This window comes from Hoplias malabaricus, chromosome 14 (genome assembly GCF_029633855.1).
Source record: "Hoplias malabaricus isolate fHopMal1 chromosome 14, fHopMal1.hap1, whole genome shotgun sequence".
In the NCBI taxonomy this organism is placed as follows: Eukaryota; Metazoa; Chordata; class Actinopteri; order Characiformes; family Erythrinidae; genus Hoplias; species Hoplias malabaricus.
Genome location: NC_089813.1, coordinates 21,593,231 through 21,665,319, shown reverse-complemented (window position 1 = coordinate 21,665,319; position 72,089 = coordinate 21,593,231). Strand labels below are relative to the sequence as shown.

Sequence of the window (72,089 nt, the reverse complement as noted above, 5' to 3'; positions counted from 1 at the left end):
TTTCCCTGTGAAAGACTGGCGCCCCCTCCAGGGTGTATTCCTGCCTTGCGCCCAATGATTCCATGTAGGCTCTGGCACCGCGACCCTGAACTGGATAAGCGGTTACAGATAATGTATGAATATATTGGACTTCATGGACATTTCACCAATCCATGGGCCTTGTTTTCCCTCTTTACTGCTCTTGTGCTGGTTGTAAGTCCTCCTGCTAGAACCAGATCCAGAACTTTCCCAAGAGAGGTCGTTTGTATACGTCTGAGATCTGAGCATGCACCAAATATAGTTTTGTTTTGGTTGCAAGTGAAGTAGCTGTTAATGTTTTGGGTCTCACTGTACCCAAGCCACGATTCAGGCCTGCAAGGTTTTTTCATTTCACATTTCTGAGTGTGTGTGTGTCTGTGTGTGTGTGGGCCCACTGTTCAGATATGTAACATTGCATGTAATGGAGTAACGAGCATGTGCATTTGTTCATTTACTGGATGTTTGTGCAAGAATGGGAGAGACACAGTAGTGTTTTAAGTTTTTTGTTTTTTGAGAATACTAAGTGTACCTTGTATTATTTATATAAAACAAATAAACAAATATGTTCAATACCCTTGTCATTGGGACCCAGGGCCCTGCTTTTATTTCATAGGTGCTTAGGCAGGGTGTTGCACAGATTTTCCACCTAGTGTTTTTGCACCCTCTACTTTTGACATTGTTGTGTGTTAATGTTTGAACATTTATAAACTTTTCTAATAATATGTGAAATGACCATCTTTAAGATATACTAACTGTGCATTAGCAGCTTGTGTAATCTCTGGAGAAACATGTCATATTGTCAAGACCTGTCCTGTGTCTGTTTTCCCCACCATGTGCTCAATTTGCACATGGCTCTGTTTGTTGTTGTTCTTGTCTCCGCCCCAGTCCTGCCTTAGCTCCATCCCCTCTCATCATTGTCTCCTTTGTAGTCCTGCCCTCTCATTATCAGTCCCAGGTGTTCCTTGTCAATACTCTGTGTGTATATATAGTCCCTTTGTTTACCCTTTGTTAACCTCCTTGCTTGTGTTTGTTTTGTTTTGGTCCTGTTTTAATAAAGTATTCCTTGTGTTTACATCTCATCTGTCCTGCCCAGCCATGACACATTTTTTAAATGTATCTGTGTCTGTCTGTCTGATATCAGTGAGGCTATGATGTGGCATAGATTTGGTTTCTAGAGAGTTTCAAATTTCATACTTGTGCTGGCTTCTAATGCTTTTTACTGTCAGGGCCCTATATCTGCGAAGTCCCTAATACACTATGCATTAAAATGCTAATTATAATAAATAAATAAATAAAATCAGCATTGTTACATTGCAGTCATGTGTTTGAATGCACTGGAGCAGCTGCACATGAATTTAACATCACATGCTTTCTACCAAGCATAGGCTATATAAAAATATGAGGGAAATAAAGATTGTAAGCATTGTGCATTGAAACAGTTACAACAGGGGTTGAGATCGAATGCATTTTATGATCCAGAACTAATTATCCATTGTCAGTATCTGACCTCACTAATGTTCTCTTGTATGAAGGTTAACAATCCTTACAGCAATATTCCATTAGTGTATACCCTCCACTTTTACTACAGCAAAATAAAAAAAACCTCTCTATTAATACATCCATCCATTATCTGTAACCGCTTGTCCAATTCAGGGTCACGGTGGGTCCAGAGCCTACCTGGAATCATTGGGCGCAAGGCGGGAATACACCCTGGAGGGGGCTGAAAAACGCAGCAGGGGTAATTCAGTGGACAGTGACAGAAAATCATTTTTACATTTGTGTGCACCATATATACTGTGTTAAAAAGCATTTATCTCCTAATGTTTTGTCAGATTTGATGGCCCATCCTGGTATATATAAAACATATTAACCTAAAGCAGCATTCACTAAGATAGAGAGCAATGTCCTCTTTCTGTGCTCTTACCATGCAATTTTCCACACGCTATGTTTGGCCCTAGTAATGAAAGTACATATTAAGCCCCTTTAATAATTTCCCAGGGCAGCTCAGGCAGACTGCAGTGTAAATAGGAGCTGAGTAGTTTGCTTCAAGTAATGATATAAACTATATCCAATCCCCTACAGAAAGTTTACAGGAGCAAAAGCTGCAGTACAACATGGTTTTGGAAAAGGCATAGATAATAAGAGGTAATCATGGCCAAAAAGTCTCATCCAATATTAAAAATAAACTGAAAATTGAATTATATAGATTTATTACAAACAGAGTGATCTATTTCAATTATTATTACTATTTATTGATGAATGGTTTACAGCCAATGAAAACCCAAAAGTCAATACCTCAGAAAATTAACATATATATTTTTAATACATAAACATCGGCTTATTGAAAAGTATGTACAATATATGCACTCAGTACTTGGTCTGGGCTTCTTTTGCATGAATTACTGCATCAATGTGGCATGGTATGGAGGTGATCAGCCTGTGGCACTGCTGAGGTGTTATGGAAGCCAAGGTAGCTTTGATAGCGGCCTTCAGCTCATCTGCATTGTTGGGTCTGGTGTGACTCATTTTTCAGATATTGGTACTTTTGGCAGTGTGGACAAGTGCCAAGTCCTGCTGGAAAAGGAAATTCGCATCTCCATTAAAGTTTGTCAGCAGAGGGAAGCATGAAGTGCTCTAAAATTTCTTGATAGACCACTACACTTACTTTGGACTTTTTATTACACAGTGGACCAACACCAACAGATGACATGGCTCCCCAAACCATCACTGATTGTGGAAACTTCACACTATACCTCAATCAGCTTGGATAGTGTGCCTGTCCACTCTTTCTCCAGACTATGGGACCTTGAATTCCAAATGAAATGCTAAATTTACTTTCATCTGTAGACAAGACTTTGGACCACTGAGCAAAAGTCCAGTCCTTTTTCTCCTTGGCCCAGTTAAGACTCTTCTGGCATTGTTTTGGGGCCATGAGTGGCTTAACACAAGGAATGCAACAGTTGTAGCACATGTCCTGGATACATTTGTGTGTGGTGGCTCTTGAAGCACTGACTCCAGCAGCAGGAGGTGTCAATGATTGCCTTCTGGACTCATGTCAAATCAGCGATTTTCCCCCATGATTGTGTAGCCTACAGAAACATTTACAGAAAATGAATAAATAATTTTGATATTAATATTAATAATAATACATTCATGATTAATGTGTTATACCCACTGGAGGTATACCAGGCACGACCAACTGGAAGGAAGCCCTGAGGTAGATGCGCTGGAGGGATTATATCTCCTGGCTGGCCTGGGAATGCCTGGGGATCCCCCAGGAGGAGCTGATGGAAGTTTCGGGTGACATAGACGTCTGGGCTTCTTTGCTCACCCTGTTGTCACTGCGAAATGGATTAAGCAGAAAAGATGATGATGATTATGATGATGATGATGATGATGATGATGATGCCATTTATGATTAATAAAATATTTCTATATAGTTTATACAATCAATCACAATTGTTGTATCTGCTCAAAACTTAAGCATGTTTTCTAGCTCCTGTTTAAAATAAATGCATTAGCTTAATCAGATAGGATTTCTTACTTTCAGTTTTTCAAGATTTTTTTTATGTATCTCATGATTGACACATTTACCTCAGAAAGCAACATATATACATACAGAGCAACACAAACTGGTGATTAGGAAAACACTTCTGTGGACAATTTTAACCATTTCCAAAGCTAAATTCTATCTTGATGACATGGTATAGGTTACTCCTGATTTTGTCCATTTGTAAACTGCTGCTATACTAGCTGTGCATTTGGTGTACTGTGTTTGCAGTGCTCAACAATTTTTGTCATTTGGCTAGGGCACTCTCAGTTGTGATGTTCTGTGGAGACAGTATGATAGAAAGTTAAATAATGTGTACAGAGCAGGGCAAAAGGCAGCTTTCCTGAAGTCTATGCTAAATGCAGTGACTATCCCTTGAGTGTTCCACAGCTTTGATGCAGCCATTACATTTTCAGTGCATGTCATACTGTGGCATATGTGGTGGCATATTTTATGCAATGACTAATGTGAGGAAAATGACTAACATATTTAAAGTTAAAATTGATACTTAAAAAGAAAATTATATATATAATTTATTTATATATATGGCCTTGGCCTTTATTTAGCCTAAAAATAGACATTGAAATTTGGGCTCTGTTGGTCTGTCTGAGTTGGTCCAAATTCAACCCAAGACTTTTAGACTTGGAGAGACATCTTTTCATGTTTCTTTCTTTCATTGAATGTAACTGTTTATCCAGTTCAGGGTCACAGTGGAGGGAGTGCCAGTCCTTCGCAGGGCGACACACACTCACACATATGGACACATTAGAGTAGCCAATCCACCTACCTATGTGTGTTTTTTAACTATGTGAGGAAACCAGCGCACTAGGAAGAAACCCATATGGAGAATACACAAAACTCCTCACAGACTGTCACCCAGGACGGGGCTCAAACCCACAAGCCCAGGACCCTGGCGCTGTGTGACAGTGACACTACATGTGGCGTCACTGTGCCACCCTTTTTACCTTTCACATTCAACCAAATATAAACAACATTTAAACAGCTGAGGTGGATGGCCAAATAGTCTTTCCATCAACTTTTCAGTAAGCTTTTGCTGAGTGGAAAAAAAAACTTGCAATGTAACAACTGAAATTACATTGTAATTCTGTGAAAAGAGTATAAGTTCCCAATTGTTACTCTCTTGTTGCTTGTTGTACATAAATATACTGTTACGAACCAATTAATAATACATGTATTGATACTTATAGTTATGTTACACTGTAAATAAAAGGAAAGCACACTTAAAACACTGCATGCTTCACTGTAAGTACATGAAAATATATTGTAAGTTAGGGATACGTACACTATAAAACCCAGGCTGTATTATAATGTGTTACCTATTATTCAATATCTTTATATTAAATTAATGCTATTCTTTCACATATTTAAAAATGCACTAAGAAACCATAGAAAATCGCATTGTATTAATGGAAAGTCATCATCATCATCATCTTCTATTCCGCTTTTCCATTTCAGGGTCACAGTGGCAACAGGGCGAGCAAAGAAGCCCAGACGTCTCTGTCCCTCGCAACATCCACCAATTCCTACTGGGGGATCCCAAGTCGTTTCCAGGCCAGCCAAGATATATAATCCCTCCAGCGTGTCCTGGGTCTACCCCGGGGCCTCCTTCCAGTTGGACGTGCCTGGTATACCTCCAGTGGGAGGCGTCCAGGAGGCATCCTGATCAGATGCCCAAACCACCTCAACTGACTTCTCTCAACGTGAAGGAGCAGCGACTCTACTCCAAGCTCCTCCCTAGTCACTGAGCTCCTCACCCGATCATGGAGAGTACGCCCAGTGACCCGTCGGAGAAAGCTCATTTCAGCCGCTTGTATCTGCGATCTTGTTCTTTCGGTTATTACCCAGAGCTCATGACCATAGGTGAGAGTGGGGATGTAGACTAACTAAAAGCAGAGATGCCACCACCTGAGCTCCTTGACGGAAGCCCTCCTGCCCCAGGCTACGCCGCGCCACCCTGTCTATGAATATCAGGAATGGAGATAAGGTACAGCCCTGACGGAGTCCAATGCCCACACTGAACAAGCTTGACTTACTACCAAGGATGCGAACACAACTCAAACTCAGACCGTACGGCTCACCGGAGCGACCCTGATCTCCCACATAATCTCTCGGGGAATATGGTCATATGCCTTCTCCAAATCCAAAAAGCATGTGTAGAGTGGAGTAGCAAACTCCCACACCCCCTCAATCATCTGTGAAAAAGTAAAGAGTTGGTCCATAGTTCCACGGCCAGGACAAAATCCGCATTGTTCCTCCAAAATCCTAGGTTCGACTATCGGATGGATTCTCCTTTCCAGCACCTTGGCATAGACTTTCCCCGGGAGGCTGAGAAGTGTAATGCCACGATAATTGGCACACTTTCTTCGGTCCCCTTTTTTGAAAATAGGAACCACCACCCCAGTTTGCCAATCCAAAGGCACTGTTCCCGAGGTCCATGAAATATTGTATAGGCGTGTCATCCAAGACAGCCCCACAGTATCGAGTGCCTTCAGTAACTCTGGGCGAATCTCATCCACTCCTGGAGCTTTACCACTGCAAAGCTTTTTCACCACCTCAGTGACTTCAGCCAAGGAAATGGAATCTGACCCCCCCAGACACTTCTGGCCCTACCTCCTGCACAGGAGGCATGTCTCTCGGGTTAAGGAGTTCCTCAAAGTGCTCCTTCCAATGCCCAACAATACACTCAGTCGAGTTCAGAGTTTTACCATCCTTGCTGAGCACAGCTTGGACAGTGTCCCCCCTCCCCCTCCTGAGCTGTCGGAGTGTTTTCCAGAACCTCTTTGAGGCCACCCTGAAGTCATTCTCCATGGCCTCTCCAAACTCCTCCCATGCTCTGGATTTTGCTTCAGCAACTGCCACAGCTGCAGCCTTTTTCGCCTACCGGTACCCATCCGCAGAATCGGAAGTTCCCCGAGCTAGCCGCTTGACAGCTTCCCTCACCCCCGGTGTCCACCAACAGGTTCTTGGGTTGCCGCCATAACAGGCACCGACAAGATTTTGACCACAGCTACATGCAGCCGCTTCCACGATGGAGGTCCGGAACAGTGTTCATTCCCCCTACCTCCTCCGGAACATGTGAGAAGTTCTCTCGGAGGTGAGAGTTGAAATCCATCCGAACAGAGTCATCTGCCAGCTTTTCCCAGCACACCCTCACTATACATTTGGGTTTACCAGGTCTGTTCGGCAGCTTTCCCCACCATCGGATCCAATTCACCACCAGATGGTGATCGGTTGACAGCTGAGCCCCTCTCTTTACCTGAGTGTCCAAAACATACTGCCTCAGAAGACACAACCACAAAGTTGATCATTGACCTTTGGCCCAGAGTGCTCTGGTACCAAGTACACTTATGAGCAATCTTATGTTCGAACATGGTGTTCGTTATGGACAAACCATGGCTAGCACAGAAGTCCAACAACATCACACCACTCGGGTTTAGATCAGGCAGTCCGTTCCTCCCAATCACTCCTCTCTAGGTTTCCCAGTCATTGCCAATGTGAGCATTGAAGTCCCCCAGCAAAACAATAGAGTCAGTGCATCCCCTCTAGAACTTAGTGTAGTCTAGAGCCTACACTGTGTGTAGAGGTGAGCCCAACTATATCTAGCTGGTATCTCTTAACCTCACGCACCAGCTCTGGCTCTTTCACCCCCAGTGAGGTTATGTTCCACGTCCCAAGAACCAGTTTCCGCTGACAAGTTCCACGACGACAGGGGCCCCTTCGACCCCCGCTCTGTGCCCAATGGGCATTGCACCGCACCCCTACTCTGGATCTTGCGGGTGGTTAGCCCACATGATCCTCCCATGTTGCCATTTCGGGCTGAGCCCGGCCGGGTTACGTGGGCTGCCCAGCCACCAGGCGCTCGCCGTCGGACACTACCCCCAGGCCTGGCTCCAGGGGTAGGTCCCGGTAACCCTCTCTCGGGCAGGTTACACTGAATTGTAATGGGTGTACTCATAGGGATGATTTTGGATCATGTTTGTCTGGATCTTCACTCCAGACCTGTTCGCCATGGGAGACCCTACTGGGAGCTAACAGCTCCCGACGACATAGCCCTGGAGGTCATGAGACCACACGAGCCCTTCCGCCATGACAAGGCCCTGATCCAGGAAGGGATTAATGGAAAGTGTAGTTGATTAAGCTACATCTGTAGTATTTTGTCAATATTGCCATGTTAATGTGCCATGTTATAGCAAACTGTGCTGAGCTCCAGCTCCAAGTTCCCAAACCCTGCTTTACAATCTTGATAGCAGTGTGATCATGTTGTCATATTGCCCAGCCTTATGGAAAATGCACTGAAGACTTGAGGCCAGTGGTTTCATTCTAGCAGGAATTCAAACACATTCATATGGAGGATGATCCCAAATGCAGCAGGAATTCAAACACATATTCATATGCAGGATGATCCCAAATGCAGAAGGTCAAAGACAGCAGAAAGTCAAAGGAACTTCAAAAAATCCCGAGTGTGGGTTAGGGGTGTGTCTGCATAATGGGGAGTGGAATTTCTGTGTGTTCTTGCATGCATGCATGTGAGAGTATATTCACCAATGCTTCACACATCTGTTCATTAGCACAGGACATGCAAGGCATAATCTCGCACCTGCTGCTAGTGGGAGCTTAAAACCCCACAGCTGCTACAGAGCAGCACCACCACCATCTAGCATAGTGCATTCCACATTTATTTAAATTATAGAAGAGCTCAATTAAAGACAGGCTTCTACATATTCATTTACAGCTCTCTTCTAGTGCTAATGTACACTTGATAAAAAATAAAATGTGGCTGTCCATAACAGTGCAAAGGCACATGTACGGTGTACATTTTAGGACATCCTCAGACCTCAGTGTCAGTACTCAGGCATTGAACAGAACGATATCATTCCTCGTACGAAATGACTAATTAAACATCAGGCTTCAGAGAAAACAGCCTCAGTAATGACCAGTAAACAAGGAGTAAACAAGCAACATCCCTGGATGTTCAAAATAGGTCTAAAAGTAGTCTGTGCATCAAGGACATTTTTTAAACATCAATGGATGTCCAAAATCCATCTTAATAAGACAGTTAAGTGGTGACCAATTTATAACATCAGTGGATGTCCAAACTGCGTTTAAAACAAGTCAGTTATTTTGGGACCAACTGATAACATCAGTGGACAGCCAAAATGCATTTTAAACAAGTCATCTATTTTGGGACCAACTGATAATGTAAGTGGACATCCGAAATGCATTTTAAACAAGTCAGTTATTGTGGGACCAGTGATGTCCCCAGCTAGCAAAATTGTTTTGGCCGTATCAGGCACGCCGGAACAAAAACACTCGGCCCGATGCCGGCACGCGGAGTCAGCATTGTCTCGGCTGTAGACCAGGCCGATAGCTCTGGCCTGAGTCTGGGAAACTCTCTGCCCAGACTCAGCCGAGTGTTGTGGCTGAGGCTTGGCTAAAATGGCTGCCCTGGTCCGGCAAGCTATAACTAAATCATGATAACCGGACCACGAGTTTGACCCAGAAGCACGCCATATGTGCCAGACTCTGCCCAGATCTGGCTCATGACTGGTTGTACAGAAAATAAATTACATTATTGGTCACTAAAGGTACAAAAATGTTTAAAAGTCAAGTTTTGTTCCTTAAAGGTAATGGGAGAGATACATGCTTGTAATCTTTCATTATAGAAATGTGTCATATAACAAAAAAACAAGTCCTGGAGATGAAACAGGGTGTATGAAATCAACACAATTTTAAAATCTATAATTATAATACAATTATGTTCCCCAATGAAATGTACAAATATGTGCCCTTTAGGGTACCTCCACAGTGACAACATTTCTAACAGTGTACATGCATTCAATTCAAGTTTCTGCATGGCAGAAGGGTACTTTACAAAAGTTTCCTCAAACGTGTGGAAGTACACATTTGACACTTAGTCTCAGATTCATTGCATTCATCAGCTTCATCAACAGTTTGCAAGCCTCTGCTGTGTTGTCACATTTTGTCAATACCTCACTGCCTTCAACAATGATGGAAATATCAGCTGTATCCTCATCTCTGGCAGCCTGGACAATAAGGGTCTTCAGGATGTGCAGTGTAGTGAAAGAACGCTAAAGTGTTGTCACCTCAGTTGTACTCCTTGTTGAATTCCAGCTCTATAATTAAACAGAGATCAGAGATGTACATGTTTTGTTCACGTCAATATATTTTCTTTAAAAATCTTTAATGAAAAACTGTAAACTGCAAAATCATTAACTACAGAACTTCAAATGTGGCAAGATTAACAGGTTACAGTATAAATGGTTAAACAAACGAATATGCTACAAACTGATGCTAAAGGTCTCATCTAAATAACTTAAATTAACCTCCTATTTGCATTTCTCCCTACCCACCTGCATTTCTCACTGCCCCACAAGTTTCTTGTTGCAGTTCATCTTTACATAATTGCATAAAAAATGAATTAGTTCATGTTCAGTTAATTTTGAAAATTTTAGTTCACATGCTTTTGTTTCCTTTTAATATTCTCAATAAATAGGCTTCTATCTTTTTAAATATAACCTCCTTCAACCCATTAATCACCGGCCCAAAATCAGTGCTACTCCATAACAAAGAATTATTATATGTGGAATTATATTCAAAACATTAAATTACACCAAAAACCAGCACTAAGATTGAGAATGTATTTTAACGTACTTAGCAGGTATGTTATGTCTTCTTAACGTGTTTAAGCAGTTTTATTTCTTATTTTATTCTCAGTTTTATTTTCTCACACATCTTACTCAGGGAATCGGTTGTGTGACATAAAATCCCACAGTAATGCTCATATCATCTTGTAAAACCACATGATTACTAAAATTAAAATACTCGTGTAAGAACTATTGTCATATCATCTAAATATTTTATATGTCAGGGGGAAAAAAGGAGCTAGCTAAAATTAAACAGGTTAGCCTAGCTAAAGTTTGTCATTTGAAAAAATGGTTCTTTAGAAAACGATGCCATCACTAGGAATCAGTTACCAGGTCTTGAATCTGTGACGTATTTCCTGTTAAAACTGAGAAGCGAGCAGACTTTTGAGAACTTTTGAGCGCAAATTTCAGAAGCAAGGTAAAAACTGGAACGCGCACTGAAAATGGAGCTCTCACATAAAAAAACACAGTGATCTCACTCCATAGGGAAGTCCCAATCTGGTATAAAGCAGGGCGCGAAATATGAAGAAGGGGCTCAAGCTAAGTTGCTTGTTGAAAGGACTTTTATTAATTTTGGTTTAATTTAGTTTGTTATTGTAAGTGTGTTATTTTAGTTTAGAGCATTTCAACAAGTTTAGAGCCTTCTGAGATACTCATGCATTTTTAAGACGCTCTTGAGAAATGCAGAGAAGTGCCTACCAAAGCCTAACTCAGCACACCAGGTAGCCTGTGTAGCATACAAAATGCTAACTGAAGAGGCTCTGCATATTCTTTCCATCCTAACTAACCAGGAAAAGGGACGCCTTTCCTGATTCAGAGATTAAAAGATACCCAGCCTCGCTGAGTGTCTCATTAGTTAAGTTGCAACCAGTAATGTTATATGTCTTTGTTTATTGCTACACAACTTAAACTGTACCAACCATGATTAAAGCGTGTAAAACCCATTTTCGTGGCCAAGGAAAGGGAATCACAGCTGTAAATCAATATACAGGGTGGGCCATCTATATGGATACATCTTAATAAAATGGGAATGGATGTGTCATATGACCCTCTTCACAGGATCCAAAATGGCCACTATGGTCACCACCCAAATTGAAAATTTTCCCCCCTCCCATATACTAATGTGCCACAAACAGGACATTAATATCACCAACCATTCCCATTGTATTAAGATGTATCCATATAAATGGCCCACCCTGTATAGACCAAGAAGGGACACAAGACACCCTTTATGACTGGCTTATGACCATGGCTTCCGGGTGAGAGTACGCTGTGCGCGTTTGTTGCTGCCTCTTCTCGCTGGAATTATTATTATTATTTCTTTTTATTTTTCTTCTTCCCCCCTCCCTCATCCCTGGTTATTTGTCTACTTTTTCAACTGTTTAACTCCTACGTCTGACGTCTCTCCGGTGGTGTCAGGCTTGGTAAACAAGAGAGACGCTCGCGGGTGTTTAGCAGGAAGAGATTTATTTCAAAGATGTGCAAAGCACACCTTAACGAGAAGGCAGACACAGCAAAAGGGACAATCCAAAGAATAGTGAGGTACAGGCTGAGGTCTGAGCTGGCAAAAACACAATGTACTAAACAATAGCAGTCCAAAAACACAGAGACAAGAAGAACATAAGGTAGGGTCATACAATGTTTGGCTTTCATTAATAAGGTTCACTCGGTATGTAACAGAAAGGTTAGCAATACTTCGCAAGTAGTAAATGTAATAGCCTGGGTTTATATAGTCAGTGAGTGATTATGATTAAAACAGAACATTTGTGAGTTAAAACTCAGGTGACCCGGAGCGCACAAAAGAGTTCCTATTGGTTGGTGGAGTCATGTGACCATCCGTTGAATCCTGGGAAGTGGTACTGCGTCCTGAGCTGAGGGAGGAGGCGAGACGTCCACAGAGACAGGCGTGACAGTATCCCCCCCCCCAAGGAGTCTGGCACAGGGTCTTCTAGGACGAGGGGCTGGTTTGTCAGGATGGAGATGGTGGAACTCCAACACCAAGGCGGGATAAAGGACATCATGGGCAGGAACCCAACTCCTCTCCTCCGGACCATAACCCTCCCAGTCTACCAGGTATTGCAACTGACCTCTCCTCCACCTGGAGTCCAGCAACTCACGAACCTGGTACACCGGGACTCCATCCACCAGCGGAGGTGCCTCGCCTGGTATCACCTCGTCCAAAGGACCTGGAACCACAGGTTTTAGAAGGGATACATGAAAAGACCGTGAAACTTTATATTGTTTGGGTAGATACAACTTATATGTAACTGCATTAATCCTTTCCATGACCTTAAATGGGCCGATATACTTAGGAGTCAATTTCTTACAACCCCCTTCAGATCTGAAGTCCCGCGTTGAAAGCCAGACCCGATCTCCAGGCTGATAGAGTGGAGTATCATTTCTATGGCGATCAGCAAAGTTCTTATATCTGTTTAGTACCCTTTCAATGTGTTGGTGAGTAGATTCCCAGACCTCTTCATTCCTTTTCATCCAGCTGTCTACAGCTGGGACTTCGGTAATCACCGCGGTCCAGGGCATGATAGGAGGTTGATAACCCAAAATACACTCAAATGGAGTGATACCAGTTGTTGAATTTACTAGTGAATTCTGTGCCATTTCAGCCCAGGGGAGAAAACGAGCCCACTCTAACTGGTTCATTTGGCAATATAATTTAAGGAATTTACCCAGTTCCTGGTTCACCCTTTCACATTGTCCATTGGACTGAGGATGATAACCAGAGGTGAGGCTTACATTGACCCCCAGATGTTCAAAGAATGCTGCCCACACCTGGGAAGTAAATTGTGGACCTCTGTCTGATACAATGTCCTCAGGGATTCCAAACAGTCTAAACACATAATTGAACAGGGCTTCTGCAGTTTCAAATGCTGTGGGTATATGAGAAAATGGAATAAATCTCACAGCTCTTGAGAATCTATCTACTACCGTTAACACTGTGGTGAATTGCTGTGAAGGAGATAAATCAGTGACAAAGTCAACTGCTATATGAGACCATGGGCGATTGGGAACAGGTAATGGAAGCAATTTTCCAGCAGGCAAATTAGTACGTTGAGTACGTGTCTCACCCGGGTGACCAGAGGTAAGTGAAGAATGAGCCCAAGTGATTAAATAGTCTCTGAATTCAGTAGGGACATATTTCTTGTTGACCGGGCACTGAGAGGGAATGCTCAGGGATTCTAAAGCCTTATCAATTTTATCATCTACTTCCCATCTAACCGCAGCCACTACCACCCCGGGTGACAGTATCTCCTCCATTTGCTTCTCCATGTCCTCTTCCGTAACAAACTGTCTAGACAAAGTATCAGCTTTAGTGTTACGTGAACCCGGGCGGTATGTTATGTTAAATTGAAAATGCGAAAAGAAAAGTGACCAACGAGCTTGACGGGGATTGAGTCTTTTAGCATTACATAAGTATTCTAGATATTTATGATCAGTTAAAACTAGGAATGGATGTAGTGCCCCTTCCAACCAGTGATGCCACTCCTCAAGAGCCAATTTAATGGCTAATAATTCCCTGTCCCCTATACCATAGTTTCTTTCTGTAGAAGTTAATTTGTGGAAATAAAAGGCTACGGGATGTAGTTTCTTAGTAAGATCTGAATGTTGGGAGAGAACCGCTCCAATACCTACATCGGAAGCATCTACTTCCACAACGAAAGGCATTTTCGGATTAGGGTGATGTAGAATTGGTGCTTTAGTAAAAGCCTCTAAGTCTTTGGAACGCAACGTCAGCTGAACTGTTCCACTGGAGTTTTCTAGGGGACCCTTTAAGTAGTGAAGTCAAAGGAGCAGCTAGTGTGCTATAATCTTTAATAAAGGGGCCGGTAGAAATTAGCGAACCCCAAAAATCGTTGAAGACCCTTTATAGTAGTGGGAACTGGCCAGTTAATAACAGCGTCTACTTTGTTGTCGTCCATAACTACCCCTTGACTACTAATTATATATCCCAAGAAAGAGATTCTTGGTACATGGAGCTCACATTTCTCTCCTTTTACATATAATTGATTGTCTAACAATTTATGGAGAACTTGACAAACCTGTTGAATTCGAGTTTTAAGGTCTGGTGAATAAATTAAAATATCATCTAAATATGCAATAACAAATTTTCCCAGCATATCTCTCAGTACGTCATTGATAAAAGACTGGAAGACAGAAGGCGCTATTGCCAAACCAAAAGGCATCACTAGATATTCATAATGTCCATTACTAGTTGAAAAAGCGGTCTTCCATTCATCTCCCTCCTTGATTCTTATCAAATTATAAGCGCTACGGAGGTCTAATTTAGTAAAAACCTTTGCTCCCCTAATCTGTCCCAAGGCTTCAGGCACTAATGGTAATGGGTATGGATATCTTTTGGTTATTTGATTTAGACCTCTATAGTCGATGCATGGTCTTAAACCCCCATCTTTCTTCTCCACAAAGAAGAATCCCGCTGATACTGATGAAGTGGAAGGACGAATGAATCCCTGTTGTAACGCTTCCTTTATGTACTCTTCCATTGCTTGGTTTTCGGTTTGTGTGGGAGGATAAATCCGAGCCTTAGGAAGATTAGCTCCCTCTATGAGGTCTATAGTACAATCATAGGAATGATGTGGAGGAAGTGACATGGCCTTTAACTTGCTGAATACTTAAATAATGTCTCTATACTCATGAGGAATGTCACATCTTGTACTAATATCCGGGCTCTCAATAGATGTTGAATGAATATTAATTTGTGGTCTTGACAGACAATATTTGAAACAGTGTGGAGACCAAGACAACACCTCCCTTTCCGACCAAGAGATAACTGGATTATGTTTCATTAACCATTGCAACCCCAAAATAACTGGATAGTCCGAAGAGTCTATAACAAATAAACTGATATTTTCCTTGTGCAGAGCGCTGGTCTCTAACAAAACAGGAGCAGTCATTTGAGAAACCAAACCAGTTCCTAGGGGGTCTCCATCAATAACTGATAGTTGTAGAGATCTTTCCAGAGACAAAACAGGAATTTTCAACTCCTTCACCACAGCCGCAGTTATGAAGTTTCCTTCTGCTCCCAAATCAATCAAGGCTGAAAACATAGGAGAACAAGCCTGAGAGCAGTGAATAGTCACTGGAAGAGTGAAGGACCTCGAAACAAGCCCCTTAGTGATTGTACTCACCAAATTAGCCTGTAGAGGCGTCTCACGCTTTCCAGGGTTAGGTGCCTGAAATTTGCGTGGACGAGCACTGACATAGAACGTGATCAGCTGCGCCGCAATACATGCATAAACCTTTGTGTTGACGGTGAAGCCTTTCTTCTGGTGTAAGACACGACGAATCACATTGCATGGGAGTAGGGTACTCGAATGCCTGATGAGTGAAAGAAGCAGGTGCTGGAAAGGCCCTGTTGCGATGTTGCCACAGGATAGGAATGTGGGGGCCCTGGGATGTCTTTCCAATATTGAGAGGTTTACGAGTACTTAAAAGATGGCCAAGTCGAATAATCCCTCCAATGTGAGATTTTCGTCCCTACAGGCTAACTCCGACTGGATGTCCCAGTTAAGTCCATTGCGAAACACAATGAGTAACGCGGCTAAATTCCAGCCACTACCAGCAGCGAGAATATCGAACTCTAATACATAATCCGCCACGGATCTGCTGTCTTGACGAATTTTAGCGATTAGTTCGCCATTAGATCTCCCCTCATTAGGACGATCAAAAACAGTTTTAAAGTCTTTTTCAAATCTATCGTAAGAAAGTGTCTGTACATGAGGCCAAACGGCCTTAGCCCAGTCGAGGGCTTTACCAGTCAACGGAGATACTAAAAATGATATACGCGCAAAATCAGAGCATGGAGGGGAGCTATTAAAATATAACGAGCACTGCAACAAAAACCCCTTACAATTTCCATAGAACCATCATATTTCTCCGGTTTAATCACGCTATAGGAAGATGATGGAAAAGAAGAAGGAAAAACTTAATTCAAGGTTGATGGAGGTTCGAGCAAAGGGGCAGGAGGTAGCTGGTGAACAAGACCTTTTAGATGTTCAGAAATAACCGCCATTTGCTCTTGTTGCTGGCTCTGTTGTTGCGTCAATAGAGTTACAGACTCCGATAATTGCTGCAATATAGAGTGATGTTCTCCTAACAACTGTCCTTGGTTACCGATAGCAGTTGTTAAGTCACCAGAACCCGCCGCCTGCATTTTAAAGGCGAAGTATTCTGTCAGGCTTGGTAAACAAGAGAGACGCTCGCGGGTGTTTAGCAGGAAGAGATTTACTTCAAAGATGTGCAAAGCACACCGTAACGAGAAGGCAGACACAGCAAAAGGGACAATCCAAAGAATAGTGAGGTACAGGCTGAGGTCAAAAACACAATGTACTAAACAATAGCAGTCCGGATCCAAAAACACAGAGACAAGAAGAACGTAGGGTCATACACTGTTTGGCTTTCATTAATAAGGTTTGCTCGGTATGTAACAGAAAGGTTAGCAATACTTCGCAAATAGTAAATGTAATAGCCTGGGTTTATATAGTCAGTGAGTGATTATGATTAAAACAGAACAGCTGTGAGTTAAAACTCAGGTTACCCGGAGCACACGAAAGAGTTCCTATTGGTTGGTGGAGTCATGTGACCATCCGTTGAACCCTGGGAAGTGAAGTCCTCGGAGTCATTCACAGACTCAAGTGGTACTGCGTCCTGAGCTGAGGTCAGAGGCGAGACGTCCACAGAGACAGGCGTGACAGGTGGATTCTCTGGACTCTGTTTGCGAGTTTGTTTACATCGAGACGCTGAGCTGGATCGTGCTGTATGCGGGTGACAGTTTGCTGCTGCCGCGCTTTTTTTTTTTTTCCCATCTCCGGAGTTATCCTGGTGGTTGGCTGGTGCTGCGGGGTAGCAAACGTGGCGAGGCCTCGGGCGTTTCGCACAGGCGTTCAGGTACACGCCAGCCCATCTCCACACTTTTTGCATTCATTCTCGGCTTGACAGTTCCACGTACAAATTATGTCAGTCACTTGGCATAACCCGGCGCCCACGCTACATTCATCGCTCCTCCAGACCTCGACTTACGGCGTATCGTTCTTCGGACTCTGCTATTCCTGTCGTATGGTCTAGTGGGTGGAATCAGCGCTTCGCATCTCTGTACAGCTCTCGAGGAATCAACGCTGACATTCTCCGGTCTTTCCCACAAGCCACCCCACTGCCATCGATGCACTGCTCCAACACGTCACACAGACTTAAACTTGGACTACTTAACTCCCGCTCTATCACAGATAAAGCTCCTTTACTTAATGATCTCATGGTTGTGAACCACATCAGTGTATTTTTCCTCACAGACACATGGCAAAAACCTGGTGATCATTTCCACCTTAATTTGTTGACTCCTAGTGGTTTTAGGTATTTAGCCAAGCCCAGGCCACAGGGGAAGGGGGTGGTCTCGCTGTAATTCTTGATGATTCACTTAATGTATGTCTCTGTGAGTTTCATGAGGTAAAATCATTTGAATACATGGCTCTGAAACTGGTCAGCTCAACCCCTGTGCTGTTTCTGTCTAATCTAACCATTCTGTTAATCTATCACCCACCAAAGTCCTCCTCTGACTTCTTCACAGAACTCTGTGAGATATTCACCTTGGCCAGTTCTGCATGTCCAGCTCTGGTCATGCTAGGGGATTTTAACATCCATGTTGATGCTATCTGTTCATTGACAACTGAATTTGAGTCTCTGTTGGACTGCTTTAGCTTGACACAACATGTTGATTTTCCCACACACTCACATGGCCACACATTGGATTTAATTTGTTCTTCTGCTCTATCTGTTACCTCTGTCTCTGGCTCTATTGGTGTTTCTGACCACAAGCTTGTTGAAGCATCTGTTAACATCTCTGTTTCACTCCAGTGCAGTAAATCTACCATCTCCTTCCGTAATATCAAAGCTATCGAACCTCAATCTTTTTCCGCCCTTCTTCAGTCTTCTGCACTTTCTTCTATTTCCCGGCTGTCCTGTCCCGATGAAATTCTGACTCTCTTTAATGACACTGTTTCTGATGTACTAGACCAATTGGCTCCCTTAAAGACTAGACAGGTCCCTGCTGGTCGCTCCTCCCCTTGGTTCACTCCTGAACTCCGTGCTTTAAAAACCACTGGTAGGCGTCTGGAGCGCCGCTTCAAGAATTCTTACTGTGCACTTAATGCCATATACTGACCACATGATTTCTTATAATACTGCTTTAAAATCTGCCCGTTCTGCACACATTTAATCTCTTATTAATAATTCTGGTAACAAGCCCAAAACACTTTTCGCTACTGTTAGTAAACTCATTCAGCCACAAACAATCAAGAACTTTAACACTGCTGAGTTTTCCATAGATTTTTTACTGACAAGATTGCTAAAATCTACCATCAGCTCCTCTCATCTCCTTCTTCACCTGAGCATTGTTTCCATTTGAGCCCAGCTCATAAACCCCTGGCTAATTTCTTTCCCATTGATCCAGAGCTTATATCAGAGCTTATAGTTAATTCCAATGCTTGTACCTGTCTCCTCGATGCTGCTCCTACCCCATTTCTTATCCCATTTCCCATCTCGTTAATATGTCTCTTGCCTCAGGTTATGTCCCCATAGGCCTTAAAACATCTGACATCACACCCATTCTCAAAAAACCTGGTCTGAACACAGACAATCTTGATAATTTCCGACCTATTTCTAACCTCCCTTTTTAGCTAAGCTGTTAGAAAGGGTGGTGGCCATTCAGTTAGAGTCATTCCTGATGGACAATAATCTTTTTGAGCCTTTTCAGTCTGACTTCCACACAAAACACAGTACTGAGACAGCCCTTTTGCGGGTTTTAAATTATATCCTACTCGCTACTGATTCTGGTGCACTCAGTATCCTTCTTCTCTTAGATTTGTGTGCAGCATTCGACACTGTTAATCACAGCATACTCATCACTCGTCTCTCAGCTATTGGCATAACTGACATAGCACTTTCCTGGTTCATCTCTTACTTTACCAATAGATCTCACTTTGTTGCTCTTGGTACACACAGATCTTCCCCTAGTACTGTTACACAAGGTGTTGCCCAAGGATCAGTCCTAGGCCAGTCCTCTCCAGTTGTTTGAAATTTAGGTGTACTTCTTGACTCCTCCCTGTCCTTCTAACCTCATATTAAGGCCCTAACCAGCCTTCGTCCCCTGCTTTCTGTTAAGGACGCTGAAATTCTGGTCCATGCTTTCATTTCCTCCCGTTTAGACTACTGTAATTCTCTCTTCATTGGCCTTCCTTCTACGACCATACACTCCCTTCAGTGTGTTCAGAACTCTGCTGCTCGGGTCCTCTCTTATTCTAAAAAATCAGCTCATGTCACCCCTGTTCTTCATCAGCTCCACTGGTTACCTGTCTCACTCCGTATTCAGTTTAAAATTCTCCTGCTCACATACAAAGCTCTGCATGGTCTGGCGCCAGCCTACCTTTCTGAACTTTTACACTCCTACTGTCCTACAAGATCGCTGAGGTCCTTTGAGAGCGGTCTTTTGTCAGTACCAAAATTTAAATTGGTTACCGCTGGTGGTAGATCATTCAGCATGATGGCACCCAAGCTCTGGAATTCATTACCACAAAGTCTTCGTCTCTGCTCTTCATTTTCTGCCTTTAAAACCCAGCTAAAGACCTATCTCTTCTCTCAGTACTTCTGCACTCTGCAGGCATAAGTGTATTCCTCTATATTTTTATTATTATAATCATTATTATCAATTTTTTTTTTTTTTTCCTTCTCTCCCCCTCCTCTTTGTGTAAAGCGACCTTGGGTATTAGAAAGGCGCTATATAAATCTAACTTATTATTATTATTATTATTATTATGAACTAGACCTGAGGCCCATTCCGGATCCAGCCTACAGCTGGCGCGAAGAGGTTTCAACTCGGGTTCTTCAACCCATATCACTGTGGACAACAGCCACTCTCCTGCATCTCCCTCTATCTAAGGTGCAAGCGTGAAAAAGTGACCAGCTCAGCCGCCACACACATGGTGCTGAAGGCACATCTTTCTTCACAGACCAGAGACATTATTGCTAGCCAACTGTGGCCTGAGGTCCAATTAATAGTAAGCCCAGTATATTCTTCATAGTTGGGGTCTGAACTGTGTCTATTTAATAACATCAATGAAGTTTCATTAATTTACATCAGCGTTTATTTACATTCAGTCATATATATATATATGAACTCACAAAAAGGGGACAACTGACTAAATTATAGAATATTAATATATTATTATATCATATATTATCATAAATATTAATAATAATTACAACCATAATAACAGTCATAACCACAATTCTTGAAATTAAATAAACCCAATATAGTTTCCCCATTAAAATGAATATTAGTCTATATGAATAATGTGATATATATTAATATCCACTACACTTCATATAGAGGGGATAACAGTAACAACGCAGTTACAATTTCAGCTGACTCTTATTCCTTATATCCTAGACTGAATAGGAGAAAATTCTTCCAGGATCAGTTAGTAATGGAGTTACTCACCAAGAAGGATTCAGTATCCCATCAGGGTCATGACACCAAGTTGTTAGAAATTCAACATTGATGAGTCAGGAGACTGGAGTTTATTTACACATACACAGGATCATGTATGAGTACAACTGGGTGATCACATTCTATTTCATGATGATCTGAAGTTTGGAGACTGGAGGTTCAGAGGGTTCCTCAGGTGCATGCAGAAAAGCATGGGCACAGATTATGGTCATCAATTTGTCAACAGTTCAGTCTATAGCTAGTTCATTCTATGCCCAATCCAATCTGTTCCCACTCCACTTTGTGGCTGTTGCCAGTCCACTCCACTCATCCAATGATCCTCTCAGTTGGAATGGATCCTAAATTAATCAGTAATCAGTAAACTAATCACTAATCCAACAGCAGTACCTGAACTCACTAAAGTTCCCATGGCTGGATTTTTCAAGATCTACTCAAAATCCTCAGTAACACTTTACAAGAAGGATACATTAATTAATGGTATCTAAGAATTAAGACAGTAATAAGCATTACTAAACTATTACATAAAGTCACAAATAATTATCAAATAATGATACAAACAAGAACAAACATTATTTTAGGAGTGTCTGTTAACTTTTTCATCAGAAGAACATACACTACATGTGTAAAATGATTCTGGACATCCAGAAAAAATGGTATTAAAGAGTACACTGTAAAAAAATTCCCCGTAATATTACAGTAAAATACTGGCAGCAGGGTTTCCAGCTATTTAATGTAATTTTTACAGCTTCTGTACTGTATTTTAAATTACAGTTTTTTACTGTTGTATTAAAAGACATTAAAATACAGTGAATTTCAGTAAATACAGTAAAATACTGGCAGCAGGATTTCCGGCTCTTTACTGTAATTTTTACAGCTTCTGTACTGTATTCTGAATTACAGTTTCTTACTGTGGTATTAAAGAACATTATAATACCGTGAACCTGAACAAATACAGTAAAATACTGGCAGCAGTGTTTTCAGCTCTTTACTGCAATTTTTACAGTTTCTATACTATACTCTGAAATACAGATTACAATTGTATTAAAAACAAACAAATAAAATACCATGAAATTCATTATCATTTTAGTGTCTGTATACTATATTTTGACTGACAGTTTCATTGTAATAAAATACAATTTACATTTTTTCCCCATGACAGCTGCCAAATGTAAGTAATCTGTGAAATTACTTCACTTACATACAAATCAGATTTCTAAAAAATATACTAAACTGAATAAAAAAAAAGTTCAGCATTAAAAATGTTCAAGTATATTATTTATTAAATAAAATGGCAACATAATCACAATCTCAGAACAAATACACTGTGAATTGTCTGAACATTTTGCCCCTCTCATTTTCAAGCTCAAATAAAAATATATAGTATGATTAAAGTAGGACTATTTTTTTCTGGGAGAGGCCAGTAAAATTAAACAAAAATTCTGCTATAAAAAACAAAATGCAAAAGCCTTTTAAACAGCCAAAACTGGTACAATTTCCACTATCTGCACACACTACCAGTGGGTCCATTAGTGCGAGTGTGTGGAAAATTGCTTGCCTAAATGAAGTCCCACTGAAAGTCCATGAGATTCTTTAGGAAAGAGGAGAGACAAGAATTGACTGTGAGAGATTACATGTTCATGTTTCTTCCGGTCTTCTTTGAGACTACTGCCCTGGCTAGTCTTTGAACCCCTCTCTGGGTTTATCCCAATGAACTGCCTGGAGACACAAAAGTTTAAAAATAGCAATTGGTTGGTGCCTTTCAGAGTGATTTAGGAAATGAAGCATGCACAAGAACAAAAAGACAGATGTAAGACACAAAATGTCTTACCTCTGAATGAACTGCAAAGTACAAGAGGCCTCCTCATGGACTTGAAATCTTTTGGGCCATGTCTTTGAAATGTTTAATGGGCCAGTGTTTGGGCTACTGCTGTCTGTTTCTGAAGACAGTGATGTGGAGGGTGAGCTTCCATGGGAAAGAAAATAATCTGAATGCAGTTGTAGTGGAAATAGTATGCACACGTTGCGGTGGCATTAGCACTACATAGGGAGTCAATGATAATTAATTATTATTTTATTATTTTATTAATTTTGCTAAGCTCCATGTTTGGGAGCCACTAACTAATATGTAGTATCCTTACCTGTCTTAAATTTAGCTTAGACAAGTAGGTCATCTTCACATATTATACAGCAGAATTAGCTAGAATTAATTATTATTAATGAATTATGCTCCTTGACCCGCCGTGGGTTCTTGACTCTGAAATGGAATCTGAACTGGAAATTATAATTCCATACAAGAAAGGTGAACACACAAACAAATAACCAAGGATTGGTTTTATCACACAACTGGCTTATTAATTGTAATATCAAATAATGAATATTAATTAGACATTTATATAATGAAATGGATTACAGCGATAGATGAGGGAACAGGGAGATTAATATATGAGGGAATTTCTCTATGATAATTATTACCCTAAGGTCTAAGAAAGGCTATTGTTTATCCCAGCAAACTTTCAGTACAACCCATGAGCCATGAGAGACATGAGACCATGTGACCTTACATATCCGGAAATCGACAGGGAGCATGTCGCTGACGGTGCCTTCCGGCACGACTTCCTGGAGAATTGCAGACGCGGGCCTTGTAGGTTGCAACCGCGGGCATTCCTTTTCTCCAGAGGCTTTTAGACACAGCCATCGGAGCTGGTGGTGTTCTGAAGGTCTCTGTGGGGATTCTTCGTTGTCGCTGATCTGCCACCTTGTGAGAGAGAGACATGTCCATGCAGGTCTCTCCTGGGCAGGTTTCCTCATCTCAGAAGGTCATTCTGAGGGTGCATGCAGCCGTCCTCTTCATGGCGTTGTCATCGTTTGGAGGGTCAGAGGTCTAAGGTTGCCTTCATGCTCTGGGTGTGACGTTGAAATTTCGCTAGGGTTAAACTATAGCTTTTCTTAATCTGTCATTTCTATCTGGACCACGCTTTAAAGGTCCAAGACTGTTTAAGAAAGCCATGAGTCTGACGCCTACAGAGTCATTTCCAAAACTTTAATTTCAAACAGTTGCGCCCATATACAACTTGTTTTCCATGTAAGAACTTTGGGATTTTTGAGTCTTTTAGAGTTAACAGTCTTTAAAAAGGTGTAAGCGGGCTTTGTGAGTTTCAATCAAGATTGAGTCTCTGTGTCTCTCTGCATTATTTTCTTGACCCTGGGGGTCCTTAAGTCATAAAAAGGGTCTTTGGAGGGGGTTTTACGGGCCTGCTCTGGAGGTTTATCTCACTTTACATCTGCTAGTGAGGAGATGTCTCTGAAACGAGCTAAAGTTTGGGTATATCAAATCACATCTTCAGAAAGTCACAATTTCTTATTAGAATTTAATACACATTCATCATATCCACTACACAGTGATGGATTAGAACATGCTGTTGGGCTGGAGAGTGGTGAATGGCTTGATATTACTTCAATATTCAAAGTGAGGGTCTCTGTCTCTGAAAGGCAACAGAATGAATAAAGGTAGTACCAAGTTAAATTTACATTTAATTACTTTAATTATTTAATTTTCTATTCTACAAATATTTGTCATATTAGATATACATTAAGCAAATAGACACTGTTCATAAATGAAGTGGTTGTCAATCCTGATCCTGAAGTAGTTTTATAGTATTTAATAGTTAAAATATTTTTCCTTGCTTTAACACACCCATTTAAACTCAAACAGCTTGTTAATGTGGTAATTAGTTAAATAATTTGTGGTTCAAGCAGGGGAATCTCTGAAATGTGTAAGCCAGTGCTTGCTCTTTGCATGTTGAAATGGTTATTTCCATTGATGGAGAATGTGTTGTATGTCGTTCTCTGTAGGACCTTTTGAAAATGGTTCTATATAGCACCAAAAACGGTTCTTCTATTGTTATAAGTTTGACATAGAAACAATAGACGATAACTATTCGGTGCTATATAGAGCCATTTTCAAAAAGTTCTATATGGAACCACATACAACACATTCCCCATCAATATGAAGAACCATTTTGTAATGCAAAGAACAATTTAAGCATGAAATGTTTCTATGTAAAACACATGGTTCTACAGAGCCAATCCCCTTATTAAAGAACAATCGAGGAACAATCTTTTAAAGTGTAGTCTAGAACAGCACTGAAAACCACTGATCCACCCTTATGATATACTTAAGGTCTACATTTGAATTTGAAGGCCTCCAGTAGTTTCCTGAGTTGAATTACTGGCAAGACTTCACAATTAATCTTGTTGTAGATATCGTAGGTTGTCTTTATTCTCTACTCCACAATTATGCGGTACAGAGATCAGCTGTCCACAAGTCTCTTCAGAAACATTGGGCAAAGTCTTGAAAATGATGGCCTTTTTGTCTTCAATCAAGAGGGACATCTTTGTACAAGGACAGAAAGGAATTATGAAGAATTAGTAATGGCATGCCCCATACCACATACTCAGGCAAGGGGTAGTAATCTAGCAGATACTTGTGGTTAACACAGCGCATTTTCCCTAGTGGTTTAAGACTATAAGCACCCATGTCAGGAAGATGCACAGCCTGATGCTCCTCTGTAATAAAATGTGGTTCTAAACCCTCATGAATGAGAATTACTTTAATTTTTCTCACTACAAGGTCTTCTTGTTCACCAACCAAGATGTACATGTTCTTTTTGTATTTTGTGCAGTGTATTTCACTGTAACTTCATGAGCTATCTCAATGTTGAGAGACTCATAGTTGCCTCAAAGTGAGAAACCCTTTTGGTTATGGTAAAATAAATCATAAAAGGGTTTTCAAAATAATGAGGCATACTAGAGCAATCCTAAAAACAACTTTGAGAAAATATTGTATTGCACTGTAATTTTAAAATCTGGCAACTCATAGTTACAAAATCAGGAGTAGCATTAGCTTGCAAACTACCCATCTAGTCAGCTTGCACTGTCAAGCTGCTAACATTAGCCAAGTTAAAACTATATGTAATATCTTTACTAATATTTGGGATTTTTATATTTATCAATGATAATTTCTTAAGGTAGCAAAACTAAAATTCTCTCGTTATGGTAACAATTACCTTTTTAATGATGAACCACAGGCAAATAAATACAGGAAGCAGCTTTAAATGACAGTTGAGCAATTATTGAAAAAAAATATTGTACTAAGTTAACATGTAACACGTGCTAGGTTACTAAACAAATTTTAGCATTATCAATCCAGCCAACTCTCACATTCAAAGCTAGCTAAAACTTAATGGTGTAGTACTGGTTTTCTGAGTGAGACATCTAATCTTTTATTCAATCTGAAAGTCCACACACAACAAAACAACAATGTATTTGACTGCGGCAACTTACCTTGTTAATGATACACCAAAGAAGAGTAATCCTCTGGGCTTTTTACAACGGCAGCAACTGAGTATGGGCAAAACTGAAGGCGGATTTGAGAAAATATTGTTCTGTACCGTAAAATGATTTACTTTTTCTGATCATACAGTAATACTGTAAATAATGATTTCCTATTTACAGTATTACCGTATTTTACAAAAAACTGCATCTTACTGTTGTAATTTGGCTGTTTTTTACAGGATTTTTTTACAGTGTAGTCTGTCCTCTTTGCACATGTTTTAATTAATTAATTAATTGTTTACCTTTATTTAACCAGGTATATACCATTGAGCTCATACATACTTTTTACAAGGGAGACCTGGCCAAGAATGGCTGCAACACAGTTTCAACAAAAGAATTTACTCTGGTACATACTACACATTGAAAGTCACTACACATAAAACATTTTACATATAACATCTACACATGCTGTCTTATGTTATGTCAGATTAGATTCAGAAATGTGTCTTTTACCTTTACAAGTATTGTTAAGATGGCTGGCAAAATGTTTGATGTCACTAAAAAACAGTTTGTCACATCATTTGCACAACATTTGCTTTGTATGTGTCATGTTATCCAATAGTATGTCATAGCTGTTAATAATAACATTTTTTTTACTGAATGTAATAAGTCATGATAGCATATGATATCAGTAAAATATTCAGATCCTTGTGTGTGACACAAATATTATCATTCTTACTTTTATTATTTTTTTGCACACTGTCTCTTTCTGTTTTCCGAGTAAGGCTGTGGATTATTGTCCTACTGCATAATCTCACCAGCCTTCTGGCAGATGAGGCCAGATTTAGATCTGACATTTTCTGGTGTTTGATGAAGTCCATGATGCTTGGTGTCCTAAAAGGATTCCAAGAGCTTTTAGAATTAAAACAGCACAACATTGCAGATCCACCAGCAATCTCACAGTGGAGATTGGGCTTTTTTCCTGCATGACCTATTGACATTTCTTTTGAAATGAAGGCTATTCATTTGTAGTTTGTCCCTGTTTCCTGCAGCAAGAGCTTTTGCCCTTCTGGGAATTATTTACACTAAATGCTGGAATGTTTATATAAGGATCTAAAAGATTTTGACTGGCGCTCTGTTATTCCACAGAATGCATTTGTGCTGCTTCACAGCCCCAAGTTAAGGAGCTTTTTTTTTGCCTGGCATTGAGCATGTTGACCTTAATCTCATGTGCAGTCCTCCAGGGCATCCTAACTGTTTGGTCAACTGTGTCCACAATGCAGATATAGTACCTGAATACACTAATTATAAGGCTGTAAACTTTAGGACACCTAGGTATGATCCTTAGGTCACTATGTCTAATGCAAAGTGTACAAGAGCAGTATAAGTCACTGGGATTTTTAGCAGGAGAATTATGTTCTCTGGAGTAATGCAGCTATCTCAAAGACCTTTTGGACTGGAGTACTTTGCTGATCCACATTTAATCATCCAACATCACAATTTCTCCTTACTTTACTGAAATTTAGTAATGTCCATGATCTTGACTTTTAATAGTCATTGCTTGAAATTTGTCTCATTTTTATCTGTTTATGCACATTTTGATGAATAATAATATGGTCCCTGTCTCTACAAAATTTCAGGAAAGTACACAAATAGTATGGAGGAGTTTTTTTGTGACAATACTATATAAATAAATGAACAAAGATATAATTAATTCAAAAGAAAGATCATTAATTTAATGTTTCATTAATTAATTCTAATTTATATGATATCAAATCTTAAATAATTTTATGTGATTTATTTCATTGTTATATAAATGTGCATTTAAAATATATTTTAAATTGTATTATTTAAATAATTATTTAACTATTTATATTTATTTAATGCCTCTTGCAGCCTTGAAATAACCAAATCTGTCAACATCATCCATCAGTGGGCGGGACTAACTCTGATCTAATCAGATAGATTGACTAGATTTTTAGAAGTCACGACAGATTGATCACGTGTTTCATATGTCTGTCTAAACATTATCTTTAAGAGGGCAATATGTTGAAAGTGGAGGCTGCAAATTTAATTGAAGAGGCATTAAGAAATACCCCTGCTGCTTGATCAGGTTCCACCCCAGTGCTGACAGACCCCAGCCTGTAATTAGTGCTAGTTATAGGTAGGTAAATATCCTAGTGTTAGCCAACAGCAGGCTATAGATAACAGAGTTAGGCCCGCCCACTGATGGGTGATTAATTCAAAGAGCAAGGCTGCAAGGTGCATGAAATAAATATTGAAATTGTTAAATAATTAATCAAATGATTTAAATAATACAATTTAAAAAGTACTTAAAATGCACATTTAAATAATGTTTCAATAAATCACAAAATTATTTAAGCTTTTATTTCAATTTTGAATTAATTAATGAAATATTTAATTAATTAATTAATTATCATTTTATTATATCTTTATTAATTTCATTATATAATATTGTAACAAAAACCCTCCATAAGATTGCAAATGTGACTATCACAAATGGAATATAAGAAAATATAAGTAAATTTAAAACACTAGATGAAGATTGAAAGTAATATAACAAATAATTAATCAATTAATTAAAAAGTTAATCTGGGGCTGTAGATGTTTAACAAATTTTTTTAAAAGAGAAAAGGGACACACAAGAGTTCCAGAGTTGTGGGCCTACAATGCTGTAAGTCTTTTAAGTAAAAGTATTTAAGGAATGAAGCACAGACTGTACACAGTGTATTTTAGAAGATCAGAGACTGAGTGAAGACGAGTGCTTATGCACAACACTAGACTAGTAACAAAAACACAATCCATGTAAGGCTTTGAAAACCAGAAAAAAATTCAGAATTGCCCGTGGAGACATTTGAGTGTAGGAGTCTGATGGATATATAGGTGGTTAAAAGCATTTGGCCTGAACATTACCTCATATTATTAGTGCCATGTGATTTTAACATTAGCTTTTTACTTAGTACTATACTTAGTAATTTACAGATTCTGTTTTCAGTGAAACATTAACAACAAAAAGCTTTGTAGCTCATTCATAGCTACAATAATTCTAAAAATAGCCCCTAAACCAAAGCGGCTACAATACTAAAACTAAATTGTCCCTGCACACAAACAGCCATAATGTACCAAGGTGAAAACATCAGACAACTCCTGAAAGTTTTGCCTCCTTCACCAACAGCAAGTTGAAAAAATGCAGGGCGTACATGCCAAAATTAAAAAGTCCTTTTTTTCGCTCTGTTTTTTAATTAACTTAGCGTTTTAAATTAAAGACATATTTTTTATAAAACCTAAAATTTTTAACACATTTAAATGTGAAATCTACTGAGTAGATTTAACTTAAATTATCTAGTAAAGCAATAAATAGTAAACAATGTATGTTTATTGTAATTAAACCATTTAATTAGAAAATAAAATCATTTAAAGTTTGGTGGCATTGTGTATGACTTGGGGCTGAGGTTAAATTTCTGGCTCTGAAAGCAAGTGTAGCTGTCAAGATGCAGCTACTGAGAAATAGAAATGGGCAAGGATTTTGACCAGAGGTCATTAATAGGCTGACCATTTTGATGTGACCTGTTGCTTAAAACACCTTAGATTTTTCCTTTAAGTATAAACCTTAAGTGAAGGTTTTCCCTTAGCCAAGGGAATTATGCAAATGTGTTGCAAAAAACCCCTCAGACGTTTCACTTAACTAAGTGAGAACAGTAAGTGATTTACTGTAGTGGTACTGAGTTTTACTGAGTTATTGTTGCAGTAAAGTTCCACTGTTTCCATGACAATGACTTTATCAACAACTACACAAACAATCATTAAAAGCCATTGTATGAGAGTTGCCTTTGCTGTTTTTTTAACCGTAGGGAAAAAGTGGAGTTTTTTTATTTAATTAATTAATTCATTCATTCATTATCTGTAACTGCTTATCCAATTCAGGGTCGCGGTGAGTCCAGAGCCTACCTGGAATCATTGGGCGCAAGGCAGGAATACACCCTGGAGGGGGCGCCAGTTCTTCACAAGGCAACACAGACATACACACATATTCACTCACACCTACGGACACTTTTGAGTCACCAATCCACCTGCATCGTGTGTTTTTGGACTGTGGGAGGAAACCGGAGCACCCAGAGGAAACCCACGCGGACAACACACTAACTCCTCACAGACAGTCACCCGGAGCGGGAATCGAACACACAACCTCCAGGCCCCTGGAGCTGTGTGACTGCGACACTACCTTCTGCGCCACCGTGCCACCCAGTTTTTTTTAATGTGGCAGTAAAAAAAATATATTGATAGTCTTATTAAGGTTTTAAAGATTTTTTTTATGTGCATGTGGAAGTCTAAATAAAACAACATTTTTTTATGTGGATTTTTTTAATGTGGTGTTTGAAATATATTGGTAGTCTATGATTTTAAGATTTATTTGAAGTGGTCATTTGAGTTGAAAGTCTAAATAAAAGTGGAATTTTTATTAAGGTGATGGTCAAATATATATTTTTAAGCTGGTGGTATTTTAAAAGTACTATTCAATTGATTGGATTGTTTTACAAATTTAATTTCATAGCTGTTAAGCAATATATATGCTATATATGCTATGTCACAACAGTGTTAACAATATGTGTGGGCTCTGGGTGACTGTCTGTGACCAGTTTGGTGTGTTCTCCCCGTGTCCGCGTGGGTTTTATCTAGGTGATCTGAAAAGTGTCCATAGGTGTGAGTGTGTGAGTGAATGTTTGAGTGTGTGTGTGTTGCCCTGTGAAGGACTGGCACACTCTACAGGGTGTATTCCTGCCTTGCACCATATGATTCCAGGTAGGCTCTGGACCCACTGCGACCCTGAACTGAATAAGTGGTTACTGATAATGAATGAATGAATAATTAAATCTGTACTCTCATAATAACTGTTCATCACTCAGATGGTCTAGAGGAATTTCTCTATCCCAAAAAAATCTCCTAGGTATACTATTAATTAAATAATTTTTTTTTATCATTCTTTTATTTTATTAATTATAAAATAATTAATTACCTGATACCCTGATATAAGCAGATCAACCAAAGAAGCCGCTGGAGATCTAAGAATACTGGAAATAATAGAAGAGGCTTCAGACCTTGACACTGCTGAATGTGTTTGGATGTATGTGGAGCAACAAACATTTAATACTGAACTCAGAAGGAATACAAAGACAACCTATAAATATATCAGAAAGAACACATATATATATATATATATATATATATATATATATCTCAGTGACGGATGCTGGTCTTTCAAGGAGGGGAAGCTCAATTTCGGCCTACATCATAAAATGTGTCGGTTTATTTTTACGTAAATTCTACCCTCCGTTCCTTTTTAAGAAAATGATCTGTGACCCTGTCGTACCAACAAGGCATCTTTTCCAGGGACTTGACTAGTGTCCTCTCAATGGCCAGCAGAGCTAGGCTGCTTAAACGTCCTTGGCCCATGTGAAGTGTGTCCGTCTGTGCTCCCACGGATCTTTACACCAAAGGATCGCTGATTCGCTCATTTCGCTGTCAATCAAAAAGGGATTCAGCCTCAAACAGATCATCCAATCATCATGCAGAAGCTGAGCGTCCGGGCCAGCCGAGGCATTCTCAGGACTAATATGTTGTCCTATTATAAGTGGATCAGACACAGCATTTTCAAACACAAGCCTCTTTCTTAGACATACAGGTGAATCTCAATAAATTAGAATATTATCAAAATTTATTTCTGTAATTCTTCTTTTGATGTTGATGATTATGGCTTACAGCCAGTGAAAACCCACAAATCATTAGTCTCAGAGAATTAGAATAATCAACACAAAACACCTGGAAAGCTTTAAAATGGTCCCTTAGTCTGGTTTAGTAGGCTACACAATCATGGGGAAGACTGCTGGCTTGACAGATTTCCAGATGGATTGGATTGGATTGCTGCTGGAGTCAGTGCTTCAAGAGCCAGCACACATAGATGTATTGAGGACATGGCCTACAACTGTCACATTCCTTGTATCAAGCCACTCATAACCCAGAGACAATGCCAAAAGCATCTTACCTGGGCAAAGAAGAAAAAGAACTGGACCAATGGTCCTAAGTCTTGTTTTCAGATGAAAGTAAATTTTGCATTTCATTTGGAAATCAAGGTCCCAGAGTCTGGAGGAAGAGTGGAAACGTGTGTTTTTGGACCATAGGAGGAAACCGGAGCACCCGGAGGAAACCCACACTGACATGGAGAGAACACACCAAACTCCTCACAGACAGCCACCCGGAGCGCACAACCTCCAGGTCCCTGGAGCTGTGTGACTGTGACACTACCTGCTGCGCCACTGTGCTGCCCCCCAAAGTCAGCATCTACCAGGAAATTTTGGAGCACTTCATGCTTTCTGCTGACAAGCTTTATGGAGATGTGGATTACAATTTCCAGCAGGACTGGAGAAACTTTGTGGTATTGTCAAGAGGAAGATGTGAAACACCAGACCATGCAGAACAATGCAGATGAGCTTCCATAACACCTCAGCAGTGCCACAGTCTGATTGCCTCCATGCCATGCCGCATTGATGCAGTAATCCATGCAAAACGAGCCCCAACCAAGTATTGAGTGCGTATACTGTATGTATCTGAGATAATGACTTGTGGGTTTTCATTGGCTATAAGCCATAATCATCAACATTAAAAGAAATAAACATAGAAATATAATAGATGATTCTGTTTGTAATGAATCTATATAATATATAGGTTTCACATTTTGAACATTATTAAAATAAAATAACTTTTTGTATTCTGGTTTTCCTCTCACAGTCCAAAATCACATGTTGGTAGGTGGATTGGATACTCAAAAGTGTCCATTGGTGTGAATGTGTGGGTGTGTGTTGCCCTACGAGGGACTGGCACCCCCTCCAGTGTGTGTTCCCACCCTTTGCCCCTGATTCCAGGTGCTGTGCTGTGTCACACTGTATTGCTATCCGTCCACCTGAAATCACACCCATTATTTTATCCAGCAATTTCATATACTTTTTTCAGCATCCTTAGTTCTGGAATGCCTCCAGTCACATAGAACAGACAGAGGAAAAGCAAGATAGATAGAAGGAATGTGAAATATATTTCATGGAATGGCAGCAGCACATGAAAAAATGCATCTGTCCCATTTCTGAGACCACAAAATTAATCCTGTTACTCAGCTCCTAATCCTGCTTCAAGTGGCATACTTCTAGCTGGGCTTTAGTGGAAGAGCTGAGGATTACAGAGGCACAGATAAAGAAAAGCCCAATGTTTGCTGCCTCTATTTACCACCACCAGGCAAAAAGCAAGCGGCACAGTGTCCACAAAGAAACGGACATCATAGCTCTGAATTCCATGACATATAAGAGATACAAGGGTTTTGTCCAACAGTAATGAAACGTACCTACTGTTAAAACACAATTTTTTCCATATTTGGTATGCCCATACTTTACTTTGCTTATATTACAGCCTACATTATTCTAAGAAAACTTGTTTACATTTTCTTAAAGAGACCTGAAGATATAATTTTCTACATCTATAATGTTCAGTCTTAGGAGCTATGTGCATTGCCAGCTTTTTTATAAATATTCATGCTGTCAGGCCATGCTCTAACCATGTCCTAATTCTCCCTAATTCTAAGGCTTTCCAATAAGTGTGCACTTTAATGATGTTGTCTAAGGGAGAGCAAATGTAACGTTGGGACACACCCATCCTTTTTTACCTCATGCATGCAAGTAATATTCTGTCCAATATGATGATGATAATAATAATACTAATAATAATAATAATAATAATAATAACAATATTTAAAATAATATCACCAGTGGCGATTGCTCTAAGACTGCAAGGGAAGATCAGCTTCCCCTAAAATGTTAAAAAAAAATAAGTGATCAAATATATACTGTTGTGTGTAATATTCATTGAATAAATATACAACGCGCTCAACTTTTGTTCAGAATCAGCTTCTTATCATGGTAAAGACGCGGCTTTCCTCTCAATCATTCTCGCAGTTTCACAGTGATTTAAACAGCGTCCACAGAGTTCAATAGCGAAGCAGCGAAGTGCAGCGAAACGAGACGAGTCATTGGATAAATGCTGGGTTTTGTCCCGCCCATCGGATGCTCAGCGTCTCTGGGGGTCTATGGGGCAGTGGGCTGACCTCGGCTGGCCCGGACGCTCAGCTTCTGCATGATGATTGGATGATCTATCTGAGGCTGAATCCCTTTTTGATTGACAACGAAATGAGCGAATCAGCGATCCTTTGGTGTAAAGATCCGTGGGAGTACAGGCGGACACACTTCACATGGGCCAAGGCCGTTTAAGCAGCCTAGCTCTGCTGGCCATTGAGAGGACACTAGTCAAGTCCCTGGAAAAGACACCTTGTTGGTACGACAGGATCAAAGATAATTTTCTTAAAAAGGAATGAAGGGTAGAATTTACGTATAAATAAACCGACACGTTTTATGATGTAGGCCGAAATTGAGCTTCCCCTCCTTGAAAGACCAGCATCCGCCACTGAACATCACATGTATATATTGCTTCCCAAAAAGCTGAATCGCTTACAAAAATTTTACAAAGAACAATGATTTCTAGAGGCAAACAAAACACAACAATACAGATAATAAATATCAGCACAGATAACAGTCGTACACATGCACCCTGACCAATCAGAGATTTTTTCACTGTCACCTGAATAAAGGATATGCACTGACATAATTTTCCAGCTGGGACACACTGCCTAGCAAATACTCACCCTTTATGACACACACACACACACACACACAGTCACTGCTATACAACTTAAGTTTCACAAATAATAGTTGAAGGTAATATATATATATATATATATATATATATATATATATATATATATATATATATATATATATATATATATATTTGTTGGTCTGTTTCTGTTAAATGGGTTTCTTGTAAAGGCATACATATGCATTTAAAGTTTTGAGATGGTTTTGTATCTTACATTTTCCTGAGATCTAATGTCACAAATGTATGAATAAACAAATTTTAGCTATGACATGTTAAGCTGCTGATTTTACAGTTTTTCTCAATTGCTTTTCTCTTATCAGAATTAAAATTCTCATAACTGTTCAACCTCCACAAGATATAGTCATTTGTGCACATCATAGTAGAAGTTTCTCATTCCGTCCAACAAACTGCAAATGTTTTTGGACATGCATCAATTGCTTCTAGACAATTCTCTGATGTTTTATAACATTATTGTTTGCTTATGTCATGTCAATTAAAATGAACTATACTTATGAATACTGAACGATGCTTATGAAGTATTTTCCTAGGACACTAATAGTCCTCATTTCATTGCTTGAATCATTACATACAAAAATGTTGAACTAGTTGTCAAAATCAGTCGAGCAAATCTTATGCATTTCTTTATTCATTTTTTTCTGAAAATGTCTCCCAGATTGAAACATTTCTCTCAGGTGAAACTCAGGTCTCACTGATGAGGAGTGTTGGAAGCATTAGTTGTAACCAATGATAAGCCGCTTCTCCACAGCCCCTCAAAGCTGAATCCTATGAACCCTCAACTGGCAAGCATATATGAACCAAGCAGGACATAATGTGTACCATTTTGACAATACAGTGACACAGAAATGGAAGGTCAGCATCGAGGAAGAGGGGTGAAGATGCGTGGAGGAAGGGGAAGGGGACAATCCAGGGGAAAAGGAAAAAGAGGCCAGGCACATAGGCAGATTCCTGATGAAATTAGGGTTACAATCATGGCCTCACAATGGCTGGGGCTGGGCAAAAGGGTGCAGCCAAATACAAAGCACTGTTAAAGAAGATGACATTATCTTTGGGAATATTGAATCTGTTTCAATTGCTGCAACTGAGAGAGTGCTCAATGGTAAATTAAATAAAATGAAATGCGCATGAAATAATTGTACAGTGTGTGATTTGAACAGAAAAGTGACAGAGTGAAGGAGATCTGTCATCAGTATGTCCAGGTAAAACATTCATGTGTTCTATGCACACTCTAATACAGTGCTATGAACTGGTTACTGTCCAAAATGCATTATGTTACACAGGAAAAATTGTTATAGTTTTTCACCCTCTCTCTTTTGTTATAAAGCATGTACTGGAGCTGGAGAGCAGGGAATCTCTCTCTGCCTGGATGTGAAATTACCCAAATGACCCTGTTAGTGGCCATGGATGTAGCATGTGATGACATCACAGCTGAGTCCCGCAAAGGATGGATTCGCCACTCGAGGGGATACTATCCTTGCTGCATTGCCAGGGATAATATTTGTTGTGATGTCGATGCTAATATGTGGCTAGACAGACAGGAACACATGGATGTATAAGAATGATTGACGGTACTGTATGTTCCTATCCTGTTCTAATATGTACTGCAATATTGTTTACACATGTGCACAACTCTACGCAAAGATTGTTTTTTATTTTTGTTGTAAATACGTTTGTGCTTGACTTTTGCACAGTGATGTGAACAATTTAGGATTTCTTGTACTCATTTACCTCACTAAATACAATAATGTGTAACTTAACTGTAGATTTCAAATGGGTGTGCTAATAGTGTATAGTGCTGTCTCGAGCATTTTCAGGTAGTGTCACTATAATCAGAGTTTTTTGCACTGGAAAACACTTACAGAGTGAACTGTCATAATGAAAATGTTAATAGTGATGTGAGAAATCCACAAAAGCAATTGAGAAAAACTGTAATTTGCCTCTAGGCACTGCTTTAGTCAACGCAGATGGGTCCTGTAGCCTGTAGCAATAGTGCTCCTAGCACACATTTGATATTTGGACATACAGAGGAAGATGTTCATTTGCTGTTCAATAGAGGCCAACAAAGCAGACTTCCCAAGCCGAATGCATGTAATGTAATTCACACAAATAGCGATTCCACGGCCACCACCATTGCCGGCCCAGTCATACAATTTGAGGTGCATACATAGACTTAACTTTAGAAGGCAAGCAAGGTATGTTTGGCATTTATGTTATACCATTATTAAAGGAAATATAGCCTTATTGTACCAAGTTTGCTGCTTGGTTGTGTTGTGACTTATACTACTACCTAAAAATATGTTAATACTAGCTTTAGTTTGTAAGTCTTAATGACAAGAAATTACATTCTGCGTAGTTGTCTCTGGACATAGGGTCACAGGTATGTAGTTATATAATTAGCTAGCTATGTGTAGAGACAAGCAATGCTTTAGCATACACCCTTGTTCTGTTAGCACACTTGTTCTTTAGCTAGATTTCCCTCAGCAAAATTTTGCTAAACTATGTTCATCGTTTATATTCTGTTCATGCAGTTCATACTATTACTTATGTAGCTTTTAAGCCAGCACCAGTATAAGTTGTTTATTTGTCAAACTGTTCACTTTCCCCAAACCATCGTTATTCAGAAAAGTACAGCTATTTTTTTCTTGTCAGTAGGTAGCAGAATTTATATCAAGTAGCCATCAAGACTCTCCCATGATTCTATTTATGAGTATCTCTATGAAACTGTCAGAAAAATGATTGTAAAAAGAATTTTTTTTAAATGAAAATATTTTCATACTTTTTCAGGTGAGCTGCTAAAATAATGCATACAGATATTAGAATATATTTGTAGTTGTAGTATTTGAATCACAAGTGTAAACCTAAAACCTATTGATTATCTATCTAATTGTCAAAGTGTTGTACTATGTGGGAATGGTATCATGGGCTTTTCCACTACAAGTTTTCATTTACGAGTGTTCATATCTTCATAGGGTAGCTTGTAAAACTTGTAGTACACATGTAATGGTTTTGGAAATATCAATTTTAAAGAAGACAGTGGAAAATTTGTTTGTTTGTTTATCAACCTTCCACAAAGAAAAATAGTTCCATTTTGTCACATTCTTTCCATTCCATTTTGCTCTTTTCAAGGAACTCTGGATCTTTAACTTGTGCGATGTTAAACCCGTCTTAAACAGTTCAGAAGCAGAGGGAAACGCGTGTCAATAAAATGTCATGTTTTAAACATTGTTTACAGTGGATTCAGATTGTAGAGATATATATCATGCAACAGACAATGGCAAGTTCTCTTTGCTTAAGTTAAAAGTGAGTATTTTGAAGTATCGCTTCAGAGCTGTGCTGATGAATGAGAGCAGCTGAGAAAAAAGTTGTGCCTAGACTCAGGTAAACACAATCACAAAAACGTTGGGTTACTTGACGTAATCCCTGGTTCTTTGATAACAGAGTGAGGTGTTTCACTATGGGAATCGCCTTGGGCGTGACCAACTACGGAAGCTCCAATTGCATCACGTCTGTCCAATGCAAGACAGGTCGACTCGTAATGGGGCTCCGCCTCTGCCCCTTAGCCACAGTCGGCCTCCCTGAAAGGGTTATTCTAGAGAGATTTCTTCCCGTCCCAGTGCAGGGAGGGAAAAGTTGGTGAAACACCTCACTCTGTTATCAAAGAACCAGGGATTACGTCAAGTAACCCAACGTTCTTTTTCTAACTTCGCTCGGTGTTTCACTATGGGAGATATAGACTACTCCTGGACTGCACTCTCCAGAAAATAGAAAGAAGGTTCTGGATAAATGTCCCATCAGAATGAATCAGACATACCAGCCTCCAGTACTGCATGTTCTAAAGATGGACCTGAAACATCTAGCCGGTAGAACCGTGCAAACGTGTTCCCTGAGGCCCAGCTCGCAGCTGTGCATAAGTCCAGTACTGACACACCCTTAAACAATGCCCAGGATGTTGCCATACCTCTCGTGGAATGGGCTCGTAGACCCTCTGGTGGTTGTGAGCCCTTACATTTATATGCCACTGCTATAGCCTCTATAATCCAATGTGACAACCGTTGACGAGACAAGGGTTTTCCTTTACGAGGAGTGGCCCATGATACAAATAACTGATCATGTCTCCTAAAACCAGCTGTTCTATCTATATACTGACGCAAGGCCCTTACAGGGCACAAGCAGTTAAGTTTCTGATCCTCCACAGTGTTAAAAGGTGGGGGGTGAAAAGCCGCCAGTTCTACTGTCGGGCATCTGTGAGCCGAGCCTATCACTTTTGGCACGAATACAGGATTAGGACGCAGGTGCACCTTAGTGTAGCCTGGGTCAAACTGCAAACATGAAGGGCGGATGGTTAATGCCTGTAATTCACCAACTCGCTTTGCTGTGGTCAGTGCCAAGAGCAAAGCTGTTTTAATGGAAAGAAACTTCAGCCCCACTCCCTCTAAAGGTTCAAAAGTGTGACAACAGAGTCCATCAAGTACAAAGGACAAGTCCCACGGCGGATCCAAAGGTCTGCAGACAGGCCGTTTACGACGTGCCCCTTTCATAAACCGAGAGATCAGAGCGTGCTGTCCTGCAGGCTTATCCCCAAAACCCACATGACAAGCTGAAATGGCTGCTAAATATACCTTAATTGTTGAAAAAGCTTTCCCTTTATCCAACAACTCTTGTAAAAAAACAGAGAAGCTCTGACACCGAGCACTGAAAAGGAGTGACATTTCTTAGTACACAAAAACTCACCATTTATGCTCATATAATGTGCGCGTAGAAATAGCCCGGGCACTTTGAATTGTATCAATGACAGCAGGTGGCAGACCTATCGCATTCAGATTCCACCTCTCACGGGCCAGGCCCAAAGAGCCATCTTGTCTGGGTGGGGATGATGTATTTCCCCATTCGTCTGTGACAATAGGTCCCTCCTCAATGGGAGCGGCCAAGGCTGGCCCGCAAGCATTTGAACGATCTCCGCCACCCAGTGCTTCGACGGCCAGTGTGGAACTATTAGAATAAGAGACAGGACCTGTTCCCTCACTCGCGTCAGTGTGGGAGAAATTAAGCTTAAGGGAGGAAACGCGTAAAGAAGGACGTTTGGCCATGGGTGGGCTAGAGCATCCACACCCAGAGGTGCATTTTTGTCCCACAGGGAAAAATACAGAAGACATTGTGCGTTTTCCTGCGAGGCGAAGAGATCTACAGCTGCCTGTCCGTATCTCTGCCACAATGAAGCCTCCAATCTCCGTACAGAGGATTTCCCCTTGACAGAAGATCCGCCCCTCTGTTCAGTATCCCCGGTACATGTGTCGCGCGAATGGACAAAAACCGGGTGCTGCTCCACAGGAGAAGCCTCCGAGCCAGCTTGTGTAGCTGTAGTGAGCGTGTCCCACCCTGGCGGTTTATATAAGCTACCACAGTAGAGTTGTCCGTTTTCACCAAAACATGCTGGCCTTGGAAAAAATTCTTGAAGTGTCTCAGTGCCTAGACCACTCCCACAACCCATTCACAGCTCTGCCCATTAGAGTTGCTCCCCAGCCTAGCAAGACGCATCCGTCGTTAGGGTTATCCTCGCGGACACGCCCCCAAGGGGAATCCCCGTTGTTAAGACAACGGAGTTTCTCCAATGCTGGAGAGCCGTCACACAAGCTGCTGTCACTTTGACAGGACGGTAGAGATGACTGCGGGTGCATAACCGCAGTGACGCTACCCACCGTTGAAAATCTCTCATCATGAGAAGTCCCTACTGCACCACTGAAACAACTGAAGCCATGAGTCCCAGCATGCGTAGGCAAAGTCGTAACGAGACCACCTTCCCCAATCGAAAACGGGAAAGACATTGTTCGAATGACGTTACTCTCCTCTCCGACAGCCGAACTCGATAGGTGAGGGAGTTTATAGTCAGGCCTAAGTAATCTGTGCACTGTGAGGGCTCTAGACGACTCTTGGTCAGGTTTATTTTGAACCCCAGATTCTCTAAGTGACTCAACACTGTATTGGAATCTCTGAGCGCTTGATCCCTCGTGGGGGGTCTATATAAGAAAAAATCCTGATCCCTTTGTTTCTTAACGGGGCAAGTGCTGCTTCCACACATTTGCTGAATACCCGTGGTGCCAAAGACAGCCCGAACAGGACCGTTTGATATTCGTAGGCCTTGCCTTCAAATGCAAACCTGACATATTTTCTGTGTGCAGGGTAAATATCTATGTGAAAATAAGCATCTGACAGATCGATTGTCACAAACCAATCGTGCTGACGAATCGACTGACATAGCACTTTGTGTGTTAACATCCTGAACATGTATTTGCATAGATGTCTGTTTAACACACGGAGATCCAAGATAGGGCGGGGTGCTGCGCCCTCTTTCTTTGGAACGACAAAGTAGCAAAAACCCTGCTGACTTTCCTTTTCTGAAATCACTTTGATAGCTTTTTTGTTTAATAGGGATATAATCTCTTCCCTTAGGATGAGAGCTGAATCCCCGCTGGCCAAAGAGACCAACACACCATTGAATTTTGGCGGTTTCATAGAGAACTGTAGTCTGTACCCGCGAGACACTGTGGACTGGACCCATGGATGAGTAGCGAATGCGCACCACTGGGCTGCCTGAGCTGCAAAAGAGCCTCTGTCGCGGATTGATGACGTCGATCTCCTGTGGAGACAGGCGTCTCCGCTCAAAGAAGGGGCGTGAGCCCCTTCTAGTTGCCGTGGACAGAGAAAACTTTGTTTTGTTTTTATTTTGAAACGTGGGGAGCACATCGCCCTCGGCTTTACGCCTGGCTGTGATAGTGTCTTTTTTATTTTAATGTCCGTCAAACTGAGTGCTTGGTGACACACGGAACATTGAAATCTGAGCCCCTGTAACTCCTCTTTCTCTGGAACTGGAAAAGAGGGTGGGATAGGGGTTCCCAGAAGTTTCATAACTGGGGAGCCCTCTGAACACAGAAAACTGGGGCTGCAGCTCTTCTCCACTTTTCTCCGTTTGGTGGGAGAAGGAGAGTTTAAGGGAGGAAGCTGACGGGGTGTCAGGCAGTCCGCTTCTTCTTTTCTACTGTGGGGTGGGGAGGCGGACGGTTCTTAGCTGCTACCGCTGCAAAGGACTGTTTTCCCCACGGCCCGGGGTTAACTGTTCTAGGTTGCTGACTGACCTGTTAAGCCCCCGTGTTTGGCCTCTGAGCTTCCCCCACCCCCATACCTAGCTCTTACAGCCGTGGCTGCAAAGCCTTGCTGAGCTGATGGAGGGGGGCGAGGCACCTGTTTGCGTGGCAAACACAGATGAAACGCCTCATCTTCTTGCTTTCTGAGAGTGCTGGTTTCTCTCATTTTCTCCAGAGCTGGTCCGAAAAGACCCTTGGTGGGGTCGAAAGCCGCATCCATGATCTCTGCCTTTTGGCTGTCACTAAGGCCTGACAGGTTTAGCCAAAGAGCTCTCTCTCCTGACACGGCCAGGCCCATGACACGTCCGCAGCCCTGCACTGCCCCACGGGAGGAGCGAAGAAGCAGGTCATTCACAACACAAATTTCATCCCAGAGAACGGGATTTGGTGCCCCTGAATCCAACTGTCGCCCATTTCCTCCAGAATTTCTGCCTGATACACTGACAGAAGTGTGACAGCGTTCATAGAGCACACTGACTGGGCAGCAAATTTGTACACCCGTTGAAAGATGGATGCTGTGAGGCGATCCGTTTTACTGGGCAGAGAAATATTAGAGGAGGCTGAGATGATGCGGCGGTTAGGATGGAGGTGGTAGGCCACTGAAGGCTCTACTGTCGGGGGTCCGGTCAGCCCCAGCTCCGCCATCCCATGAATTTCCAGCTTAGAGCATCCCTTTGTGGGGAACTTGCTTTTGAAAGGGCTGGACCAGCAGCGACCCATCTCCTTCATGCAGGCAGGGACCGCAGGCAGAAGCTGTCTAATTGAGGGTTGTGCTGGAGGAAGTCTTTTCCCATCATAAAGGTCCCTTTCTGCTCCTGCTTCGTTCAATGCTGCTGGCCAAGGTATGGCCAGTTTAGCAGCAGCCCGTTTACACACCTCATACAGGTTGTTGTCAACCTGAGAGCCAGTGTCGGATGCATTGAGTGGACTGGGCTGTTGGGCCAGGAAGGTGGAGTCATCCTCCTCATCTTCCTCCATGTCGCCCACATCGAGGAGATCAGAGTTGGCATCGCCCTCCGAGTCCTCGCCCCCCGGCTCCCCTTCCACTTGAGTGAGAACATCCTCAAAAAGGGAAGGCATTTCGGGGGATTCAGCTTCCATCACGTCCGCCCAGCTCATGGAGGCTGGTGGCTGATGGTCGCTGGCTGTAGCTTTGGGTATCGCCCAGACAGATAGGGGTCCTTTTCGTTCGCTACAGCCACTCTCAACCTCCTTTCCCTTACTTTCTGTGGCATCAAAGCACAGTGAGTGCATGTTTGCGGGTCCGCCAGTGACGCTTGGGCGTGTTTATTGCCCATACACACAATGCAAAGTGGGTGAGGGTCCCTGCCCGAGATGGTGGCTCCGCATGACACTGGACACGGGTGGGATGCAGCCTCTTTAACGTCCGGTTCCTTCCCTTTGGTGGGGGTCGAAACCGAAGACATAGTGGTTGAGAGGGGAGAGAACTTAAGTAGGGACTTAAGTTTAATTAACGTCAACAAGGCCTGATAAAAGAAATATAGCTCGTCGTGACATGTTAGCTAATTTCTTAGAGATATCTAGGGGCCAGCTAACTAGCCCATTGACCAAGATGACAAGGAAGGCCCGGCTTAACGCGTTTAACCTCAAGCTACGGTGATCCTACTTTGGCAAGCTAATGCTAAGTAGGGATAGCACATTAGTAGCTCCAGTAATTTAATACGAAAGCTACCGAGTTGACCAGAGAAGAGCTCACCTTGACGCGTTCGCCCTTCTCTGTAGCTGAATAAACAGCGAAAAATGCACTTCTTGATGAAGGGACTTATTCAGCACTTCTAATGGTAAGCTGTGGTCGCGTTCGGCGACGGATTCCAATGACGGCCCGTCTAAGAACTGTTTAGCGAGCACAGCCTTGCCTAGAGCGCTGAGGGAACTTGTAGTCCTTCACGAGAAGAAAGCGTGAATAACCCTTTCAGGGAGGCCGACTGTGGCTAAGGGGCAGAGGCGGAGCCTCATTACGAGTCGACCTGTCTGTCATGGACAGACGTGATACAATTGGAGCTTCCGTAGTTGGTCACGCCCAAGACGATTCCCATAGTGAAACACTGAGTGAAGTTAGAAAAAGAACTGCATAGACATGTAAATGTACTGTTTTTTTTTTATTTTTACAAATCAGAAAGTAGAGTCCACTGCGCCATAACTCTTTACTCTGTTCAAAATAAGGTGTGTGAACGGAATTGAACCTGTTCCCCATTAGGTGAGTCCAGGTACAGTGCTTCCTTGTAAGCTGGTGTCGTTGGTAGGTTACATGTATTTTGTGGAGTGATACCCAAAAGCTTTGGTCAGAGTGCTATTATCATGTAATATTTGCACTGGAATGTCTCTCAGCCAATCACATTGCAGGGTCAGAACTAACGCTGGTATAATTATTATTTGAAGAGTAGTACACTAAACTTTGTAAAGACTAATGTGTGATTCTATTAATTTGAATATCTCTGTGACATGTTGAAAAACAGTTCTGTCCAACAAAGCATTTATGTATTAACAGGCACATAACTGGAGGACAAACATAAATTTATCATGAAGATTGATAGATATTAATCTCAAAGGAAATAACACACTGTTTAATGTGATAAGATGATGATAATAATAAAAAATCAATCAATCAGTTACTAAACAAGCTTGGTATGTATATATATATATATATATAGAGAGAGAGAGAGAGAGTGAGAGAGAGAGATACAGTGGTATGAAAATATTTGGGCACCCCTGATAATTATCATGATTTTCCTTTATAAATCATTGGTTGTTCGGATCAGCAGTTTCAGTTAAATACATCATATAGCAGATGAACACAGTGATATTTGAGAAGTAAAATGAAGTTTATAGGATTTACAGAAAGTGCAATAATTCATTCATTCATTCATTCTCTTTTCCGCTTCTCCATTTCAGGGTCGCGGTGAGTGCAATAATAATTTAAACAAAATTAGGTACTAGGCACCCTTGTTTTAATTATTTGAAAACTTTTAGCACTAATTATTGGACCACACAATTTGTTTTGTAAGCTAATTGGCACTTCAAAATAAATAGCAATGCATACACAGGTGAATCCAATTATGAGAAAGGGGTTAGGTGGCCAAGTTTTTATCCTCTTTGCATCTTCTCTGAAGAGTGGCAACATGGGAGCCTCAAAGAACTCTCAAATGACCATGTTCAACATCATGGTTTAGGGGAAGGATAACAAATCTCAGAAATGTCAGCTGTCAGTTTCCAATGTGAGGAATGTGGTGAGGAAATTGAAGACCACAGGCACAGTTCTAGTTAAGGCCTGAAGTGGCAGGCCATGAAAAATCTCAGATTAACAGAGGCGAAGGATGATGAGAACACACAGACCAGCTCCAAAGACCTACAACATCATCTTGCTGCAGATGGCGTCACTGTGCATCGTTCATCTATTCAGTGCACTTCGCATAAGAAGAGGCTGTATGGGAGAGTAATGCAAAAGAAGACTTATCTGTGCACACGCCATAAACAGAGTCATTTGAGGTATGCTAATGCACATTTGGACAAACCAACTTCATTTTGGAATAAGGTACTGTGGATGGATGAAACTAAAATTGATTTATTTAGACATAACAAGGGGCGGTATGCATGGTGGATAAAGAACACAGCATACCAAGACAAACACTTGCTAACAGCGAACAGCAGTTCTATCATGCTGTGGGGCTGTGTGGCCAGTGCAGGTATTGGGAATCTTGTTAAAATTGGGGTTGTATAGATTCCAGTCAAAGTTACACCGGGGCTGTATACTTCAACAAGACAATGATCCAAAACACTGCTCAAAATCTACTAAGGCAGGTCAGTCCCCAGACCTGAATATTATTGAAAATCTGTGGTGTCATTTAAAGTTGGCTGTCCATGCTCAGAAAACATCAAACCTGATTGTTTCTGCAAAAGGAGGATCTACTAAATATTGAAGTAATTTTTCTGTTGGGGTGCCTAAGTTTATGCAACTGCCTGATTTTGTTTAAGTAAATCCTATAAACTTCATTTCACTTCTCAATTATCACTGTGTTCGTCTCCTATATGATATATTTAACTGAAATTGCGGATGCTGATTTTTAGACAGCAGTAGTGGCTGATGGCCGATATGTAAATAGAAACCATTTAGACTCCTGAAATATATTTGTAGTGGTCAAAAGCTTATGAAAACCACAAAAAAGTTGCTTGTCTTATATTTGAAAAATAAAAATGTTAGTGACTATAAACTGAGAAGTTCCCATTACTTTTTCTTTTTAAAATTGTGTCTCCAGGGGGCTACTTACATCAGGTAAAATTTGAAGTTGATACCTCATACTGATTTGAAGTTATTCAAGCTGGAGCAGACAGTGGACAGATGGCCTCTCCAAGTGTCTCTTATTTTCATAAGGAAAATTATTACTTTTACTGCAAAAATACAGTGTATATATTTTGTCTATACCTAATGTCAACATCTTAGTGTTTTTCTTAAATTTCTATGAGAAACTCGTCTCCTGTCCCTCACCAAGTGGCCATTTACCCCTCACTGTTATGGTGTGTTTTATTCTGATGTACTGAGTTTATTTCTGATGTTTACACTTGTTTCTCACCGAGTACAGTGTTCCTTTAAATGACTGATATGTTAAAAGGTGAGAGCTGCACTCTGATTGGCTGTAGAGCAAGGCACCCTCCCCCACAACACTGCTGCATTTAAATATCCTCAGTGGGGGAAATGTAACTAGTAAAAGACATCTAAACTTTGAAACATGTTTATTGACTTGATTATTGTTTGTGGAGCTTGTGGCTGCCAAATAGAACCGTTTGAGTCTCTCTTGTGGTGTCTGGGTCTGTTAGGTGCTGAAAAAATATGCGCTATGCTGCGGGTTTGTCCCTCCTCCTTGGGTGCACATTGCCATAACTCTGCCCCTGATTGGTCTACAGACTTGATTGACATGTCATTGGAAAGCTGAGAGTCTAAGCTATGCGGCAGTAGGTGTGGTCGACGGGAGTCATATTTTAATTATGTTTTGGAAATGTGTACTATTTTTTGGCCAGTACTCTTGACACAAACATGAGGATTACTCACGAACGGTTTAACGGAGAGGTCTCATTTTTAAGGGGATTATCTAAGATTATTGGCCAAATCCTGGCCTTGCAGGAGTGTTTTACGGGCTTAACACATTTTCGCATCAAGTTGCGGCAAAGTTGTATGTTCTCAGCACAATCCTTACTTGGCATTGCGCAATTATACCGAGAGGCTGCAGCCACACCGTGGACAGCATGTTTCTGACTCAGAATGACATAAACCTTCTAACGTCGAGTTCTGTGATGTTTTCCTTCTATCTACTTTAGGATAAGGCGTTCTTTCTACAAGCAGTAGAACGTGCAGGATTTTAATATAGCCATAGAAAAGTTCTGTAAATACGCCATCTGGAAAATCACTAGAAGGTTTCTGTTGTTTTGCTGTCGAACCGATAGCACAAATGAATAATCTTGAGTTTGATATGGCCGTAGATGGTTTGCGTAAAGCCGACACATTATATAGCCACAGAAAAGTCCTGTAAACAGGTCTCCCAGTGGGTGATTTCCTAAATGGTTCCACAGCCACTAGTGACTTACTAAGTCAGTGTTCCGGGATTAAGTGTGGGCCCTAATGATTCCCCTGGAGAGCAGGCACAGTGTTAATATGCTGTTATAAGAGTCGCGTAATAGAGCATGGAACTCGGTGGCGTACAGGCACTATTTGAATACGAGCATAGAAAATTTGTGTCATGATATGAATACGAGCATATCTCTGCAGGGTCCCCTGCTTCAGAGGGCATCTCTGCAGGGTCCCCTGCTTCAGAGGGCATCTCTGCAGGGTCTCCTGTTCCTGTGATGGCAGCAAACCTAGCCTCTCCTTTTCCTGTGATGGCAGCAAACCAAGCCACTCCTGTTCCTGTGATGGCAGCGAACCACATCGCTCCTGTTCCTGTGATGGCGGCGAACCCAGCTGCTTCTATTCCTGTGATGGCAGCAAACCCAGCCGCTTCTGATCCCATGAGGGCAGCAAACCCAGCCACTCCTGTTCCCGTGATGGCAGCGAACACAGCCACTTCTGTTCCCATGAGGGCAGTGAACCCAGCCTCTTGCGTTCCCGTGAAGGTGCCGATCCAGGCCACTCCTATTCCCGTGATGGTGGCGAACCCAGCTGCTTCTGTTCCTGTGACTGTGGCTTCAGCCGCCTCTGTCCGTGTCCCTAGATCGGCCCCGAGAACTTTGGGGTCGATTCATAGAACTGCTGTGGGCTCTTCAGGCTTCGAGAAGCAGCGGTTTGTCATTGATGAGGAAGAAACCTGAAGTTTGGAATATCTTATTTTTTCAGCTTTAATTCCTTAGTCCTACATTTTAGCATATATCTTCTTGATCCTGAGAGTCTGACCGTTCGATTGGTGTATGATATGTACACATTGACTCAAATCTGAGGCCGTGAAAGATCTGAAAATCTGTACTGTCACTAATATTTTTTCACAACAATTTCCAATAACATAGCAAAAATACTTATTTATGGAGTGGGATTATAAATAAAATGATTAAATCAATGAAAATCAGTGACTTTAAGCTTTAATTTGGTACATTAACTGTCGACTTTGGACCTGTAGTACTTGAGATATACTGACGGATATAACAATGAGTGATTTTTTTTTATAAGCGCCGCCGACCAATGAGCGAAATAAGAGGCTAAATAATGCTGGGTTTCTAGGTTACAACTATCAACTCAGTATTTTATGATAGCAGATTTTTGAGTGTATGTTACAAAGAGCAGCCAGTAACAAATAGTGAGCACTGAATAAGAGAAAATAATTCATACCGTTTTCTCTGATGAGATGGCATGCAGCTACAGGTTGGGGGCTTGTACGATGATAAAATGGACACAAGGGGCGCTCTAACAGCCAGAATGATGAAGCTGCCCACAGCATTGCCTGTGTGCATTGTGTAAATATCGGTCTCTTGCGCTATATATCGGCTGACACCGATTATATAAAAAAATGCAAAAATCGGCCAAATTAATCGGCTGGCCGATATTTCTGTCAATCACTATTAACTACTATTAGCTGCAGAAAGGCCTGTGTGCAAAAAAAAAGTGCAAAGACAAATATGCAAAAAATCACAGTTACAGACATAAATGATAAAATTTCTTGGTGTAAACACAGTTAGTGAAGTTATGTAATAACATAATTTTGGGAGTAGGACCACGCCCGAACTCCTCCTCTCAGCCCTATATATACCCTGCAAATTCACGTCATTTCCGCATCAGACAAACTTGCCTCATTTAGTTCAGGAGACGGATCTCGACTCGACTGCTTCACGACATCAGCTCGCTCCTTCGTGCTGGGTCATTCCCGCTGATCCCCATATTCGGAGCCGGGTTCGGCCTTTATGAAGCCCACTGAGCCTCCTGTTTTAAACTCGCTCCGGCTAAACAAATATGGGACTGCCCGGTATCTGAAGTTACGTACGGCCGTTATCACACCTGCAACTGCTTCAACTGTTCTATGCTCTGCTGTCTTACCTGCTCCGGATTGGTGCTCTGTTCTCCTGCTTCTCATCCCGCTGCATTCGGCCTCCCGAATGACCCCCCGCATCTGCCTCCAACACTGGCACAAGGTTTCGAGCCTCCCCTTATCTTCATCTCCGGCTATGCTGCTACGGGACTGCCTCGTGTTTTGGGGAACCCGAATCTACCGTCGTCATGGCTGCTGCTTCACAGCTACGAGCTCTACAGCGCCTTGAGACTCCCATTTCCTCCTCTCCGGCAGAACAGCCTTGGCGTTAGAGGGCTGTTTTGATAATAATATAATTATCTGAGCTGAATTGGATAATGGCTTAGAATCTGCAATATTTATGCATATCTCCAGGGCAGTAGTATACATACACTGCTTGCCAAGGTGGTCCTATTGGAAATGTTCTAGAAAAAAAAAAAAAAAGCAGGCAGCATGTTTAAGCCTCCATTCCAAATCGGCTTCTCTTTCCATCTGAACACTGCCTTGATTGACAGCATTGCACCCATTTAGACACAGCCCTCCAAGTTTGTTTCATTCTCTCTTATCCTCTCTACGCATCATCCCACCCCTCCCTTTCTCTTCCTCTACATCTGTCTCTACGCATCATCCCACCCCTCCCTTTATCATCCTACCCCTCCCCTTTTTCTTCCTCTATATCTGTTTCTATGCATCATTCCACCCCTCCCTTTATCATCCCACCCCTCCCCCTTTTTCTTCCTCTACATCTGTCTCTATGCATCATCCCACCCCTCCCTTTCTCTTCCTCTACATCTGTCTCTACGCATCATCCCACCCCTCCCTGTCACGGGGGACGAGATGGGTGGAATTACGGATGCGGACACACTCGCTACAACACAGACAGTTTAATATATAAATAACACAACAAACGAACTTGACGATAAACACGAAATAACATTACTTAGAAACATAGGAAACAGGCAGGAGACCGAACGAGGAACGAGAAAAGAGAAACGAGCTAGGGACACGAAGACTACAATAATAATAACAATATAAACAAATAGGAAAAACTATGGCTAGAACAGAGCAAAACAAAAAGACAAACGAACTAGAGGGTAAACACGAATGGGGCATGAAAGGAGCAAGAGAGACGAGCAATAACGAGGACGAAAATGCAACAAAACGGGGCAGAAACGGCCGTAGCCACAGTCTCAGGGGGCAGAAACGGCCGTAGCCACAGACTCAGGAGCAGAAACGGCCGTAGCCACAGTCTCAGGGGCAGAAACGGCCATAGCCCAAGTCACTGGTTCAAAGCCAAAGTCACGGAGATAGGAGCGGCTGAGGGAGCCGCGCTCACAGAGACAGGAAGCCCTGTGACGACGTCCACAGAGGCAGGGGAACCTGCGACGACGTCCACGGAGGCAGGGGAACCTGTGACGACGTCCACGGAGGCAGGGGAACCTGCGACGACGTCCACGGAGACAGGGGAAGCTGCGACAACATCCACGGAGGCAGAGGAAGTTGCGACGACGTCCACGGAGGCAGAGGAAGCTGCGACGACGTCCACGGAGGCAGGAGAATCTGCGACGACGTCCACGGAGGCAGGAGAATCGCCGGCGTTGTCCACGGAGGCAGAGGAAGCTGCGACGACGTCCACGGAGGCAGAGGAAGCTGCGACGTCGTCCACGGAGGCAGGAGCGGCTGGAAGCGCTGCGCTCACAAAGACAGGAGAGGCGGGCGTCGCGCTCACGAAGACAGGAGCGGCCGGAGACGCCGCTCTTACGGGAACAGAAGCGGCCGGAGGCGCCACTCTCACGGGATCAGAAGCGACCGGAGGTGCCGCTCTCACAGGATCAGGAGTTGATACGTCCAGCGAGGCAGGTGCTCGTGCTGCTCGCCGAGCACGAGTTGTAGATTTAGCGGGTTTAGGGGCACTGATGGGCGCACTCTCGAGGGACTTCTTTGACCGTAGTTCCCCCGGAGATGCGCCCCTGTTAGCCTCATCTCCCATGTCCTGTGATTTGAGGCTAACAGCCCCTACCCATAACCCCCCCCAAAAATCTCCCCGGACCTGAGGGGGTTATCCTCGGAAGCAGGGGTACCGGCAGATCCGCGCTCCATAGCTGGGGTTCCTGCAGAGACGTCCTTGGGAGCAGGCTTTTTGCATAGCCGTCCTCGGGAGCAGATTATGAGTATCTCTTCTATCATTTTTAAAAATGTCTCTGCCCAATTTTTCTGCCCACTGCAACCGAATGGGGCATGAAAGGAGCAAGAAAGGAGCAAGAGAGATGAGCAATAACGAGGACGAAAACGCAACAAAACATAACACAAATGACCGATACCAGGAAGTGAGGGAAGAGGACTTAAATATATGAACTAATAAGACACACCTGACACAGATAAAGACAAAGAGGCGTAACAAAAGGTGGAGCTAGAGTGAAACGATGGCGGAGATAGGAATAACAACAAACAGACAGAGCCACATGGAAGGAGAAAACAAACAGGAAAGTGCCAAGATGTGACACTCCCTTCATCATCCCACCTCTTCCCCCATTTCAGCCGCAGCTGCATGCCTCAGACCTTCCAGCCTGCACCCCTCTATAGGTGCTGGGGCGGGCCTGTCTCCTGTCCAGCGCCCTGGGCACCCCATGCGTTCTTCTCACTGCATAGCTTCCTCATTGCTGATTCATTTTCTTTCCACCCTCTAACTTTCCTGCTGCTGCACTATGCCTCATACTTTCCAGCTCACACTCCCTCTACAGGTTGCTGTTGCGGGCCTGCCTCCTGCCTGGCACTCTGGGCATTCTATGCAATTTCCTTGCTGCACAGCTTCCTCACCCTAGATTCGCTCCCATCCGATCATCTCATTCTCCCAGCCTCTACATCAGCAGCTTGCATACTTCATGGACGCTTATCCCAACCTCTTCAGTTTGTGGCCGCGCCATACCCTGCCTCTAACATTACAATTCTCATTTTTCTATTTAGGTGCTGCTGCAGACCCTCATCCTGACTCCTCTGCTGATGTGCTTCTCCCACCCTCCGGCTTCCAGTTTATACTCTCTTTTCAGATGCTGCTGTGGACTATCGTACCGGACCCTCCTCTGTGCTGCCTTGCTGCTCACACTCTACAGCTTCTAGCTCCTGCTCTGTTTTCAGGTGCTTCGGTGGACCTTCATCCCCCACTTCTTGCTGCTGCACTACTCTGAGTCTCTGACTTTACAGCTCATCGTCTTCCCGGGTGCCGTTACAGGTCATGTCCTAACAGGTCCTACAGGTCCTCTCCTTTGCAGCTGTCCCGCACCCCGCCTCTTCCTTTACAGCACACCCTCTCTCCTGATATGGACCTTCATCTTAATCCCCTTCCCCTCGTGGTTTTGCTGCATCCTGCCTCTTCCTTTACCGCCCTCCTCTCTCATGCCACAGACCTTCGTCCCAACCCCATAGCTTTGCGGCCGCACCGCCCACCTCCAACTTCTCAGCTTGCACTCTCTCCTCAGAAACTGCTGTGGACGCTCATCCCTATGCCTTCCCCTCACGAACAAACGGCGCCCTGCGTCCACTGTACAGCTTGCACTCTCTCCTGCTGGATCTTACCTTCTGCTTCTGCTTGCAGCTAAGCTTCTCCTAGCGACTGCACCTCGCACTGCCTCTTATGGTACTGTTCGTACTAATTCTTCCAGCAACTGCGGGCTTTCAACCTGACCTCTCCTCTTCACGATCATGCCACTCCGAGCCCCTAAGTTGCTCTCTTCTCAGGCGTGGCCTTGGACCAGCCCCCCTACGCAGCACTCAGGCCCTTGACGCCACCTCAAATTCAATTCACCCTCTCACATGCAGCCTTGTCGCTCTCAGCTTCTAACTTTCCAGCTGGTGCCAGCGAGGACCTTACTCTTTCATCTCTCACTAGCAACTGCATCTCACCCTGCCTCCTATGGTACTGTTCGCACTGATTCCTCCAGGCGCTGTGGACCTTCAACCTGTCCTCCTATCTTCACAACCACGGTGCTATCTAGCCCCTAAGTTCCAGCTTATGCTCTCTCCCCAGGTTACCTTGGACCAGCACTCAGGCACTTGACGCCACCTCTGGCAACTGTTTTTTCAACACCCTCTAGGAATCTTCGTTATCTTGTAGTCAGCTTTCTACCTTGCCACCTTGCTTGAGCTCCTCAGCACCTTTTAGATTTTTCTCTTTCAGAGTTTTCTCCCATGTGACAAAATGCCTTCTCTCTATCTTGCCTTTCCTGCGGTGCTGACCTTTTTGGGCTTCTTAACTGGCCACATCTGTCATCCCTCTAGATCATCATTCCGTTCTCAATTCCCTCCATGCCATTTGAAAGGCACCACCAGGGCACACCTGCCAACGAAGAATAACTCGCTTTATTAACGCTGCCCCTCTGTAGTACTTGATTTCAAGGCTGCTACTAATCCACTTTCCATCTATTGTTGTGATGGAGAATTCACTTATTCATAGTTCAGGCATGGGACATTTCCCCAGAGGCAAAAATATACAGACATGTGACTGCAATAAACAAATAATATAGAAAACACGTGACTGTAATAAACAAATAATATAAAGACATGAGAATTATTTTAAACAAATTAGTTTTAGGACAATAATTATTAAAATGGTTGAAGGGCTACCTGAGTTTAAAACTCAGGCCTGAACTGTAGGAAACAAGGCAAATGGTAGCATGAGAGTGTTTGGTACAGCAAGATAAGGCATCCTTAGAAGATAAGGATAGCTTTTTAATTGGGCTCCTATGATATACTGCATACCTAGAAGATGAGGGTATCATTTTAATTGGGGTCCTATGGTATGCAACCTAATAGGAGGGGGGAGGTGACCTCACCCCAAAAAGTGTATGTAAAGTGTGGTTTTCAGTATCTCATTGTGAGTGAGTCTGCAGGAGGCTTCTGTGATTGCTCTCCAATGCCTTAAAAAAATAAAGAACCTGCTGATCTTCCAAGAGGTCATCTTTGTCTTTCAAGTATTCTTTAAGAACTAGAAACTTTTATTAGAACTTATTTTTCAAGTATTACAGTTAGATTACAAATAAGATTAATACTTCGTGGTAACGACAGTTGCCAGACTCAGACCCCTCACTATTACCCAATCACCATCAATTACACTGAAGTAGAAATTGGACTTAGCAACACTCTGTCCAGTGCATCCAGCCTGATGCAATTACATGGTGGCCCCAGATAAATGTCACTATTATTGTTACACCATAGCTTAATTACATTTAGCTGGTGATACATTAAAATTCTATTATTAGTTGATCAATTTGATTTCTGCCAATGCGATGATCTTGTCCATCTTAAGATCAACTCTGACTCTATATCACTTTTCGCAATCATCACCCCTTTACCGCTGCTGCATCTGAATACTCGAATTACCAGTCACACTAGAATTTCCATTATCATAATCAATAAAGTACATTCAACTTACTCATGCTATTTCTCTACCGTCTTACATGACACTCAGTCATGCACCAGTTTATTAAAGGTAGTTCATTAAAAGACTCACTAACCCCTTCATTCACCTAAACACAATCAGGACACCAATCAAACTCTTGACCAGAGTACCTGAACCTATCCATTCTGTAGCACTTAATGACCAGCATTGCTGTACATTTTTGGGGGTCTGGCTTCATATGCATTCATAAGCCGCCCTGAACTCTTCCCCAAAAGACTTCTGAGTTCACCTCCCCGTTTCAGCCTCTACAGGCGTGGTCCGTACTAGCAAAGTGAAGTTATGTAATAACATAATTTTGGGAGTAGGACCACGCCCAAACTCCTCCTCTCAGCCCTGTATATACCCTGCAAATTCACGTCATTTCCGTGTCAGACAAACTCGTCTCATTTAGTTCAGGAGACGGATCTCAACTCGACTGCTTCACGAATTCAGCTCACTCCTCCGCGCTGGGTCATTCCTGCTGATCCCCATATTCAGAGCCGTGTTCGGCCTTTATCAAGCACACTGAGCCTCCTGTTTTAAACTCGCTCTCGCCTCCACCCCGTCTCCACCCTTTTCTCATATTCATTTATCCAACGGGGGGGTCTGGCTTCATACGCATTCATAAGCTGCCCTGAACTCTTCCCCAAAAGACTTCTGAGTTCACCTCCCCGTTTCAGCCTCTATGGGCGTGGTCCGTACTAGCAAAATCCTAGTTGGATTGAGTTAGTCCTCAATCAACATCCTGACCTGCTGGGAAGAGCTGAAGAGCCTGGCTCTAGAGACAAAGGATCAGTCTGTAGGGCACCTCACTAACAGGAACCTGCCACTGAACATGCTCCTTTTCTCCATGATAATGGTGTGCTGTGGGTGACTATTAGATCTGGGCAATATGAGCGCAAATCAATATCACGATTAATTGTACATTTACCACAATTACGATTAATAACGGTTATTTTATTTTTGTATTTTTGATGAACACACAGTAGGGACATAACTAACAAAATAGAAATAATTAAAAAATCTTAACAGTTAACCATTCACTTTAGTAGTGCACATACATGATACATTTTTCTATGACTGTCACAATTTTGTTATTAGAAAAAAAACATACATTTTATTAAAACGACAGTCTTCATGACGGATTTACAGTCATTAATTTATGTATAGGCAGTAATTACTGTTGGTCTATGTACCTTTTCTATAAAGTGTTCATTTTTTTGCTGTTTCTGTAAGACATATTTTTTGTCTCTGAATGAATATTTTGTTTGTTGTTTTGTTAGATGTATTTATTGGTCTCAACCGAAGTTTGGTCTTTTTTCTACTCCCAATTAAATTTGATTAACATATCATTGCTGTTCAATTAAAAATGTGTCTCCATTTTTGTTGATTTTTAGTTTACTGCATCATTTGAACACATCAGCTGCCCTTCCCAATGTGGGAAAATGGACAAATAGAAATGCTCTATAATTACTAGGAAAAAACTATATTTACTTGTGACTATAATATGACTTGTATTGAAAGTTTAGAAGGTTCCTTCTCCTTTAAAGTTACTATTTTAAATGTTTATTGGACAACGACGATATGCGGTTGTTTCAGTCACGTAATGTAAATTGTGAGGTATAAAATTATTTCTGTATCTCATGAAATATAGAAAGTAATTTTCTGTGCCAGTGTATTTAAGTGTTGCATTGCACAGGTCATTCTTTCCACTACTTTTTTTTTTCAGTTTTTCCCTGCTTGGGGAAAACGTCCTTGGGACATTTACAAAGGAGGTTGTGCTTCTTCCAGAAAACACTACTACCCTTGTGCCATGACGAGCAAATAAAGTCTGGTAGTTTGATAATGGCCATGTGAAACCGGCTGTTTAATTTATTGATGAATGGGGATGATGTCCACAATTCAGAGGGCTTTTCTGTCACATGTTCATAGTAGGTGAGTGTGTAAAATACAAACCAGATTCCAAAAAATTTGGGACACTAAACAAATTGTGAATAAAAACTGAATGCAATGATGTGGAGGTGCCAACATCTAATATTTTATTCAGAATAGAACACAAATCACAGATCAAAAGTTTAAACTGAGAGAATGTATCATTTTAAGGGAAAAATATGTTGTTTCAAAATTTCATGGCATCAACAAATCCCCAAAAAGTTGGGACAAGGCCATTTTTTACCACTGTTTGGCATCCCCCCTTTTTCTGACAACACTCAACAGACATCTGGGGACAGATGAGTTTCTCAAGTTTAGAAATAGGAATGCTCTCCCATTCATGTCTAATACAGGCCTCTAACTGTTCAATCGTCTTGGGCCTTTTTTGTCGCACCTTCCTCTTTATGATGCTCCAGATGTTCTCTATAGGTGAAAGATCTGGACTGCAGGCTGGCCATTTCAGTACCCGGATCCTTCTCCTACGTAGCCATGATGTTGTGATTGCTGCAGAATGTGGTCTGGCATTATCTTGTTGAAAAATGCAGGGTCTTCCCTGAAAGAGATGACGTCTAGATGGGAGCATATGTTGTTCTAGAACCTGAACATAGTTCTCTGCATTAATGGTGCCTTTCCAGACATGCAAGCTACCCATGCCACAAGCACTCATGCAACCCCATACCATCAGTGATGCAGGCTTCTGGACGGAGCATTGATAACAACTTGGGTTACTTTGTCCTCTCTGGTCCGGATGACATGGCGTCCCAGTGTTCCTGGCGTCCCAGTGTTCCTGAAAGAACTTCAAATCGTGACTCATCTGACCACAGAACAGTCTTCCATTTTGCCACACTCCATTTTAAAAGACCCCTGGCCCAGTGCAAACGTCTGAGCTTGTGGAGCTTGCTTAGAAATGGCTTCCTCTTTGCACTGTAGAGTTTCAGCTGGCAACGGTGGATGGCAAGGTGGACTGTGTTCACTGACAATGCTTTCTGGAAGTATTCCTGAGCTCATTCTGTTATTTCCTTGACAGTGCCATTCCTGTGACGTTTAAGGGCCCGGAGATCACGAGCATCCTGTAGAGTTTTACGGCCTTGACCCTTACACACAACAATTGTTCCAGATTCTCTGAATCTTTTGATGATGTTATGCACGGTTGATGATGATAACTTAAAAGTCTGTGATTTTACGCTGGGTAACACCAATCTGGTATTGCTGCACTATCTTTCTGCGCAACAATGGTGGAATTGGTGATCCTCTTACCATCTTGGCTTCAGAGAGACACTGACACTCTGAGAAGCTCTTTTTATCCCCAAATCATGTTGTCAATTGACATAATTAGTGTTAATTGGTCTTCCAGTTGTTCGTTATATGCTCAATTTAATTTTTCCAGCCACTTATTGCTACTTGTCCCAAATTTTTTGGGATTTGTTGAGACTGTGAAATTTTGAATCAATTTTTCCTTTAAAATGTTACATTTACTCAGATTAAACTTTTGATCTGTCGTCTATGTTCTATTACGAATAAAATATTGACATCTGCCATCTCCACATCATTGCATTCAGTTGTTATTCACAATTTGTTTAGTGTCTCAACATTTTTGGAATCCGGTTTGTATTCACCTACTTGGACCATGAAAAGAACTGAATGCTGAATGCTGTATGTTAAAGGTCTTCCTCCAGCGCTCCATATATGTGCAACCTGACAAAGTCCTGCTGCAACAATCAGTAAGTTTGCTTTTATGTCTTTATTTACATTTACATTTACATTTATGCATTTGGCAGATGCTTTTATCCAAAACGACTTACAAAAGAGGATCTAACATTCGAACTACAGCACAAATTATACAAAATACCTTACATTAAGTGCAGTATGCCAGGAAGTAATAAGTGCATTAAAGAAAGACATTCAGTGCAAAAGATACTCTCGGAAGAGCTGGGTTTTCAATGATTTCTTGAATGCAGAGAGGGTTTCAGTTGCTCTGATAGTGCTTGGAAGCTCATTCCACCAGCGTGGTACCAGAGATGAGAATAGCCTCGACTGACCTGTACGGGGGGTTGGTCGTGTTAGTTGGCGCTCCTTTGAGGAACGGAGAGGGCGGGCGCTAGCGTATGTTTTTAAGAGTCTATTTAACAGTGCAGTCATTTTCATTTATTTAACAGTGCAATGGCTCACTGCCTTTTGAATGTAAAGACATTTGTGCTTTAGGGATTTCCAGTTTCTAATTAAAATGCCATGTTTTGTTCAGTCCAGTGAAAGTGGTGAGGAAAGTTCTGGATCTGTGATTGGAAATTCAGATGCTTCCTCAAAGAATGAGAATTAGACAGTTGGTGAGTAAAATTTAAATTGTCAGCTATCGTTTGAGGAAAGTGATTGGACTATAGTAGTGATTTAGCAAAATGAAACATATGGCCAAAACCATTTTATCAGATTTTTATTAATTTTGCCAAGTTTTTCCACAGTTGTCTAAATGTATTTTTGTCTTGCTTTTTAAAGAAAAAAAAAACTATAAATCTTCAAGATTTCAGACTGGCTTAGACCACCATCAATAGAAGCCATGAACATCAATAGAGAATAAGGTTACATTGCGAGTGGTCTTTTAAACCAGTTTTATTTTACAACCCATACCCCTTCAGACATTAAGCCACCAGTATACCCCTTTCTTGCTCCTTATACATACCCAAAGTCGTACTACAACTGTGGATTAAACCGCATCTGTGAAAGTGAAACTAAAGGCCGCCACACAGCATCTGGTAGCAGAGTGCTGCTAAAGAATGCCGGCAGGGAGAACCCAAACATTTTCAAGTTTATTTTACACTTCACTGTTCAGCATAATTTATGAGGTTTGTTTTCAGTTTTTTACCTCTTCACAGACTTGCTGTTTTGCCGCTAAATATGAGCTATAAAAGGCTAGGATAACAATATCAGCAGAGATAACTCAGCATTAGCATTTGTTTGTTTTCTTAAAGGACTGACTGGCTGTCTGTAAATTCCTGAGCACATGTTTTCTACTGTGGCTTTCTGGGCTCTCAGTACAGCTTTAATTTAATGTAGCAATGGCAACATGTATGTGTACTTTCATTCAAAACAATAGTTTAGAATTTTTGGAAGTGGTGTGGCATGTCCGCTGTGAGACAACCTTAACTGGTTCTGAAGCAGTGGTGGCAATTTTACATTGGCAGGCCACAATAGCGGAAACAATGTACCACCGAAGCACAATATGCCTTAAATTAGTATTAGTGCTGTAACTCGTTGCATTTGTGCTCCCTCTTGACAGTTCAGCAGAACAATGTCTGCAAATGGCCATGCCTGGATCATTCTCTGAGACTTTAAAATGCTTCCACACATGGGACATATTTGCTTTATATTTAAATTTTATATTAGTGGTATTAATGGTATTTTACTTGTCTTACACATTTTACTGGCAGCCTGTCACATCTTTTACTGCTGGTTTTTGTGGTGGTGATGTATGTTTAAAAGATTAGCCATAATTTAACATGCTTTCAGTATGTTAATGACCTTGGAACAATATGCATAATCAAGATATTGCTCCAAATGGTACAATAAGAATGTTGTGTTTGTGATTGTTTGAAAAGTAGTTCAGCAAAATTTACCACATATTGTGATGGATCAGCAGTTGCCAGACAGAAGCAGATTAAATTCTGATCTACCAGAGTGATATTGATCTCACAAACGGGTCCAAGTGAAACAGTGAGAGCAAGCACATTATACAGGTGTGTAATAGCATAGTAGTAGTTGTAGAGGGTATACAATAGTTTTCTTGCCACATCTTACTTAGCTCTTTAGTTATTTACACTTTCATACCTGTATTAAAAAAAACATCATTTAGGTGAGAGTTGTCATCACATTGACAGACACTTTTAGGTTAGGTATATACCGCACTGTGCAATAATAACTTGTGATTAGTGTAGTCCTTTATCATTATAGGAGTTGAATAGTTTATATCATATCTAACAGCAATGTAAGAAAGAGAGGCCATATTTCAGTATGAGAATGAATCTAGGAAATGCAACATGTGATGCTCTTGGTTTACTGGAATGCTGATAAATGTATATCTGTTGATCCAGAACTACAGTATGTCCAATGTTATGTATTACACAGTTTAGTGACTATGTACGTTCACTGGAAATAGAGGAGTATAAACCAGAAGATGCAAGCCTTCAGGAAGCAATTGCAAACTCTCTATTTGAGACCAGTTTTGGGACTTTGAAGTAAGACTGTTAAAATCTTTTTTTTTTTTTTTTATCTTATTTTTTGCTTTTAAAGTGGTTTTAAAAAGGATACACACCCTTGTAAAATGGCATATTTTTGTGATGTTACAAATAAATAAATAATATAAAATAAAATAAAATAAAATAAATAAAACAAAATACAAATAAATAAAAATAAACAGATAAATATTAAAATATTTTTTTATCTTTAATGTGAAATTGTAACCTATAAAATAAAGTCAAAACAACCGAACATTTTGGTAAAAAAAGAAACTTAAGATAAACTAGTTGTGTTAGTAAGTACATCCCTATCCCAATACTCTGTTGAAACACTTAATTGCAGCACTCAGTCTTTTTGGGTATTCCTGATTGATCATTTCTTAGCATTATTTCATCACCCTTTATTGAATTTATCGTATTTTGTGAAACAATGGCTTGTTTTCATATTTTTTAAATCACTAATTTCTATGTATTACAGGGGTGTGTAGATTAAATGTGTTCAAATTATTCAGTTTTGTTTCACTTTGGCTTGATGCATTTTGAAGATTATAGCAAGCAATTTACAATTCCAGTCAATTTGGCAATTGTTGATTTTAGTTGGTAGAAAGCAGAGCAAAATTGTCATTTATCTGATTAAAAAACTCTGGGTGAAGAGGTCATGGTCAAGAGTTTTTGTGACCTTAATATTTTGGAGGTAAATAGAATTATGGCAGGGTCTTGCACCAAAGTCTTAGTAGTAGATAAACAAATAAAAAGCCAAATGATTGATTGCATACATATATTTCATGTTTATTTTTCTGTTGTAGAAGATTGTCCAATGATTACAGACATTATCATAGGGCTTATTCATCAACTCAATCCTAATGAAGTGATTCGATTTAATATAATCAGACAAGACCTTTAAACATTACTGTTAGTGATTGTTTTGGGAACAGCTTTTGTAGGAAGGACGCAGCTGCTAGTTTAGGATTGGAACATTGGGAGGGTTAAAATAGTACTAGTGTGGACAAATTAAATACTGATGAAGTTTTTGGTAATTTTATCATAGTAAGTTACTTTTTCCCCTGACACTGATAAATAAGTAATGAATGCTAAATGGTAATTTTCACTGAAAAATAAAATAAATGATTAGGTGGTTTTTGTGTTTTTGTGGTGATTGTAACTATGTTGTTTGCAACTGTAATAACTGCTGTGATTGGGGTTTTAGGTAAAAGGTGCAAAGACAGACAAGGAGTTACAAGAAGCTGTGACTGAAGCATCACGTCTGATAAGTCTTGCAGGATGCAGCTGCAAGATAACGCTGACCAACAAGGAAGAGGTGTGCACAGAACTGGCAGAATGTTATGTGCTTCAGAGGACAAGGACACCATTTGAAAGTTATGGATTAGTGATCGACCAATATATCGGCTGGCCGATTTAGTATTTAGGCATGTTTTATATAATCAGCATCGTCCGGTACATTAGCGCAAGAGGCCAATATTTACACAATGCACACAGGCAATGCTGTGGGCAGCTCTGTCATTCTGGCTGTTAGAGCGCCCCTTGCATCCATTTTGTCATCTTACAGGAAGACATCATTGAGCACAAGTACAAGCCTCCAACCTGTAGCTGCATTCTGTCTCATGAAAGAAAATGGTATGAATTATTTTCTCTTCTTCAGCTCTCACTATTCGTTACTGTAATAGTGCTGGGGGTATATGAGTAAGGGATGGAGGTAATTGCAGGAGGCTTTTACAATAACTTAAAGGAAACTGTCACGCCCTCGTCTCATCTGTTTTCCTGTTCTCCACACATGGCTTTGTTTTGTTTATGTTCATGCCCCGCCTTTGTTCCGCCTCCTCGTCTTTTCCCTTGTGATCCGTTTCAGGTGTTTCTCGTTTGTTATCGTATTTAAGTCCCCTTCCCTCACTTCCTGGTGTCGTTCATTGTTCCTAGGTTCTTGTACCTTGTACCTTGTTCCTTGTTCATAGTTCTTTGGTCTTCGTAGGGTTTGTAATGTTCTTCGTTTCTTGTGCTTGTCCCTTGCTCGTTTCATGCCCTCTAGTTTGTTTGTGTTTGTTCTTGTAAATAAAGTCTGTGTTCTCAGCGTTTGCGTCCGCCCTCATTCAGTCCGCACCCCTCATCCCTTATCAACCCTTACAGAAACTAGACAGAGGGACACTAAACACAAGGACTAAACATAAAACAAAGCTAAACACTAACCAAGCAATCGAAACATTAAACAAGGCTAAACATTAAACAAGGACTATACAGAACTAAGGGGCTAAACATAGCAAGGCTAAGGAACAGAGACATCAAACATACATACAATGACCCACAAACAAGAAATACTGACAAGGACTATATAAAGATAAAACCAACAACACCTGGTTACTAATTAAGACACATGACACTAGAAACACAAGGGAAGGGTATCACATGACCAGGGAACAAGCAGGAAGCAGACACAAGACGGGGAAACAGTCACATGACAATGTGAGCACAAGGAATATCCTCGTCTTGTTGTTTTCTTTATAGCTTGTCTTTGTTTTGTTAGATCTTTTGTTATAATAAAATCATCGTGTTTTAGCAAGTGCGTCCGCTCCCGTCAGTCCGCCCCGTGATCCGTGACAGAATGTTCGGCCTCAAGGACGCAGTTAACACGGAGTCCCTGTGAGAGCGACGTCTCCAGCCGCGCCTGTCTTCGTCAAAGCAGCGCCTCCAGCCGCGCCTGTCCCTGTGAGAGCGGCGTCTCCAGCCGCTACTGCCTCCCTGGGCACCGCTGCATGTTCCCCTGCCTCCGTGGACGATATCGCAGGTTCCCCTGCCTCCATGGACGGCGCTGCAGGTTCCCCTGCCTCCGTGGATGTCGTCGCAGGGTCCCCTGTCGCCGTGGACGTCGTCGCAAGGTCCCCTGTCGCCGTGGACGTCGTCGCAAGGTCCCCTGCCTCCGTGGAGCGCGTCGCTGCAGGGCCTCCTGTTTCCATGGACGTCTTCGCAGGTTCCCCTGCCTCCGTGGACGTCGTCGCAGGTCCCCCTGCCTCCTTGGACGTCTTCGCAGGTCCCCCTGCCTCCGTGGACATCGTCGCAGGTCCCCCTGCCTCCGTGGACATTGTCGCAGGACTCCCTGCCTCCGTGGATGTCGTCGCAGGGCCTCCTGTCTTCGTAATGGCGGCTCCCTCTGCCGTTTCTGCCCCCGTGACTGTGGCTACGGCCGTTTCTTCCCCCGTGACTGTGGCTACGGCCGTTTCTTCCCCCGTGACTGTGGCTACGGCCGTTTCTGCCCCCGTGACTGTGGCTACGGCCGTTTCTGCCCCTGTGACTGTGGCTACGGCCGCTTTTGCCCCTGTGACTGTGGCTTCGGCCGCTCCTGGTCATGTCCATAGGTCGGCCCAAAGGACTTCGGGGCCGATCCCTAGAGTTGTGCCCAGGCTGGCTTCTCAGACTTCCCCTCAGACATTTGCCAGTCCTGGGCACCCCCCTGTTATATTGGTTCCCCTGCCTGTCCTTGTCCTGGTTCCTGTCTCTGTCCTTGTCCCTGTGCCCGTGTCTGCCTTTGTCTCTGTCCCAGTCCCTGTCACTGTATTCATGTCTGTCCCCCTGAATGTCTTGGTCCCTGTTCCCCTGCCAAGTCTAGTCCAGTCCCCGTGTCCGTCCAGTGTTCAATCACCTGTCTTGTCTCCTGTCCAGTCTCTGTTTCAACCCCCTGTCCAGTCTCAAGTCCCGTCTCCTGTCCAGCCACCATTTCAACTCTCTGTCTCGTCTCATGTCCAGTTCCCTGTTAATCATGTCCAGTCCTCTGTCCCCAAATATGTCAAGTCCCCGTATCCATCCCGCGTTCAATCACCTGTCTTGTCTCAAGTCCCATCTCCGGTTCAGTCCCCATTTCAACCCTCTCTCTTGTCACAAGTCCCCTCTCGTCTTTCTAGTCCGGTCCAATGTTCAGTTTCATCTAGTCTCCTGTCCAATGTCAAAAACCCTGTCCAGTCTCATGTGTCCACTCCCATCCTGTTCAGTCTGCTCCAGTCTCTTATTTCGTCTCCTGTCACCCCACTTTGTCAGTCTACTGTCCTGTCCCCGGTCCAGCCCACAGTTTCCACTCCTGTCAAATTTCCAGCTCCATTTCCTTTGTCTGTTCCCGTCTTGTCCTGAGTCCTGTCTCCCATGGTTCCTTGTCTTGTCCTAGTCTATCTTGTTTTCCTTGCCCTCTCCTGTGCCAGCTCCTGGGGGGTTTAGGTGTACGCGCCCCGGGAGTTGCGCGTTCAGGGTGGGGCATCTGTCACGCCTTTGTCCTGTCAAGTCTGTTGTCCCCGCCATGTGCTTTATTTGCACATGGCTTTGTTTGTTATTGTCCTTGTCTCTGCCCCTGTCTCCACCTTTGTTCCGCCTCCTCGTCTGTCATTTGTTAACCTGTCCTCCTCGTTATCTGTCCAGGTGTGTCTCGTTTGTGTATTGTATTTAAGTTCCCTTGTGTCTCTCCTGTTTCGCCGAACATTTCTCCTTTCTCCGTTGTCTTCAGTCCAGTCGGTCATGTTATCTGTCTGTCGCCGTAGTTTTCCCCGTCGTTTCATTTCCTTTTGTCATTGTTTCACCTTTGTTTTGTCACAAGTCATGTCGTGTTGTTTATCTCCCATTTTCTAGTCAGGTCATGTTTGTTTCATAGTTTTGTCTTTCTGTGTTTTTCCTGTCCCCAGTTTAATATCCTCGTCTTGTTGTTTTGTTTATAGCTTGTCTTTGTTTTGTTAGATCTTTTGTTATAATAAAATCATCGTGTTTTAGCAAATGCGTCCGCTCCCGTCAGTCCGCCCCGTGATCCGTGACAGCATAATAGATCCATATTTTCAGTTAAATATTCTGTTTTTTTTTTTTTGTTTTTTTTTTTTAAGATTTTCCTAAAATTAAAAATTGAAGAACTTAAAGATGTTTAGTTATTTCCATTTTCAGAGCAAACATAAAATTATAAGAATTAATTTAGTTAATTTAGAAGTCAATGCATGAAGAAGCATATTTTATTTTACAGTGGATATGTTGTATATATTTGAAGATTTTTTCATTATTTCTATTAGTTTTATTAGCATCCAGATGCATTCTGATGTGCATTCATAATGTGATGTTAACAATAGTTTGTCTTTAATGTAATTTTGAGGCACTGTCGTGCATTAAGACCTGTTTTTAGGGTCATGGCGGTATTCAGTTTTATAGCAGTATTACGTTTTATCAAAGCAGCTGGTAGTTTTGTATAATATCAGAAGCTGTGGGTGAATGCAGTTTAAGAATTGTTAAAAGCAATCAAAGTACTCTCAATGTATTGGCTTGTTAAAATAAAGTAATTGCCATTTTGCATTCATTGTTCTTTAAATTACTGATGTGCCATTTTATTGTTAATATTCAAAGATTGTCCTCATATTTCTTTTATTAGTAATTTGTATACATGTGTTAATGGTGAAAGATCCAAGCTATTACCTGGGAAATTTTAAATTAAGTTTGGTCAGGCCTTCCATGATTACTGTAAGGAACGTGGGGGCGGACTGACGGAGCGGACGCACACGCTAAAGCACAGATAAACTTTAATTACAAAAAATAACAAGACAAAGATACTTTAACAGAAAGACAAGAAACGGGGATCCAAGCAGGCTAAACGGGACACGGGGAGCTAAACCGGGCAAATGGGACAGACAGACTAAAGAATGAAATGACAAAGGAGATACAAGACAACGTGGAAAACAATGAACTAGAAACAGCTGAGACAGACAGAATTGAGAACACAACCGACTTGACACGATGCACCTGAAACAGATAACAAGGGGGCAGGGTAACAAATGACACAGATGAGGAGGCGGAACAAAGGCGGGACTAGAACATAAACAAACATAGCCATGTGCTAAAAGAGCACATGGCTGGGGGAAAACAGACTTGACAAGACGAGGGCGTGACAGATGCCCCCCCCTGAACGCGCAACTCCCGGGGCGCGTACACCTAAACCCCCTAGGAGCTGGCACAGGAGAGGGCAAGGAAAACAAGACAGACTAAGACAAGGAACCATGGGAGACAGAACTCAGGACAGGAAGGGAACAGACACAGGAGCTGGGGACACGACAGGACCGAATATCTGAGACGGGACATGGGATATGACAGGTGACTGACAAAGGGGGCAACAAGAGACTGGAACGGACTGGACAGGACGGGAGTGGACACAAGACTTGACAGGACACTGGGGTTGCACATTGGACAGGAACTGTGACAAGACAGGGGACTGAACAGGTTTGGGGACAGAAGACTGGACATGGACAGGTGACAGGACAGGGGACTGGAGTGGAGACAAGACAGGTGACTGAACACTGGACGGATACGGAGACTGGACTGGAGACAAGACAGGTGACTGAACGCTAGACGGATACGGAGACTGGACATGTTTGGGGACAGAAGACTGGACATGGGCAGGTGACAGGACAGGGGACTGGAATGGAGACAAGACAGGTGACTGAACACTGGACGGATACGGGGACTGGACATGACTAACAGGGGACTGAACATGAGACAGGACAGAGGGTTGAAATGGGGCCTGGACAGGACTAACAGGGGACTGGACATGAGACAGGACAGAGGGTTGAAACGGGGACTGGAACGGAGGCAGGAAAGGTGACAGGACTGGGTGCTGGGAATGGACAAGAGACAGGACAGGTGACAAGACACTAGACTGCAACGGGGACTGGACTGGAGACGGGATTTGAGACTGGACAGAGGGTTGAAACAGGGACTGGACTGGACTAACAGGGGACTGGACAGGACTTGGCAGGGGAACAGGGACCAAGACGTTTACAGGAACAGACACAAACACAGTGACAGGGACTGGAACAGAGATAAAGGCAGACATAGATACTGGGACGAGGACAGAGACAGGGACCAGGACAGGGACAGACAAGGGAACCAAAATAATTTGGGGGTGCCCAGGACTGGCAAATGTCTGTGGGGCAGTCTGAGGAACCAGCCTGGGCACAGTTCTGGGGATCGGCCCCGAAGTCCTTGGGGCCGTCCCTCGGACACGACCAGGAGCAGCCGGGGCCACAGTCACGGGTGCCGAAACGGCCGAAGCCACAGTCATGGGTGCAGAGACGGCCGAAGCCATAGTCACGGGAGCAGAGGCGGCCGGGGCCTCAGTTACGGGGACAGGAGCGGCCAAGGGAGCCGCCTTCACGGAGACAGGAGGCCCTGCGGCGACGTCCATGGAGACAGGGGGCCCTACGGCGACGTCCACGGAGGCAGGGGGCCCTGCAACGACGTCCACGGAGGCAGAGGCCCGTGCCGCTCGCCGGGCACGTGCTGGAGCTGTAGAGGGTTTAGGGGGTTTGACGGGCGCACCCATCAGATCCCTCAGAGGTGTGCCCCTGTTAGCCCCACCTCCGTTGTCTTGAGGTTGGAGGCTAACATCCCCCCCCCCCCCCCCCCCAAAATTTCCCTGGACCTGAGGGGGTAATCCACCATCGAGGGGGGGACTCCAGCACGCTTCTTCCGCCTACTCGTTTGACTCACGCTGGCGCAATTACTCGATTCACGAGCTGCCTCTTCCCGTAGGCGATGAGTGACGCTGGTGTGTATCTGTTGCAGCCGGCTACTCCATATCACGGCCCTGTCAAACGTATTTTCAGTGCTAGCTGCATCCATATATCGGTTGGTCATTCTGTCAGGAACGCGGGGGCGGACTGACGGAGCGGACGCATACGCTAAAGCACAGATAAACTTTAATTACAAAAAATAACAAGACAAAGATACTTTAACAGAAAGACAAGAAATGGGGATCCAAGCAGGCTAAACGGGACACGGGGAGCTAAACCGGGCAAATGGGACAGACAGACTAAAGAATGAAATGACAGAGGAAATACAACGACAACGTGGAAAACAATGAACTAGAAACAGCTGAGACAGACAGACTTGACAACACAACTAACTTGACACGATACAAAGAACGACTTGCAGAGACAGACAGACTTGAAACTATAACCAACTTGACATGACAAAGTACAAAGAACGAATGACCAACAAACAGGAAGTGCAGGAAGGGGACTTAAATACCAAACAGACAAGACGCACCTCAAACAGATAACAAGGGGGCAGGGTAACAAATGACACAGACGAGGAGACAGAACAAAAACTAGAACATAAACAAACATAGCCATGTGCTAAAAGAGCACATGGCCGGGGGAAAACAGACTTGACGAGACGAGGGCGTGACAATTACAAAAAATGACCATGAAAATAGACATTAACACAAAACCAAATGCACAAACGCTGCCTGCTAATAAAGGTGCTGTAAAGAAAGAGGAAAATGACACATTTTAACTTATAATTCAGCATTATTCAAGACTCTGCAGAAAGTTAGATCCTGCCAGAAAATGTTCAAATCCATGATTTCCATCATCTGTCAAGGGATTGATGTGCCTAATTCTGCTTGGCTGTGCATGGCAGGGAGGTAAACCCCTTGGCATCTGTCCCATGCATGTGTTCCATAGCTGTAGTGGAGACTGTTGCAGTCCGTAGACTATAATTGTTCCACTGTAGAACAAATTCGTCTAATGCCCTGTTAATCCTTGTCTGGAAGATGTATTTTAAAGTTCTATTATGGATGTGGTTGTTTTCATTTAAAATTCCAATGTTTTCCATAAAAAAGAATATGTCTTTTAAATAAGATGAGACCACCCTGTTAATTTCTGCCCAGAGTCTTTCAATTAGTTATCGACCGATATGGGATTTTTGATGGCTGATGCCGATGCCAATTTTTAGACAGCAGTAGTGGCCAATGGCCAATATGTAAAGCTGATATTCCCATTTCTCATGCAGTGAATAAACTAGAGGCATTATTATGATTTATTCTTTACAGAAACCCTTCAAATTTGTAAAAGAAACCATTTAGAGGTCCTGAAATATATATGAAGTGGTCAAAAGCTTATGAAAACCACAAAAAAATGTAGGCGCTTGTCTTATTTAAAAAAAAAAAAATGTTAGTGACTATAAACTGAAGTGTTCATGAGTCCCATTACTTTTTCTTTCTAAAATTGTGTCTCCAGGGATCTACTTTCATCAGGTAAAATTTGGAGTTGATACCTCCTGATCTGAAGTTATTCAAGCTAGAGCAGATATTGGACAGATAGCCTCTCCAAGTGTCTCTTTAGACCCCTAGCTCTCCATAAGGAATATGATTACTTTTACTGCAAATATACTGAGTTTATTTCTGATGTTTACACTTGTTTCTCACCAAGTACAGTGTTCCTTTAAATGACTGACGTATTAAAAGGCGAGAGCTGCACTCTGATTGGCAACGTCCCACACACCCCTGCTGCATTTAAATGTCCTCAGTGAGGAAAATGTAACTAGTAAAAGACATCTAAGCTTTGAAACATTTTTATTGACTTGATTATTGTTTGTGGAGCTTGTGGCTGTCAAACAGAACCGTTTGAGTCTCTAGGTGTGTTAGGCACTGAAAACATATGCGCTCCGCCGCGTGTTTGTCCCTCCTCCTTGGGTGCGCATTGCCATAACTCTGATTGGTCTACAGATTCGATTGACATGTTGTTGGAAAGCTGAGAGCCTAATCTACGCGGCAGTAGGTGTGACATGGGTCCACGAGGATCATATTTTAATTCTTTTTTGAAAATGTGTACTGTGTTTGTGGAATTTTTTTTCGGCCAATACTTTTGACACAAACATGAGTATTACTCACGAACGGTTTGATGGAGAGACTCAGATTAGGCTCGTCTTGAAGAGGACTATCTAAGGTAAGTGCTGCTGTGCTAACTTTGTGTGTGAGCTGCTTGTGGGCTCTTCAGGCTTCGAGAAACAATGGTTTTGTCATCGATGAGGAAGAAATCTGAAGTCTGGAATTTCTTTTTTTTTTTGGTTTTTATTCCTTAGTCCTACATTTTAATGTATATCTTCATGATCCTGAGAGTCTGCCCATTCCATGGTATATCTAATGCCTTGGAAATTATTTTGTGCCCTTGTCCAGACTGATGCCTTTTGACAATAAAATCCCTCTGCTGCTTTGTGAGCTCTCTGCGGACCATGGCTTTTTCTGTAAGACACAACTAAGAAAATGTCAGGAAAAGCATACTAGAACAACTGAAATTATTTAGGGTTAATTAGAGGCACTTTAAATGATCGCAGGTGTCCACTGATTCTTATTTAACATGTGTTTGAATGTGGTTCATTCTGAACACAGCTACACCCCCAGGTATAAGAGGGTGTGCACACTTATGCAACCACAATATTTCAGTTTTTTATTTTTTACTTCCCCCTAAAGATTTCAGATTATATTTTAATTGAGGTGTACAGGTTATAGGTCTCATTAAAGGTGGATAAAGTTCTGAACAGAGGCGATTGCTCTAAGACTGCAAGGAAAGCTCAGATTCTCCTAAAATGTCAAAAAATAAGTGATCAAATATATACTGTTGTGTGTACATGTTATTGAATAAATATGCACTACAACGCTCTCAACTTTTGTTCAGATTCAGCTTCTTATCACTGGTAAAAACGCTGAGCGTCCACAGAGTTCAATAGTGAAGTGCAGCGAAACGAGACGAGTCATTGGATAAATGCTGGGCTTTGTCCCGCCCATCGGACGCTCAGCGTCTCTGGGGGTCTATGGGGCAGTGGGCTGGCCTCTGCTGGCCCGGACGCTGAGCTTCTGCTGATGATTGGATGATCTGTCTGAGGCTGAATCCCTTTTTGATTGACAGCAAAATGAGCGAATCAGCGATCCTTTGGTGTAAAGATCCGTGGGAGCATTACATTTTCATTTTGTTCTGAGTTGAACTGGAGACTGTCTTAAACCTCTTAGCGGCATTTTCTTTGTTTAAAACGACTAGCGACAAATCGAGCTTTTTTATTTCTGGTAGGGTTTTTTGTAGCTGCTTATGTTTGGAGACTGACTTCTATCACTCTTTCTGACTTCTATTGCAGTTTCTGTACAGCGGG

General features: G+C 42.1%; 2 protein-coding genes across 2 annotated transcripts; both read right to left on the bottom strand.

Moving 5' to 3' along the window:
• Positions 1-38,700: 38,700 nt before the first annotated feature.
• LOC136665600 (uncharacterized) lies at positions 38,701-42,346 on the bottom strand. Its single transcript, XM_066643250.1, is given in 3 exon segments — positions 38,701-40,134; positions 41,439-41,543; positions 42,098-42,346. Coding segments are annotated over 3 exon segments (1,788 nt in total).
• An 8,394-nt stretch (positions 42,347-50,740) lies between these two features.
• On the bottom strand, positions 50,741-51,737 carry LOC136665599 (calphotin-like). Its single transcript, XM_066643249.1, has 3 exons — positions 51,632-51,737; positions 50,961-51,419; positions 50,741-50,832 (listed from the first exon to the last, which is right to left on the bottom strand). The coding sequence occupies exons 1-3, from the start codon at positions 51,735-51,737 to the stop codon at positions 50,741-50,743; spliced, it is 657 nt and encodes a 218-aa protein (XP_066499346.1).
• Between the last annotated feature and the right edge of the window lie 20,352 nt (positions 51,738-72,089).

Bases quoted from the DNA above. Each gene is read 5' to 3' on its own strand.
- LOC136665599 (XM_066643249.1), bottom strand. From the start codon at position 51,737: ATGATAGAAGAGATACTCATAATCTGCTCCCGAGGACGGCTATGCAAA. The intron at 51,420-51,631 runs GTACCCCTGCTT...CTCGGCGAGCAG, and splicing joins TATGGAGCGCGGATCTGCCG to CACGAGCACCTGCCTCGCTG. The intron at 50,833-50,960 runs GTTCCCCTGCCT...GCTTTGAACCAG, and splicing joins CTCCGTGGACGTCGTCACAG to TGACTTGGGCTATGGCCGTT.